The sequence below is a fragment of the Cannabis sativa genome, chromosome 8 (genome assembly GCF_029168945.1).
Source record: "Cannabis sativa cultivar Pink pepper isolate KNU-18-1 chromosome 8, ASM2916894v1, whole genome shotgun sequence".
Lineage (NCBI taxonomy): Eukaryota > Viridiplantae > Streptophyta > Magnoliopsida > Rosales > Cannabaceae > Cannabis > Cannabis sativa.
In genome coordinates this window covers 14262636-14334724 of record NC_083608.1, presented here as the reverse complement: position 1 = coordinate 14334724, position 72089 = coordinate 14262636, and the positions used below count along the sequence as shown (strand labels likewise).

The 72089-nt window shown below is 34.7% G+C and overlaps 7 protein-coding genes and 1 long non-coding RNA gene across 8 annotated transcripts in view; 4 read left to right on the top strand and 4 right to left on the bottom strand.

Moving 5' to 3' along the window:
• The window catches only part of LOC115699132 (probable CoA ligase CCL7), a 3604-nt gene extending 2484 nt beyond the window's left edge, over positions 1-1120 (top strand). The window contains exons 4-6 of the mRNA XM_030626378.2: positions 322-389; positions 483-585; positions 693-1120. Coding sequence (XP_030482238.2) covers positions 322-389; positions 483-585; positions 693-806 — 285 coding nt within the window. The 3' untranslated portion in view covers positions 807-1120. The remainder of the gene's footprint in view (positions 1-321; positions 390-482; positions 586-692) is intronic.
• Positions 1121-2392: 1272 nt separating this feature from the next.
• On the bottom strand, positions 2393-4601 carry LOC115701482 (uncharacterized). The gene is made up of 5 exons (XM_030629294.2): positions 4152-4601; positions 3743-3881; positions 3421-3452; positions 2875-2961; positions 2393-2739 (listed from the first exon to the last, which is right to left on the bottom strand). The coding sequence occupies exons 1-5, from the start codon at positions 4365-4367 to the stop codon at positions 2554-2556; spliced, it is 660 nt and encodes a 219-aa protein (XP_030485154.1). The 5' UTR covers positions 4368-4601; the 3' UTR covers positions 2393-2553.
• A 1568-nt stretch (positions 4602-6169) lies between these two features.
• On the bottom strand, positions 6170-12225 carry LOC115699519 (tricalbin-3). Its single transcript, XM_030626977.2, has 9 exons — positions 11022-12225; positions 10281-10522; positions 9770-9788; positions 9172-9395; positions 8755-8864; positions 8508-8606; positions 7713-8169; positions 7481-7623; positions 6170-6643 (listed from the first exon to the last, which is right to left on the bottom strand). The coding sequence occupies exons 1-8, from the start codon at positions 11840-11842 to the stop codon at positions 7535-7537; spliced, it is 2061 nt and encodes a 686-aa protein (XP_030482837.2). The 5' UTR covers positions 11843-12225; the 3' UTR covers positions 6170-6643; positions 7481-7534.
• A 24872-nt stretch (positions 12226-37097) lies between these two features.
• Positions 37098-37900, top strand: LOC133030414 (uncharacterized). Its single transcript, XM_061103151.1, has 2 exons — positions 37098-37588; positions 37867-37900. The coding sequence occupies exons 1-2, from the start codon at positions 37098-37100 to the stop codon at positions 37898-37900; spliced, it is 525 nt and encodes a 174-aa protein (XP_060959134.1).
• Positions 37901-38210: 310 nt separating this feature from the next.
• LOC133030161 (uncharacterized) lies at positions 38211-39774 on the top strand. The gene is made up of 3 exons (XR_009684009.1): positions 38211-38349; positions 38967-39028; positions 39523-39774. It is a non-coding gene; the product is annotated as an uncharacterized LOC133030161 (long non-coding RNA).
• A 5939-nt stretch (positions 39775-45713) lies between these two features.
• Positions 45714-46067, bottom strand: LOC133030413 (nuclear localization sequence-binding protein-like). Its single transcript, XM_061103150.1, has one exon. It carries the CDS (start codon positions 46065-46067, stop codon positions 45714-45716), a length of 354 nt encoding a protein of 117 aa, XP_060959133.1.
• An 8037-nt stretch (positions 46068-54104) lies between these two features.
• On the top strand, positions 54105-58225 carry LOC115699465 (eukaryotic initiation factor 4A-3). Its single transcript, XM_030626891.2, has 8 exons — positions 54105-54629; positions 55028-55268; positions 55370-55450; positions 55904-56011; positions 56107-56226; positions 56370-56537; positions 57294-57380; positions 57797-58225. The coding sequence occupies exons 1-8, from the start codon at positions 54310-54312 to the stop codon at positions 57908-57910; spliced, it is 1239 nt and encodes a 412-aa protein (XP_030482751.1). The 5' UTR covers positions 54105-54309; the 3' UTR covers positions 57911-58225.
• Positions 58226-58681: 456 nt separating this feature from the next.
• LOC115701038 (staphylococcal-like nuclease CAN1) lies at positions 58682-59651 on the bottom strand. Its single transcript, XM_061102421.1, has 3 exons — positions 59434-59651; positions 59280-59345; positions 58682-59178 (listed from the first exon to the last, which is right to left on the bottom strand). The coding sequence occupies exons 1-3, from the start codon at positions 59581-59583 to the stop codon at positions 59071-59073; spliced, it is 324 nt and encodes a 107-aa protein (XP_060958404.1). The 5' UTR covers positions 59584-59651; the 3' UTR covers positions 58682-59070.
• Positions 59652-72089: the final 12438 nt, after the last annotated feature.

Genomic DNA, 72089 nt, shown 5'->3' with positions numbered 1-72089 from the left:
CCTAACACTATTACGAGATGTAGCACATTGTGAATGGTCATTGATATTTTATAATAATTATTAAATTAAAATATGTAAGATTGGATATCTAATTACACTAATAGAGTTTTCAGAGTTTTAGACCATTTTAGCATTTCTCATTTAGGTACATGTACACAGAGATAAGACAAAGTTATCCTATTCAAATGAGTAGACTTTAACTGTTGATTTATTATTTTAAACCTCTTGACATTTTCAAAATTGCACCTTGACTAAATCTTTTGTGTCATATCATATTATTTAATAAAAAACTTATACATTCACAACTGTAACTTGACTAAGGTTGCTCCTGCTGAGCTTGAAGGATTGCTTGTTTCTCACCCTGAAATACTCGATGCTGTTGTGATCCCGTAAGCCTTGTAAACTCGAAACAGCTCTGTTACCATCTTATCTCGACTTTCTGAATTTATGTCATTCTTAACCGATTTCTCGATTCTAAACAGATTTCCTGACGCTGAAGCGGGTGAAGTCCCAGTTGCTTATGTTGTGCGCTCTCCCAACAGTTCATTAACCGAAAATGATGTGAAGAAATTTATCGCGGGCCAGGTAACAAGAATGAAGTAATTTGTGAAAACTTCAAAGTTCTTGATAGTTTCTTTTCCAGTAGTTTTATGCTCTTACTCAATGCCTTCATTGTTTTGTTTCTGTCATAGGTTGCATCTTTCAAAAGATTGAGAAAAGTAACATTTATAAACAGTGTCCCGAAATCTGCTTCGGGGAAAATCCTCAGAAGAGAACTCATTCAGAAAGTACGCTCCAACATGTGATAGATACTATCATTGATATAAGAAACTATCTCTAAAGAGATCCAACTGTTAAAAAATAAAGTTAGTTTAGAATTTTATGGTATATTTTTCATTACAAAGTATCTCAGAGAGGCATACTAGTTTCCTGCCTATGTAGAAGAAAGTAGCAAACAAAGACATGGTTTTAGAATTTTTTTTTTTAAAAAAAATTTAGTGATTTGATTCCTTACTACAAAAAAATCCCAAATGTTTTAGAAACTATTGTTGATATTGTATTATAAACTATATATGAATGGTTCCTAAATAAAAACTATATGTGAAAAAATCTTGTATTATGAAGTATAATCTTGTATTATATGTGAAATACTTGAAGTTTAATATCCAGTAGCAGAGAATGAAGTTTAATTTTAAATTAGATTATACTAATAATAATTAATAATTATAGTAATGATAATTTACTATTTTAAATATAATTTAATTAGTTCCTTAAACACTATTTTAAAAATTAATGCAATATTTTAAAGCACTTTATGTTTGTACGATGAATTTTCGCAACAAAAAAAATTGTAATATTTAGTATAATTTATATTTATCTTCAGAGATCCAATTTTTTTAAAAAAATGTTCAATGATTAGCCCATTCATATACCGAAACATTAAAATTACGATCAATATAAAAAAGTCATGATGTTTCAAAAGAACACTAGACAATAAAACATTATGATACACAAAATTATCTGACAAAACTAAAATAGAAGACAAAGAAACTTATTATGAGTCCATCTTAATCTTATCAATAATGAAAAGTTCCAATTGGTATAGACAAAAACTCATATAAGATCATCTTCCATCCTAAAGTTTTGTCTCAACAAAGAATGTCCCAACACAAACAAACAGTACTATTTTAATGAAAAAATAAATTACACTTTTTTTTTTGCATACTCTTAAATTATCTCATACTAGTTTTCTATTTACTCAACAAAAAAGAACCTTAGAATTATTATTATTTAGAATAAACTTGGAAATTATTTTTGAAGTCATGGCAAGAGATTTGTTCGATTTGATTTTTACTTAACTAGATTAAAAGATATCTTCTCAAAAAAAAAAATTTTATGTTTGACATTAAAAGACCACTATCATGCTTCGGGGTGGCCAAAGTTGGTAGGAAAGTGTAATCCAAGTTGCAACTCATACGACTTTGATTGGTAAGTACAGTCTCATCTAGGGCGGCAAAATAGATCAGACATAATAACACGACTCGATATTCGCATAAAATAAATAAAAAGGACCGTTTGAGTTTCCCTTAAAGGAATTTGAATCATTTTCAGGCTGACACGACTAACCTTTAGTCATTTGGGGTTGACATGACACGAACATGAACACAACCCATGAGCACGAATTGCCCCCTCATCAAAAATATTTTGGGGATGAACTAGATGTCATCTCCACTTCCAACAAAATTTAGATTCTGGTATTGTAAATAAAAACTTACATTATTACATTAAAAAACATTATAAGAAAAAAAAAGAAGCTCAACTGAGAAGGAAAGAACTTGCAAGGTCTTCAAAAAGAAAGAGGTAGAAAAATAAAATTATGAGGCATATAACATAATATAACTAAGATTGACTAATTTAATATATCATAGCCAACAAAAAACAATTCACAATCACCATTCCAATTTCATGTTCAACATCTTTAGCATATGTACACCTAAAAAGATACAGTACTATAATCTTATTATCTATTCTGTTTTGAGTTTTCATACTATTTCACAAGCTTTCTGACTTATCACCAACCGTATCGCCATTTGTAATAGAGCTTAAGGACGTTTCAGACTCATCACCAACCATATAGCGATTCGTAGTAGAACTTAAGCCTGATAAGTGAAGCTGTTTTCGCCTTTTTACAAGGTTTGATGCGGTACGCATGTCCTCTTGAACCTCCTCGCAATCAGGCTGCAGCATAAGGAACTTTCGAGTTAAAGCTCAGAACCTTTTCAAATTGGAAGATGCATCTCTTGTGATGAACTCTATACATTTAAAAGATATAAAAGTGAACTTTGAGAATGAATGAAATACTAAAAGCAGTACCTTGATTGCTAATGCTTTATCAAAGCTTTGCATAGCCCCATCAGGTTCTCCAAAGTTCAAATGCGCTCTGCCAAGGGTTATCCATGCCTGAAATATCAAATTTCGGATGTAAACAATGAATATCATTGAGATATGTCTATAACAGGAATAGTTCAGCACCTGAACAAGAGAAGGCATCGAAATTGCATATAGTTACAAATATGCAGTCATCTTGGATATCCTATTCGAAAGACTATCTATAATGGATAACAGGCTGAATCATTGACCTCTATTCTCAATAACAAACGAACAATACTAAGGTAAAGCCCTGGCCAATGAAGCTCTCCCAGAGCAATTAACATCGACACATTTGATTTGTTATGCTCTGATAATAAATTTACAGGATGAAATGAAGAGTTTCCCTGAAAAGCTACTCAATCTTACTGACTGAACTATGCTCTAAATGGTTCTTTCGATAGCGTTGCTTAGGCGATAATCCTTATAGATTCAATGAGCACAACTTCACTAGCGAGATAACTAAATTTGTAATTTAAAGGTGTAATGTACCTCAGCCCATGAAGGCTCCAATTCAGTTGCTCCTGCCAATTTGCAACACACGTCTTATTACCATAACTTTACAGTTGAAGCACATAAGAAATATGTAACAGAAAAACTGCTTTTGAAATCGAAACTAAACCTCCACCCCGGAAAAGAAAAAGTAAGCTTGAAAGAATATCAAAAAGATTAACTCAGAAGTATCTGTTCAATGATGCCCAATAGAGAATTATAATGGTACTAAAAAATCATCACATCATTACCAAGCACAACAAATGAAATGTTACTAAAAAAAACACATAAGATATGAAATGAGCTAGGCAATATCACACACGAGAAGCTGCTTTGAGAGCACTCCATGCATCTCCCAATTCAAGTAAAATTTGAGCTTTCTGTTCATGTAAAACTGCATTTTGAGGATTCAACAGAAGAGCTGTCTCCCATTTCCCCAATGCTTCACGGTACTCTCCATCCTTTAAAACCATAATTGCATTGTTATTATTATGCAGAAACAATAAAAAATAAGCACATTTCAACTTCATTTTCATCAAACGATTTTGCTTAGGTTTTCCAGAAAATGTTCTTTTTTTCTTTGAGTTCATAAAAATCCAATCTTTATCTTTCAAAATAATAAAATCAATCAATTTAGGAGCATTTCACAAAAACCCATCACGGAGTTCGCTACATACGATGATTTTTCAACACAAAACTGAATCTTTTCTAAGAAAAAAGAATTGGGTTACCTCGGCAAGCTTGTTTCCCTGAGCCTGAAAGGACTGAGCAAGTTTGTTAACATCAGAAGAGTCCGATGGATTTTCAGAGGAATATTGGTGTGTCGTATTGGGGGGTTGGGAATTGTCGTTTCGGGGTTCGAAAGGGAGGTGTGGATATAGAGAGGTTAAAGGTCTCTTCTTGTGGATGGAGTCTTTATTAGTCTTCTTCTTCCATGTTAATTTCATCTTTCCTAACCCAGAATTGCTTCTGTCAGCTTCACACTTCTTAGCAATACTAAATTTGTGTAAGGAAACTTAGTATTCAAACTAATCTAATGCAAATTTGTGTGTGGTGTTGACGGCGTGTTTGATTGGATTCTTTGGTTTTTTCTTTTTTTGTACTTATTGTCATTGTGTTTGTGTGTGTTATTTTTATTGACTTTGGTCTTGAAATAGTTTCTCTAATTTATGTTGTTCATGTATTAGTATATGCCAGATTAGAGAATTTGTTTAAATAGGTAATAGTAATACCCTCATTTTGATAGGGATGTATATTTTTAGGTTGTATGACATTTTTATTATTTTTAATAAAGCTATTCATTGTCATTAAAAAAAAATAAAAAATGTTAAAAGGCATTCATGATGCTTAGTTGTAATATCGTTATTGGTATAACTCAATATCGAGTCCCGCTTGTTTAACTTTAATAAATATTATTAAAAATCATTATCTAATTATAAAGCAAATGCCTCATAGTAAAAAAATAAAACAATGAGTTGAGAATGATTTATAATATTCTTAAATTAAAAAAAGTGTCATTTAATATCAAATTCTACTTATTCGAATGTCATGCCACCTCATAAGTATACTAGATATCATAGTTCCTTACAATGCCCAAAACAAGAGACAATAAAAAGAAATGCTCAAAACCATAAGAAATGTTGGATATTCACTTTTAGCAATGCTCTAGGATACTACTCTTTGTTTGGAGGAAGACCATGAAATGATACGATCTCCAAGGAATACAAAGTAATCTTTAGTGCTTTGATGATATTTGGATTGGATGCTCATCTGTGAAGGCTATAAAAGGTGAAGAGAGAAGTTGCAGACAGAGTTATACAGTGAGATTTGGTGCCAAAGATAACAAAGTATTCTCTTGATTGCTACTAAGTGAGTAGTGGTTGGAGCATGCATAAATTGACATGCCCTGTTAACAACAAAGGCTATGTTTGAACGAGTCATAAGAACATATTATAAAGAGTATACAAGACTTCTATTCTCTATAAGGTATTCAAGAGGTTCACCATTATGAAAAGATAAACCTATTAGTGTGATGCTTATCACTACCAGTAAGAATGTCATCAACATAAAAGTGTTGTACGTGATGAATGATGTAGAATAAACAAAGAGTTATCAACTTTTGACCACATGAACCCCCAAGCAGGAAGAACAAAGCTCAACTTTGAGAACCAGGTACGAGGAATCTGTTTAAGGCCATAGAGAGTCTTGGTGAGCTTGCAAACATAAGAGGGATAATCCTTATCAATGAAGCTAGGAGATTGGGATATATAAATAGTTTTCGATAAATCCCCATTAAAAAAAAGCATTCGGAACATCAATTTGTCAAATAGGCCATCCTTTTGAGAGAGAGCCAAAGTGAGGGCCACTCTAATAGTTCCCAGCCGGCTTGACAACTTTGTGAGAAGACTCTTAACAAAGAATAATCAGCCAAATATTTTTTTGAGGAAGACTTTTATATCAATCAGTTATTGAGCTAATTAACTATTATTATTATTATTATTAAATTTAGCATTTTTGAGGACATGCATTGAAGATGGTTAAACATGTCATTAAGGTGATTCAATCGCTTGAAAAATAAATAAAGAAGAATGTTTCAAAAAAATCAATTAAAAATTGACTTCTTTTTCTCAAAATTCTGAATCTTTTGATTTGCTACTACTATTCACTAGTCCAACCTCACAATTTATAAATTACATATTGGAAATATCTTAAGAGTTAGCAAAACAAATTGGGTGAGTTTAGGCTAAGATTTAGGAAAAAAGAAGATCAATTAATAACAATAAGACATGTTTCATGATTATAATTGTTGTATAAACTTTCTTCATTACAAATAAACCCTATAGAAGCTCCTTGCGATTTAACAACCTTACATTTACAATTTTTCAAGAATATAAAAACCTATGTTAGAGTTGTTTTGACCCCTCATAAATATTTTGGTAGCAAATCCAAAATAAATTGATTTTGAGGCCAAAAAACACCATATTATATAAGATTAGAGGGATTTTTTCTTTTCTCTTTTATAAATAGAAACTAAAATTGTTGCTTGTGTATAAACTCACAAGGGAGCAAAAAATTTCTGCCGCCAACAAGACATTCCTCAGCTAGAAAACTACAAATTTACAGGTTGGAATGATGCTAGGATTCAATGCAAAACCATTTCCTCTGGGAGGTGCTGACCCTTTCCTGAAATTTTATCTACTATACCGATTGTTGCCGAACGAACCTGCCATGAAAGAAGATGCTTTATTTTTGGGTTCACAACAGTGCTTTTGGCTAACATGCTTTAGTTTGAAAACTCAATGAACACAGAATAAACGATGTCAAAAAAGTTGATTGTTCAAACTATGTTATCATTACTATTTTGAGATATTAACTTGTCCAATTTGAAATTGCACAACATTTCATCAAATCTCATAACTAGCTAACTACTAGTACTACTACTAACTAGCTAACTACTACTGTCTACTACATTTGAAAGAGGTTAATTTGAATTTTTGCCCCTTAAACTTTGACATGTATCAAATCATATCCCTTGAACTTTTCAGGTCGTTAAAAATTTCTCCCAAACTATTAAGATTGTTGGATTTAAGAACTAATGTCCAATTTTACTAAAGAAAGTTTGACGTGGATGAAAATTTAAGAGACACAATTTGGTACATGTTAAAGTTCAAAGGGTATGCTTTAGTAGATATTAAATTTCAAGAGGCATGATTTAGTACATGGACAATTGCCACAATAGTAAAATTGAATGAAATTGGACAAGAGTCCTTAAATCTAACAATTTCAATAGTTTAGGAGGAATTTTTAACGGCTTAAAGAGTTCAAAGAGCATGATTTGGTACATGTCAAAGTTTAGGGAGCAAAAATTCTAATTCATCTTTGAAAGATGGCAAAAAATGCACTTTGACCAAGCATTGCATGACTTAAGACTTATCTTTTCTAGTACTACTACTTCTACTTATTAATATTTACCAGACAATAAAAGAAGAATCAAGTGAAGCAATGAAGAAGTTTATGAAGAAAATAAATAAATGCAGTCAAGAAGGATGAGAATAATTACTTGATTAAAGAAAAGCACTAAAATCAGTACTTCCCCGAGGACTATTGGCAAACATTAAGGATTGAAGAGACTTGAACCACCAATGTTGATAGAGATTAGTATAGATACACTAGTAGCAACTGCGAGCCAGAACAAAGCCAATCCTGCAATCGACAAGTTTTCTTTACTGTGAATCAAGAAGAAACCAATCCAAACATGTCGATGATTACTGTTAGCGGTGAATGGAAATTACCTCGAGAAACTTCTGAACTGTTAGTAGGAATTTGAGAAACTGATTCAGTGTCACGAACGCCTGATCTAGGGGAAGTTGATCCTGTACTTGGCGTGTCATCCAATGTTTTCGTAATTCCAGCTTCAGATGCAACAATTCCTCGAAACTCTTCACTCACAATTAAGGCAGCTAGAACATCCATAAATGACTCTTCAGCTTCTCTAGCATCCTCTATTTGACCTTTTACAAAAGATGCATTCAATTCATCAGACTCAGACAAATCATCATCAGAATCTGAAGCATCTATATCAATTGTTTTTGACTCAGTTCTGTCATCCTCTTCATCCTCAACATATGCTTTATACGTTAATCGAAGTAGGATTTCTCCAGAAGATCCCTTTTTAAACAGTCCCCAACCACCTTGTAATGCCACAATTCTGTCTGTCGGTACAGTATCTTTAAGGGATCCAAGATCAACCTAAAAGTGCAATTTAGTTGTAAACGATTAATATAAATTAATAATTTGTTAAAACAATAATTGCAACTTCCTTTTGACTGCTAATTTTCACTGAAAACATTTATGTTCACACATAAGACCTTAACAAAAAGCTTGAAACATTATTACACCTGATATTAACCATAGTCGTACTAGAGAATGCCATAATCTTAAATGCGATACTGGTCGGAAAGTTTTATCTAAGAAAAAACTATAATTAAGAAAAAATTTACCTACAAAAATGAAAATAATAAAAACAAATATAGCAATAGATAACTTTCATTACCATCAAAGACTGTAAAGGACATATATTACATTACCTCTCCTGTCCCAATTGTCAAATCTGCAAATCCGAGAGAATCCTTTACTTGTATGAATAACTTTTGCTTTCTAGGGTTTGTAACAAGCATATGAAAATCCTGCCCACAACACAAGCACATAATACATATTAGAGGTAGAATTTTGCACCATATAATTATATCACATATAGAAAGCAAAAGATTTCACATGTATTTTTTTTTCCATGTACAACTTAATACATGAAGCAGTCAGGCTAAGAAGCTTCACCTGGTTCCAGATTGGCTCACCAGGTGGGCCGATGACGGTAGTTTGGCTGTTCTTCTTACTACGTATTACTTGATCCCCAAGGCTTAGAGTAACATAAGGGTCTGTTTTACCTGGAGAGCAAATTAAAAAATAAAAAGGGAAAGAAGTGTAAATGATGGCTGATTTGCATTAAGTTGGATTGTTGTTTGTATATAATATATTAATAGATTCAGGAATCAGAATAATATGATGCTAAGAATCTAACCACTAGCAAAGAGTATGTCGAGTACATGAAGTGGTAGAATAATTATGGTAAGATTATCTATAATGAGTACAATTAAACGAGTTTATTACTAGTGTAATTGAGAATTAAAAATTATTAAATTAGTGCTCTTCTCGAGAAATGTAGGTAGATTAGATAAGGGTTTGTGTTCTTACCATAGAGAACGAAAAGCTTCCTGGCATCGACAAGAGTCACTGATAGCTCTCCAACAAAATCCTTGTTTCCTTCTTGCTCTCCTGGTTTTGTTCCTTCTATCTCTCCAGATTTTGAATCATTTGCATCTGGGCCAACTGCTTTACCTTTTTGGAAATCTAAAACAATCTTCTTTGGTCGTACAAATAGTCGTGGCAAATCCTCAGTGAGAAGTTTTTTCAGAAACCTGGAGAAATAAAAAAAAAATTAAGAGATATCTATGTGTCCAAAGGTATAAGCTGTACACAAAGGATGGATAAATATCAATGTAAAAATTTGTAGTTTGTCAAAAACCGAAAATTCTGATTTTATCAATTCACGGCGAGTAGTAAAAAGATTGCATTTTCAATTTAGTAAGTTCTCATTGAGCAGTAAATAGAAACTCCATGAGATATTGGATAGAACCAGGGGGTGAATAGAGAAAAGAGTAACAAAAGAAAGAAGAGGGGGGAAAATCGATATTACATAACAATTCTAGAGGAAAAAACTGATAAGCACATTTATAGGAATTCAATGAGACATATTGTGTTTGTAAAGATGTCAGAGACAAAGTTCACTTACATTGAAAGAACAGGAATGTCTGATGTTCCCCATCGCATTCATAAAAGAAAAAGAAAAGTAAATAAACGTGTCAGTATCCATTTAGGCATTTTGCTAAAACAAACAGCATGATCATCATAAAGAGAAGAAGAATTTATACATAAGTATATAGATATACTGATACATGTTAAACTGTATAAGAGCTTCAGAATCTGTTTTGGCATAATCTAACAAGACTAATTAGATTTGGAATATAATTTTTGCAACATTTGAGTTCTATTGTCACAACAATTATGTTTCCAACAGACCAAATAATCATATGGATATTACTGATATTGAATGACTAATTTAAATTTTAAATGGCAAGCTTTCTTCAGATTTAGGTTCCTACCTACATTAACATATATTCTTGCGCAGCCAATAAAAGAAAGTTGAGTTTGCATCAGCATTCCCCTATCTCTAACAGTCTAATTTATTTAGAGAAGGCAATATTTTTAGGCTCATAAGAGAAGGCCATAAATCTAACACATACCCATTAAATTGAACAAGCGAAATGGTGACAACTCAAATTTGATTTTCGGTAGTTGAACAAAAGCCCATGAAACAGCTCCTACGAATGGCTCAGTTGGTATCAATCGCAATTTGACCCAAAGCTCTCCATCAATGTCAAAGTCTCGAACACCAACCGGTACTTTAATTGGTAAAATCCCAAATTTTAATGAGAGCATCAGCAACATACGTGCACCGCCTGTATAACGGAGGCCTATTTGATACCTGGAGTAAGGAAAATATTAGCAGACAAAGATATCATTCAAAAGTTCAAACTAAGAATCTAGACTGTTTCTTACTTCTAACTGGAATCCCTGCCTAACCGTATAATATTCGGGAGCAATAAAACTATAGCAATTGCTATGTAGGTATGCAAGGACTCAAAAATCAGACATTGTGGGACATGCTTAACCAAGAATCTAAACATAGGTCATACAAAAGATCTCTAATCTTCTCAATAGATTGTAGTAATCCAAAATCAAGTCTAGTAATAGTATGGATACACGAGATTTGATATGCAAAAACAAATTTATCAGTGAGGCTTTTCCTGATCCTCATACCATTCAATCAAAAAAGAAGCAATAAAGTTAAGAACATCACCAAATTAAACAAAACCCACAAAGTTGCCATAGCCACAATTGAAAAACTCCGTATATTGTAATTTAATGGCAATAAAAATTCAATTAATAACAGAAAAAGAATAAAATTCAAACAGCAAACTCACTGTAAATCATTGGCACGGCGAGAGGTCCTTCTCTCCACATTTCTAACAGACAGTGGTTCATCTCCTAAAGAGAATTGCTTAATCTCAACCCTCTCAACATAATCAGGCTTCTTCAAATCATCAATAACAGGCTGCAGCAATCCAATGATCCAATTCTCAATCCCACTTCTGTAAACCTTCCATAACTTTCCAAGAACCATATTCACCCATTCAACTGATTCTTTCCTCTGCAAATCTTTCTCCAAGAACAATGAGAAGCTCGTAGGCACTTGCGGCCAAGCACCTAGCCGACCCTCTTTACCCACCAACTTCTTCTTCCTCCTCGAAGTCCATAGCTTGTCGAAAACAACGCCAACGAAGAAAAAGAAGACGAACAATCCAACGACGTTTCGATTAAAAGGCGGCGCCGGGATTGGGTGTATTACTCCCAGTTGAGTTCTGAGCTTATCAACAATGGGGTCTTCCTGAAAATTAGTGAAATTCGAACCCATTTGAATCGAAGAAGAATCCTCCTCAGACAACTCTTCACCGGCCAATTCATCGGTAAATTGCTTGACCACAAAACTCTTAGCACCCCTTCTGGTCGAATTAACGAGCTCAGAACTCAAATTAGGCTTAGGAGCAGCATCAGTAGAAACAGCAGCACGAGGCTGAAACTGAAACTGAAACCGAAACCCCGATTTTCTCCGCAAACTCCGGTAAGAAAAGCTAGCGATAAGGAGGTGGCGGTTTCGGAGGGTGGTGAAATCGATGGAGGTCGTGGTTCCACATTTGCATGACGGAGAAAAGTCGAAAGTGGAAGAATTTGAATGGAAAATCATTTATCAGTAGCCCGTGTTCCGAAATGGGCAAGAGAAATCGCATTGGATTTGGAAAAAAACATGAATTCTGAATTGGGAAAAGGAAAAGGAAGAAAGAAAAGTATTGGGTTGGAGTTAGAAGAAGAAAAGAGAAGAAGAAGAAGAAAGTTCCATGAAAATGAAAATTTGAGAGAGTGAAAGGAAGAAGAAGAAGAAGTGGTATTTGTGAAATTGTAATCTTAATGCAAGGCTCTGAAAAATTGTGGAAGACGTGGATAATATATATTATATAATTTTAAATTTTTTTTAGGTAATTTGGGGTAGTGGAAAGGTGAATGGTTGGGGACATAATAGACACATGGGTCGGAGGAGAAGGAGAGGAGAGAGTCAAGCCAACGCGCTTCACATGCCAACAAAAAAAAAATAACTAAAATAAATATGTTAATAGACACCGACCTTAATTTATTTGTTTATTTTTAATTTATTCGTCTAACTTTGTTTAGTGATAAATACCAATTAAGGATCCGTTTGGCACAGCTTTTAAAAAATGAATAATTACATAAGACACAATTTTTTATAAAATAATTACATTTTTACGTTCAAAAATTATTTTTTTACATTTTTACGGTTTTTCAAAAAATAACACGAAAACAACATAAAATCAACAAGAAAACTACATAAAAGTAACATGAAAATAACATCAAAATAACAACAAAAAATAATATACAAATAACAAAAAATCAACAACATAAAAAGACTGTATTTTCTGTAAATAAAATCAAAAAAATCGTAAAAATGTTTAAAATTTCGTGAAACTGTATTTTTGTAATTTTTTTTATTGTTTTTATGTTTTTGTGAAATAATCCCTTTAAAAAAGTTAAAAACTGTTTTTAGAAAAAATTGTGATAAAAATGTGTTTGGCAAACAGTCAAAAAACAGTTTTTTAAAGAATTTTTGGAGAAGCTACAGCTAAAAGCTGAAACTGCTCTGCTCCAACTCAACTTTTAGAAAAAATTATTGGGGTAAGTTGAAAAATACGACTTTTATTAATCAATTAATCAAATTTACCTCTAGTTTTATATTTATTTGAAACATACCTCTTTTTATATGTATTGTATCCAAAATACCCTGACATAAGAGAGTCACATGGAGAGTATCTTGAAGTGATAGGAGCAAAATTGGTACAGTTTTTTTTTAAAAAAAAAAAGGTAAAAATGATAGAATTTAAAAAAAATAGGGTAAAAATAAAAGAGGACAGTATAGAAAAGGTATAGAGTGTAATTATTTTGATTAAAAGACTGTAATAATTATTTTTATACTAAAATCATATTTACTTATTTATTACATATTAAAAAAATAAAAAAAAAAGATTAAAATAAACTAATTATAATTGTTGACCAAGGTTTTCGGCAACCAATAAAATAATATTAGATTAGAGAACTGTAAGAAAATTAGAAAAGGATTTTTACGTGGTTGGGGCGTTAATGAGCCTTAGTCCACGAGTCTGTGTATTTATAAGTGTCTTAAATACAGAGAATGTTCTTGGTGAGTATTTACTCTTCTTGCACTTATGCAACCCAAGATTTTCGACCCCATTTAATGAGATTTGAGGGGGTATTTATAGTGTTTTTGGTGGGGTGATCCCCAGGATTATTGTACATGTGTATCTGTAAATATCCATAAAGATGGGTATTCCCAATGAATATACCATGAGTAATGCATGGTCAAATCCCTAGGTGCTGTAGGGCTTTTATGTGGAATGTCCTTATTGTCTTTTGATTGATGTGACTCTTCACAGTGTAGCTGTCAATAGACTTAAATGATCATTACTTCGCAACTGCAAATTGGGGGTCGTGCCGTCAAACTTTATTGCGTGTAGCAGTCCCAACACGTTTCCTCCCATGCGGCATTAAATGCGAAATGACTGCTCAGAGGAAGCCTGACACCTCGCGGAGATGCCTTAATGTTATTAAGGCTTCCGGGAGCATAGGGGGCTCCGTATGCCTTCTCCGGGAGGCACGTCCCGGATGCTGCCTTATCTCATAAAGACTTAGCAAATAATTAAAGTGTCAAGATGTTTTGATTCACGTGTCCCTAGGGGTGGGCATCCGATCCAATCCAACCTTTTTTTTCTCATCCGATCCAATCCAATTAGTAATTGGATTTGAAAAATCATCATCCGATCCAATCCAATTAGACCTCAAAATCTAATCCAATCCAATCCATTTACTAATTGGATCAGATCGGTTTTTTAATTGGATATCCAATTACACACCTAAATTTTAATATTAGCTTAAAAATATAAAGAAAAATACGTAAAAAACTAAGCATCACTTTTTATTTAAGTTTAATACTTCATAAATATACTATTCTTACAAGTGTATTGTAGCTAAAAGTTTTAAATAATTATAACAATAACATTTCTAAGTAATAAAATAGAACAAAACATCATGAAAATAAATACACTAAACAATCAAGTGTTACAAATTCAACATACAAAAAAATCTAATAAAAATATAATAAATATTTATTATATTTTTCAATATTTTTTATTATATAAATAATTTTTTAATACATATAAATGTAATTGGATTGGATCGGTTTTTAATTGGATTTTGAGATTGACATCTAATAACCGATCCAATCCAATTAGAATCCAACTTTTAGCATCCAATCCAATCCAATTGTAATTGGATATCCAACTTTTTATAATTGGATTGGATTGGATCGGTTCGTGTTGCTCCAAAATTCGCCCAAAATACGTGGACCAGTCGAAAGGGGACACGTGGATCAGATAACTTAGAAAGATTTGCTAAGTCTTTTTATGCCACCAGGAAGCGCTATTAGCATGGGTCCCGGAGGAGACACCCGGAGTACAAGGTACTCCAGGAAGCTAGTATAGCATGAGGGCTCTCCGGGATGTGTCAGGTCTCTCCCGAGAAATCAAGTCGCATTTAATGCTGCATGGGAGGAAGCGTGTTGGGACTGTAACACGCAATAAAGTCTGACGGCACAACCCCCAAACAGCAGCGCTACAGTAATGATCATTTAAGTCTAGCGACGGCTACTCTGCGAAGAGTCACGTCAATCATAAGACAAAAAGGACATTCTCCATAAAAACCCTACAGCACCTAGGGATTTGACCATGCATCACCCATGGTATATTCATCGGAAATGCCCAACTTTATGGATACTTACAGACACATGTGTAAGAACAATTCTAGGGATTACCCCACCAAAACACTATAAATACCCCCTCAAAGCTCATTTAATGGGGTCGAGAATCTTGGTTGCAAAAGAGCAAGAAGAGAACAAACTCACCAAGAACATTCTCTGTATTTAAGAGAAAAACATTCTCTCAAGTGTAGAATCTGTATTAAATACATCCATTAATAGCAGTGGCTCGTGGACTAAGGCTCATTAACGCCCCAACCACGTAAAAAGTCTTCATCTCGCTTTCTTACAGCTCCTTATTATAATTATATTTTAATAGTTGCCGAAAACCTCGGTCAACATTTTGGTGCTTTCATTGAGAGCTGAGGAAAGCTGCTTCACAACAAGCATTTAACTTCACGACAATGGTGGAGACAAGAGCTACACGTCATCCTCGCCCTCTAGAAGACGCTCAAGATCCCAATGAGGAAGATGTAGCCTCAAGAGCAGCAGAGGAGTCCGAGGAAGAAGAAGAAGAAATAGTTCCCGATGAAAACTACGAGGAACACCTCGACGAGTATGCCTATGACGGAGGAAGCTACTCGGAGCTGGTGCTCCTTAGACAAAAAGCTATCGATCATGAAGCTGAGATCGAAGCTCAGAAAGCGCAAAATCAAAAAATGCAGGAAGTGATGCTAGCCATGCAGAAAGCCATGGAGGCAGCTGGTATTCACGTGCATCCCAAGGCGATGGCCGCTGGACTCGACGGGGAGCCAGCAACGTCTTCGCCTAATTCCCAAGAAGAAAGGCCTAGGGAACCTAGCCCTATAAGGCATCCTGCTGAGGAAAACCAAACAAAAAACCCTACTTCTGCCCCTGGTCGAAAGAAAAAGGCGCAGGATCCGCGAAAGGTCCGCTCGGATTTCCCTAAAGGGAAAGGTCCGCAGAGGGGCAAGCCCCGAAGAGGGAGTCTTGGCCCTCAGGATCGAGGGGACCGGAAAAGCGTTTCCGTGCACCAGGAACCAGGGGGCAGAGGAAGAGGAGGACAGAGATGTCCACCCATTGATCTGAGAAATCAAATCAATGGGAATCAAGGTGACCTCCGGGATCACCTTGACCAAAAAAGATACAGGCCCGTAGTCTCCTCGGGCATCAGAACGAAGGGATTATGGCAGAACTTGCCATACTTCGAAAAGATATTGCCCGAGTCTCCCGGAGGCAGAAGGGAGATGACTCCGACTCGGACAGTGAGGATCGGGAGCCTTGTGCCAAACATATCCTGGAGGCGGAGCTCCCTAAAAACTTCAAGATGCCCGAAATGGCGGCATATACTGGGAACTCCGACCCCAGTGATCACTTGTCACGATTCAACCGAGTCATGACAGTCATGCGGGTCAGCAATGACGCCAAATGCTTATGCTTCCCCCTCACTCTGAGCGGATCGGCAGAGGAATGGTTCAAGAAATTGGAACCAGAATCGGTGGGTTGTTGGAACAAACTCCAAACCAACTTCCGGAGACAATTTGTCGCTGCCAGGAAGGTCAACTTGGAGGTTAGTGCCTTGACCAACATCAAGCAACTGCCCACCGAGACCTTGAAGAATTACATTAAGAGGTTCCGAGAGGAAGCCTCGAAGACCAAGAAGGTCGACGACGGACAACAGCTTGCACTTCTCCAAGCAGGAATCCGCACTGGGACTCCCTTCTGGAACGAATTACAGCAAGAAGGCGCTGCTAGCCTTCAGGACTTCCAGAAGCGAGTCCAAAAATATATTAACCTCGAAGAAGCCCGCATCGTGGCTTACGGAGGCTATTATCCCACCGGGATAGCAGGATACATGCCAGGAGTATCGCCCCTGCATCGTCCCGACCGCGACCCCTCCGAGAAGTGGCATACAGCTTCTCTGCTACTCCGGATACGCCCCGGCCGTGCTTTGGCCCCGCATCTTCCCATTACGCAACCCGTCCGGGTAAATGGACGGACTCCTTCACAGTCGCCCCGATCGCTAGCTTAACAGGCCCTACCCAGGGGTTCGAGGAGCAAAAGGTCTTCCAAGGGCAGCACCCGAACGGGAGAGAAGCGCCAAAAGAAGGGGTACACACCCCAATACACCCAAGATACGTAGCTCACGGATTCTCAGGAACGTGTATATTTTGCCACAAGGCAGAATACGCACTACCGGAGACCACAGCCATTGTACAAAGACAGCTCCCGGAGAGATCCGAGTAAAAGGTGCGAGTACCACAACGACATTGGTCACAACACCAATGAGTGTAAAAATCTCAAAGACGAGATTGAGAATTTGATCCGTTTGGGCCACCTCTACGAGTGGATCAAAAATAGGTTGCCCCATCTTAATCCGGGGCGAGGTGGCGGGGGTATGCCTCCGGAACACCGGGGGGTACAGCAGAGTATTGCCTCCACCGCTCCCGCAGGTGACACCCAGCATATACCCGGACTAGCGCCCCGGCCTAATGGACGGGTAGCCATGATCTCCGGAGGTCCCCATATCGGAGGAAACACTCGCAAGGAGCGAAAGAGATATGCCGAGGCCGCAAGACACAGTGAGGTGTGGGAGGTCACTCAACTCCCGGCTCAAAGGCCTCGGCTAATGGACCAACCCATAACGTTCACGGAAGAAGACGCCAAGGCGGTGCGTTTTCCTCATCACGACCCGCTGGTCATAGAGACCCCCATCGCAAATAAGGTGGTGGCTAGGGTCCTGATTGACAATGGGAGTTCCGTGAACTTGCTCTTCAAAGAAGCCTTCACTGCGATAGGGTTGACCGACCGGGACCTCTCTCCTAGTGGATCGCAGCTCACAGGGTTTAACGGGACAACGCTAATCCCGATGGGAAAAGTCAGGCTCCCAGTTACCCTGTGCCCGGATACCCCCCAAAGCACATTTAAGTATTGCACCTTCGTGGTGGTAGACTGTCCAACAGCCTACAACGCAATCTTAGGCCGACCGGCCCTCGTCGACTTTGGTGCAATTACTTCAATCCGACACCTATGCCTAAAATTCCCTACCCAGGCAGCCGGAGTTGGAACGGTGAGGGGAAATCAAGGAGAGGCCAGGCAATGTTACAATGTTGCCGCCCACTTGCCAGTACTCATGATCCGGGGGGCCCCTGAAATAGAGAAGGCTGAAGAGGACGAGTTGGATCCTCGCATAGGGTCCGAAAGGGTCGTAGAACCAATGGAGGACGTCGAAGAAATACCAGTGTGCGACGACGACCCCACTAAAGTACTCCGGATAGGGAGGAGCCTGGATCCGGAGGAAAAAGATAAAATAATAAAAACACTGAAGGGCGCCATCGACATTTTCGCATGGCGCCAAGAGGACATGACCGGCATCAGCCCTCATGTCATCACCCATGTACTCAACGTCAACCCGGACATGCCCCCTGTACAGCAAAAGAGACGCCCGCTCGACTCGGTGAAAGCCGAGGCCTTAGAGAAAGAGGTGGATAAACTTTTGTCCAATGGCATGATCCGTGATGTATACTATCCGGAATGGCTGGCCAATCCGGTCCTGGTGCCCAAGCCGAACGGGACTTGGCGGGTTTGTATAGATTTCACAAATCTAAACAAAGCCTGCCCAAAGGACTGCTTTCCGCTGCCCAGGATCGACCAGATGGTGGACGCCACGTCCGGATTTAAGCTGCTGTCTTTCATGGATGCCTATGCTGGGTACAATCAAATAAAAATGCATACGGCAGACCAGGAGTGCACTAGCTTCAGGACCGACAAGGGGGTATACTGTTACCTAGTCATGCCTTTCGGACTGAAAAACGCCGGAGCAACCTATCAAAGAATGGTTAACCGGATGTTTAAAAGCCTCCTGGGATGAAACATGGAAGTATATGTAGACGACATGCTCGTCAAATCCAAAGCATGCAACAGCCATGCAAGCGACTTAGAGGAATGTTTCGAAGTCGTCCGGAGATACGGCATGAAGCTCAATCCGAAAAAATGCACCTTCGGGGTCAAGTCGGGAAAATTCTTGGGCTTCATAGTCAGCCAAAGGGGGATCGAGGCGAACCCAGAGAAAATCCAAGCTCTCCTGGACATGCCATCCCCCAAGAAACATAAGGACGTGCAGAGTTTGACCGGAAAGGTAGCCGCTCTGAGCCGCTTTATCTCACGATCCACGGACAAGTGCATACCCTTCTTCAACATACTAAAGAAATGCCAAAAGTTCGAATGGTCAGATGAATGCGAGGAGGCATTCAAAAGGTTAAAAGACCACATGGCCAAACCTCCTATCCTATCAAAACCCGTCCTTGGAGAAGACTTGTTCCTTTACTTGGCCGTCTCCGAGCATGCGGTCGCGTCGCACCGGTCCGGAGGAAGAAAAAATTCAGCACCCCGTGTACTATGTTAGTAAGCGCATGGTAGGGGCCGAGACAAGGTACCCGGTTATTGAAAAATTAGTATTCTGCCTCCTGATGGCATCAAGGAAGTTGAGACCATACTTCCAAGCCCATCCGATCAGAATCTTGACCAATCATCCACTCCGGCAAGTTCTCCAGAAGCCTGAAGCATCCGGAAGGCTCCTCAAGTGGGCGATGGAGCTGAGCCAGTTCGACTTACATTACGTGCCCCGGATTTCCATAAAAGGCCAAGCCTTGGCGGACTTCATCACCGAATGTAATGAAGCCGAGGCGACAGCCAATACACCGGAGCCACCCATCCCCACTTGGAGAGTATTTGTGGATGGAGCTTCTAATGAGAACGGTTCAGGAGCCGGAGTGGCTATGATATCACCTACTGGATTGCGGCTCCAGGCAGCACTCCGATTCAACTTCACTGCTTCGAATAATGAAGCCGAATATGAGGCCCTGATAGCAGGGCTAAAATTGGCTAAAGCTGTAGGAGCCAAGAGGGTGGAAGTCTACAGCGATTCTCAGCTGGTTGTAAACCAAGTTTCCGGAGAATACCAAACTCGCGGCGAAAGGATGGCCGCATACGTAACAATAGTCCGAGAACTACTCCACGAATTCACGGACTATAAAATAGAAAGAATCCCCCGAGAAAAGAACGCTCACGCGGACTGTCTGGCTAAGTTAGCCTCGGACAGCGAAATCGAAGAGCTGGGGGTAGTACCAGTGGAACGCTTGGCAGAGCCAAGCATCAAAATAAAAGAGACCACACAAACGGTTGGGCAAGAACCCAGCTGGATGGTCCCCATCATAAAATACATAACCACAGGTGAGTTGCCCCAAGAGAGGGCAGTGTCTCGAAAGATTCAGTATCAGGCTCATCGTTATGTAATGATGGATCAAATTCTCTACCGGAGAGGACTCAGCATGCCTTATTTAAGGTGTGTATCGGACCCTGAAGCTAGACAAATCATGCTGGAGGTCCATGAAGGGTTCTGTGGAGATCATACGGGAGGACCCAGCCTCTCAAAGAAAATATTGAGGCAGGGGTACTTCTGGCCAACAATGAAAAAAGATTGTATAGACTATGTCCAAAAGTGTGACTCGTGCCAAAGGTACGCGAACATACCGAGAGCCCCTCCAAATGAGATCACTTTGATGACCAGCCCCTGGCCCTTCGCGGTCTGGGGAATAGATCTCATCGGGTCTCTACCTACGGGAAAAGGAGGGGTAAAGTATGCAATAGTGGCAGTGGACTACTTCACCAAGTGGACAGAGGCTGAGCCTATGAAGACAATAACTGCTAAGAAGGCGTTGGACTTTATTATCAAAAACATAGTGTGTCGATACGGCTTACCTCACAAGATAGTCTCAGACAATGGAAAGCAATTTGATTGCGAGGAATTTACTGACTTTTGCAACCAACACGGAGTGGTAAAAAGCTTCTCCGCGGTAGCCCGGCCTCAAACAAACGGCCAGGCGGAAGCAGTCAATAAAATCCTAAAGGTCACCTTGAAAAAGAAGCCGCCGGCCCGTAAAAATAATCGGCCCGAAGAATTGCCAAGGGTATTGTGGGCCTACCGGACGACCCCGGAACCACAACCGTCACTCGCCGTTCTCAATGGCGTACGGTTGTGAAGCAATGGTCCCGGTGGAAACATTATTCCCATCCCACAGGAGGACGACTTATGATCCGGCCACCAATCAGGCCCTGCTCCAAGAGGCTCTGGATCAAGTCGAAGAACTCCGGGATGAGTCCCAAATACGGATGGCTGCTTATCAAAAGAAGGTGACCAAGTATTTTAACTCCAAGGTTAAAAATAGAAAATTCGCTATTGGGGATATGGTCCTAAGAAGGGTTTTCCCAGCCACCCAAGAACCCGGAGTGGGGGTACTTGGACCAAATTGGGAAGGACCATATGAAATCGAGGACGAAATCGGTTCTGGCACTTACAAACTAAAAAGAATGGACGGAACTATTGTCCCAAGAGCCTGGAACGCCGATCACCTCAGAAAATATTACCAGTAGCGAATTAAACTTAGATTTTGTTCAAAGGGTTTGTACCGTCCAAATGTATGCCTCCTCTATATTAAATAAAACTGAGTGCCTTAAAAACAAAGTTTCTATGCCACTCAGGGGGTACTAGGGTATACCGCACGGACAAACAAAAACAAACTAAGTAAAATATCCTGACCCAAAGGGCAGGTCAATCTAAGTAAAATATCCTGACCCAAAGGGCAGGTCAAAAAATATGCGCAAAAATAAAGAGCGTAAGTATAAAAATCCTGAGCCAAAGGACAGGTTAAAATACCTAAGTGTGACAAATAAAGATCGCATATATATATAAAAAAAAAAAATATATATATCCTAGCCCAAAGGGTAGGTCATACACATGTAAATGGCCCGGGGACAGGCCTTAAGATATAATTGTCTCCCCTTCAAATAAAAGCTGCCGCCTATATGTAAATTGTTCTAAGGCAGCAGCAAATATGTACAAACAAAAAAAAAAGAGTTATAAGAACGGGTAGAATCTGGGTCAATAATACGGCAGCTCAGTCAGCCCGCGGTGGAAGACGAGGCCCAATCCGTGCCTCAAGCTCAGCATCAAGCCTTTTCTTCTTTTCCCGAAATTTGGCAATCATGTCCTCGGGTTTGGAATAAAAAGTAAGCTTGATACTCTGATCATTGGTGGCCCAAGCCATGTAGACACCATCATCAAAGCGCTTCGGGCACCGGGCGTAGGAGATAGGAGAAAGGAGCTCGGCCCTCTTGGCCTTCCTGGTAGACTGATCTTTGTAATCCCTAAGCTCCTTCAACTCCGCAGCTAGAGCGGCCTTGGATTCGATATCCGACTGGTGAGTCTCCTCTAGAGACCTCACCTTGGCGGCCATTTCATCCAAAGCCTCCCTGGCCTCCCGGAGATCTCGCCTGGCCTTCTCGACAGCCTCGGTTTGAGCCCTTAGTTCCTCCTGATGATGGGCCTCCATCCTGTCTCTCCGCTGGGCCTCGGCCTGGATCATGGCCTCCGCCTGAGCCTCCCTCCGGGTGGCCTCCTCTTCCTTGGCCTTGGCCTCCTCTTCCTTGGCCTTGGCCGCTGCCTCCTGGCGCTCGGCAGCCTCCTGGTAGATCTGCCTCTCCGCTGTGAGGTCTTGGAGGACCTTCCTGACATCGTTCATGTCCCCAAAGTCGGACAGAGCGAAGCCATGGTTTATGATGTTCCTGGAGAGGCGACCAGCCTCAGCAGCAAGCTGAACCATAACGAGGTATAAGGAAAAATTTCTCAAAGGAAGAAAACAAAATACAAACAACAAAAAGGAAACGCAAAGAATTGCAAAGTACTTACCACTGTGAGGGAATGGCTGAGGTCCTGGACCTGGAAGATAGAGTTCAGGGAAGCACAAGTGGCAAACCGCTTGGGCGCACAACGTGTAAGCTGAGAGGCGAACTCACCGGTCATCTCCGCGGCAAAGGGAGCCAAAGTGGGCCCTAGGAGGGGACGGAACCAGTCCGTTAAGGGGTCCAGATTGAGGTTCCACGGATCATGATAGTCCGGGTGGTTGATGCTCGCCTCAACCTCAGCTCGCAGAATCCTCCTAAGGGCCTCCACCTCGGCATACCCCCGGGAGTACTCGTCCATAGCATAGTTGTGTTTGGCTATGCGAAGCTCCTGCCTCACCTCATCCCCCGGAATCGGGGTAAGATCAATGTGGGGAGGAGCAGGATTTTCCTCCATCGGGGAAACTCCGCCGTCTAGGCCATGAGCAGGAGTGTCGGCCCTCCGAGGCCTCTTCGGCTCGTCCTGGGCAATCATCTTGCCCTTACGCTTGCGAATCAGAGCCACTTCAGGCTCCTCCTCGTCCTCCTCTGCTACCACTGGAAGGGCTTGAGGCTCTCCGCACCCTCGGCGGCTTCCTCCGAGAAGTCCCACCCTTTCCCTTGGCCTTCTCCCGAAGCACCTCCTCGTCATCCACTAAGTCAATGGTTTCTGGGAGCGCCGGAAGGAACCTTCAAGGAAGGAGCCGGGGGAGAGGGGGTGAAAGCCGGAGGAGCCACGGGAGTATGAACCCCGGCAAGCTGTTCCAGGATGGCATCCATGGAGGTACCTGTTCCAAAAAATAAGCAAGTGTTAGAAGTTCGTGAGGAACCGCTTATAAAAGATGCAGCAAATAAGCTACTCCTACCCGAACTTCCTAATTCGGCCCTAGCAAAGTCCCGAACTTTAATGCTAGCAGCATCATCTCCAAGATAACTGTCCGAGGGCCGAAACCAGCTGGACGCTATGTAAGCCGACGGACCTAAGGGAATAGGTTCCGGAGGGCCGGAGCCCATCCGGGACCGACCTAGGTAATCTCCTAAGTTCGTAAAATAAAATTCCTTCAAATGATCCCCCCACCGGGTCGACGGCATCTTAAACCTACGGAGACGCTCGTCGAACCCTATGGGCCTATGACTGGTATATTCATCAACGGAAGGGACATAGCGAATTATCAAGGGAGACTTACCACCGGCACCGGAAGTGCTAGCACCGGGAGCACCCGAGTTTGGTTCGGGGGCTGAAGGCTGAGGCCGGGAAGTTTGATTCTCAGAAGAACCTTCAAGACGAAGGGGCCTCCCGGCGGAAGGACCCCCAATCTCTTCTTGAAGTATCTTGTCAAAAAATTTAGCCTCGGACTTCCCGCCAATGGCTTGGCTCCTTCGCAGCACCGGACTCCCCACGCGAAGCCCTCTCCCGCAGGCACCGGGCCTTAGAATACGCCTTCTCCCGGGCCTTCCGTAGAGATAATCTTGGTACTTCTTCTCTGCCGTAGCAATGAGCTCATCCCGGAAGGCCTTCTCCGCAACCGGCGCCCTCACATTGGGGCAGATGACCTTTGAGAGGTTGGAGTCATCCACGGATTGATGAGAAAGGATAAGTTTAGCCTTCCTACAATTCTCCGTGGTGACCAGGCCCCCGACATCAAGATCGGCATGGTCGTAGGAGGCGAAGGCTTGGGCCCGTCGAAGGAAAGCCTGAGTGGGGAGCGTCCGCTGGTAAGGTGGGATCCGCACCCACTCCGTGAGAAGCTCCGGGTGGTCCACGGCTCTGAACCCGGACGAGAAGAAAAAGCGGTGGTGGTACTCCTTAACATGAGTCTGCCTATTATATGGAACCATCCCCTCGTTAGCAGGGTGGATCCGGAACCCATAAAAACCATCCTTAAGTTTGTCCCCTTTCTTGGGGACGGATACAAGTTCATAAAAATATAAAATTTCCGCCGGGCTGGGAGACCCCCAGCCACGGGCGGTGTAAAAAATAAATAAGCCCGAGAGCAGCGTAAGCTTGAGGAATAAGTTGGTATGGCGCAAGGCCGACAAATACAAGAAAATTCACAAAGTAATCTTGGAGCGGGAGCATGGCACCGGCCATCAAATGGGTCTGACTCCAAGCCCCGAAGCCGTCATAGTTGTGATTAGGCGTCTCCGAGTCACGAGGAGGCCGGTGGAAGGTCCCTGAGGTAGAGGGTTTGATCCCAGCCACATTAATAATGTTCTCCAGCTGGTGAGGACAAGTCAGGGTCGACCGAAGCTCGGCCGCTTCCCAGCCAGTTGCACGGGACTTGTACCCCTCCTGGGCGACGGGTCCCAAGGAAACCTCCTCCAGCGTGGCCATACTTTTCCCTTTCTTCTTAGAAGATTTTGATCCAGAAGCAGACATTTTGTGTTCTGAGAAAAACAAAAGGGAAAAAGAAAAACCCAGCAGTTAGGTCCCATACCAAACCCTAAATCAAGAAAAAGGGAGTGGGGGTCCCCTAACCGCTGGAAAGAGGCCCCCTCCGGACACGTGTCACCTGGGAAACTCTGGAGAGAATCCCTGAACAAGTGTCGGGTGCAGTGAAATCGCAGAAAGTGGTTTTGCAAAAAGAAAAAGAAAAGAGAAAAGCCTTCCTATGCCCTAAGCAACTGTTTAACGAAGAACACATGGCCTTCTTCAAACAAAGCTATATGCCTACAACAGGGGCATGACAATGGCGATTCTACTACTAACACAGTAAACATAAAGCAGAACTCGAAGAACTTAAACACTCACACACCCAGAAGCCTCTAAGTGCGAACCCAGAAAACGAACGAAGTAAATATAAGCATGTTATTATCTAAGGATGCAAGAAACTTACAGTCGATCGTTGAACTGGAGGTACTGAACGTGGTTGAGTGAGAGTTGGGAAGCACTGGCAAAATCAAACACCGGAAAATTAAATGAAGTGTCTGAGTGTTGAGACAGTTCGTGCTACTTTGAGGAATTTTCTCTCTAGGAAATTCGAGCAGAAATGGCAAAGAATGGAAAGTAACCGAAATGAAGGAAAGGTGGTGGCTTTTATAGGCAAAAGTGCATGAGGAACAGGCGTCATCACCTACCAATCGCACGGTGGGGGAGACGCACGATTCGAATTCCTGAAAATCAACGGATCAGATCAATCTACCATTAAGGCGGTGGAAACGTTTGAGTATCCGTCTGACACCATCAATGCGCCGCATCAATCATGGGGCGTGAAACGAATCGACCTCTGCAAAAGTGAATCGCTGCATTTAATGCCATTATCAGACACACCTCCACGCGCCCCCAAGTCGTATCAGAAGACCGAGGAGGCGGCTGGAAACATTCCTGCAAAAAGCATGTCGCTGCATTAAATGACATCATTTAATTTGCCCCCACGCGCTCGAGGCTCGAGCTAGGGAAACGAGGGGTCAACCGGAGACACTTGAACAAGCCTTGGTTTATTTTTACTAAGTAAACAAGGCTTGGGGGGTAAATGTTGCTCCAAAATTCGCCCAAAATACGTGGACCAGTCGAAAGGGGACACGTGGATCAGATAACTTAGAAAGATTTGCTAAGTCTTTTTATGCCACCAGGAAGCGCTATTAGCATGGGTCCCGGAGGAGACACCCGGAGTACAAGGTACTCCAGGAAGCTAGTATAGCATGAGGGCTCTCCGGGATGTGTCAGGTCTCTCCCGAGAAATCAAGTCGCATTTAATGCTGCATGGGAGGAAGCGTGTTGGGACTGTAACACGCAATAAAGTCTGACGGCACATCCCCCAACCAGAAGCGCTACAGTAATGATCATTTAAGTCTAGCGACGGCTACTCTGCGAAGAGTCACGTCAATCATAAGACAAAAAGGACATTCTCCATAAAAACCCTACAGCACCTAGGGATTTGACCATGCATCACCCATGGTATATTCATCGGAAAGGCCCAACTTTATGGATACTTACAGACACATGTGTAAGAACAATTCTAGGGATTACCCCACCAAAACACTATAAATACCCCCTCAAAGCTCATTTAATGGGGTCGAGAATCTTGGTTGCAAAAGAGCAAGAAGAGAACAAACTCACCAAGAACATTCTCTGTATTTAAGAGAAAAACATTCTCTCAAGTGTAGAATCTGTATTAAATACATCCATTAATAGCAGTGGCTCGTGGACTAAGGCTCATTAACGCCCCAACCACGTAAAAAGTCTTCATCTCGCTTTCTTACAGCTCCTTATTATAATTATATTTTAATAGTTGCCGAAAACCTCGGTCAACAGTTCGGTTCAATTGGATTGGATTGGATGATGCCCACCCCTACGTGTCCCTGTCTAGTTGGTCCACGTATATTGGGCAAAATCAGGGGCAACAATAATAAAATAAATAATTATTAAATCTCTTATTTTTTAAATAATTTATATTTTATTTTAATATTAACAAACAACATCAACCTATAATTTTTCTTATATACTTAGTTTCTAATTTCTTTACATTTGATAAAATATAATAAACAAATACTATAAATTATTTTTATCAAATGCATATAGATTTATATTTAAAAAAAATAAAAAAATATATAGAAAATAAAATATTATATAAAATAATTTTTTACATATTTGTGATTATAATAAACTAGATTATAACATTATCATTGTCATTATAATAGATCTTAACAACTCAAGTACTTCAAAATTTATAATTTACCAAACACTCAGCTCAGCTTTTTTCCACAGTTTTTGCTACAACTGTTTTTTCTCACAGTACAGCTACATTTATTTTTTCCCACAGCACAGCTGTGCCAAACTGGCCCTAAGAGCATTTTCAATAAACAATTAACTAATTAATTAGTATACATTTATACATATATTAGGACTAGGTTTACGTGCAATGCACGTATAATTAGTTTTTTTTAGGCTAATTAGGATCTTTTCCCCTTGAACTTTGACATGTACCAAATCATGCCCCCTGAACTTTTTTTACCGTTAAAAATTCCCCCTGAACTATTGAGATTATTAGATTTAAGGACTTTTGTCTAATTTTAGTAAAAAATCTAACATGGATGAAAGTTCAGGGGGCATGATTTAGTACATATCAAAGTTTGAAGGGCATGATTTCGTAGATATCAAAGTTTGGGGAGCATGGTTTAGTACATAAACAATCACTGAAACAGTAAAATTGAATGAAATTAAACAAAAGTCTTTAAATCTAACAATCTCAATAGTTTAAGGGAGATTTTTAACGGCCAAAAAAATTCAAGAGGCATGATTTGATACATGTCAAAGTTTGGGGGAAAAAAATCCTAATTAGCTTTTTTTTTAATTAGGTTCAATTAGGTGATGTTAAGTGCAATACATGTATGTTTATTTTTTTTTTTAATTAGGTAATTTATATTTTTTTAATATTTAAATAGGGTTTGAGATTTTGATCTTTAAGAAAAAAAAAATATTAGCTATTGCTTCCAAGAATTTTGTTACATAACCACACTTTATAGAAAATAGATATATGAGGTTGTTTTTTTTTTCCTCTAGCTTTTTCCTAGAAAAAAGTGTGGTTTGGTCTGATTGTGTTTCGATATTGCAATTGGCTTTTTCATAATACGTAAGTATACGCAATCGAATCAAATAATATAATAATAAAATATAATATCATTGTTGTAAGAATTGATTATTAATTATATATTAGTTAATTTTTCATTTCTATTCGATTAATAAAAATATTAGAGAAAAATAAATAAAATAAAATAATAATTATAAATCAAAGAAATAAACAATGAGAAAAATAAAAATTATTATGATCCACAACTATCTTTTATTTTACTTCCTAATGCAGTTATCTAAGTTGAATTAAGGGGGCGTTTGGTACGAGAGGTTCAAAATAATTTGATTATAGGGAATATTATGAAGGAGAATATGATTCTAGAGAAATGTGTAAACTGTGTTTGGTTGTGTACGGTAATATGTAATCATATTCCTGTTAATTAAATTAAACTGTTTTGTTGATACAGGAATCTTATATATTATTTTAAAAAATTAAAATAAAAATATTTTATATATATTTATTTAATGTTAATTATATATAAAAATAAAATAATCATTTATTAAAGAAATTTATTTATTAATTAGTAAATATTAAATTGGAAAATTACCCCATATACTGTTTTTTAATTTTTTTTTTCAAATTTACGGTTTGGATTTTTAAAGTAGTTGCAGCGCTAGTTGCAACATGGGTTTTATACAATTTTTTTGTTACAATTTAGGTTGCAGCGTTAGTTGCAATAGAGGTTTCTATGTAGAATTTCGTAAAAATACAAAAAAAAACTAGGACTATTTTGAAGTGTAAAAATGAAAAATCCCATATTAAATTTTATTGTATTTTTTATTAATTAAAATGAATATTTCTATATATTTTATCACTACATTATTTATTTTTGTTTGCTATGTCATTTATGTGTACACCATCTGCATAAAATTTATGTATAATGAATATACATATATTATTGCTAATAATATAAAAATAATTCAGTTAAAAAAAAAAAACGATCTCACAAACTAAATATATACCGTAATATTTTATTTATAATAAATGATAATATTATTGGTATTTAAATTAATTTATTAATTCAAAAATTCTATTAAAATTAATATAATAGAAGGTAATGATTCAATCCTACCATTTTTTAAAGTATCAACATTACCCTCCTCAAGGGTAGTTATAATACTAAGAGAATAACATTACAAGGCTAAAGACTCAAAACAAACAAGGTAATGTTTCACATTACCATTGTCTTGTTAGCATTAACTCATTCCAAACACCCCCTAAGTAGTTTATAATCATTAATACTTACAAACTCAAAGTCTGAAAACCTCCCTATATACATATATGATAAATTTTAATCACAAATAAAACACTAAGCAAAACAACTCATAAAATCATATAAATAATTTTCATACTTTTGTCCTAAGTCAATTTGCATACATAACAATCAAAGTATATTTAAATCTCACTTTTTAAAAATTTGTTTCGAATTCATAAATAACAATGTAACGCCCGTACTTTTATAAAAATATTAATTTTATTTACAAGCGTTAAACGCGGAAAAATATAATGTCGCACTTTTATTTAATACTTGAAAATGTTCACAACTGGCCAGTTTTCGTACAAAAGACATAATAAATAATAACTAAAATTATTGCGACATAAACTTAATAGCGTAAATAAATAAATAGAGCGCCCTAGACCGCCCTCAGTTATACGGTCCTCAGCGAGTTCACACACAAGCGTCCAAAGTTCCACTCGCCACCGGCATTCTAGACTTTCAGTTACTTTGGTCTGCACATGGTAATTTAATAAGGGTGAGCTACTAAACTCAGTAAGGAAATGTGTGTCAGGTAGTCACATAAATAAAAACAAAACTTAATTAAAATGCACATGCAAATATTTAGACAGATAGCAAAACATAAACTTAATCATATCACTAGTCACTAATAATTAGGTTCTAAGCTAGACCACATAATAATGATTACGCCCGAGTCCAATTTTGGCAAATAAACTCGAGCTATTGGACTAAATGGCGGAGGGCTGGATTCAGTAAAATCGTACCCACTACTAAATGGCCCCCTATCTACCATATAGACCCAACAGTCAAGTATTTAACCATTATCTTCTCGGTCAAATCATGTCACATAAATTATAATCTGCCTAATTTAAATAATGTCAAACTACTATACATTATTTAAATAACATAACAATCATAATTAAATAATGTGAATCTTATAAACACACTATTTACATACATACTTAAATAACATGAATCTTATAAACACATTATTTAAATATATACCTTTAGCAATGGCCATGCTCTAATACTGTAAACATACATAAATAACATGAATCTTATAAACATATTATTTAAATATATATTATACAGTACATTAAATAACAGACAATAAAGAGTTAGGCAGAAGACCTTATGTAATATCCCAATAAGCTTAATAATTAATAATTAGGGTTTATATTTATATTATGAATTAACCAGGTAATGAGTGGGATGATAATCCAACTAATTTAGTTCAACATAAAATTTTAAATTTGCTATAAGTGGATAAATAAACGTGATTTTTAAATTACGGAGATTTATATAGTATGTGTGAATGTAATATGAACTATATGTGGAATAAAAATATTTTCAGGTTTGACAACCTTGGAGACTCGATCGGGGGCTAGAAATGTCATAACAGGCTTAATTGATAGAATTAATGAGAATATTTTGATAAGTTGATAATATAGGTATTGGGATAATTAGGAGTATGTAGAATTTAATGTAGCGCTCTAGAAGTAAAAGTTTCTTAGTAACTAAGAAATAATAAAATAATTATTAATAATAAAATTTTTATTAATATTATATTATTATATATTATTATTATTATTATTATTATTATTATTATTATTATTAACGTTAAAAGAAAATTTGAATACGTATATATATATATATTATTAAGTTATATATATAACTTATCAGAGAACAGAGAGACGAACCCTCGTTTCTCCCCTTCAACTAAATTTTCTCCTTTTATATCCATTTTCTTTGATTTTCAATCCAAAACTTAGCAATCTAAGCTCCGGTAGTAGCAGGATAGTGAATTCTCAGAGCGGAGAAGCTTAAGGTAAGGTTTAATTTCGTTTTAAGTTTAATAACAATTGGTTTCGTATAGGGGTTTTGTGAATTAGAATAGTTATGAAGGTTCTGACCTTATAGGATTGTTCTCGGGTAGTCATGGGACTAGTTCCGATGTTTTCTTGTTGAAATTGAAGTAGTTTTGGGTTAGAAATCGAGTTTGGAACTTTTTAAAGCTTAGTCCGAGCGTTAATGGCGTTTTCCATTTAAGGGCTCGATTTTAACTTCTGTTACATAAGAATGATAGTATTCATGGTATATATGTGCCCTGTGAAGTTTGGAGTGATTTGGATAAGTTTTGGTAGTGTTTCGGTGAGTGCGAAAATTGAGATTTTCGTGTTTCATAGTTTTTAGAAATTCATAAGAGATCAGAAATCGTATTTTTATCATAACTTTTCACTCGGGTGTCTATTTTGGACGTTCTATATACCGTTTCGAAGCTTGCGACGAGCTCTACAATATGGTGTATATTTTAGAGCCAAAATATAAGTTTTATTTTAGTGTATTATACCACAGAGTTTGGTAGAAAATCCTAGATTGTCTTACGCGAGTGTTAAGTGGTGTTTTGGGATAAACACTTATTGATTTACTATTGTTATGACATAGGGCCCGAGATTATCGATCGTTCTCCAAGCAGGTCGGCCAACATACCTGATCCGAAACTTGAGGTAAGAAAAGTATAATGTACCACATGGCATGACATGTTCTGAAATTACCGATTGTCTGATTAGGCAATGATAATGTAATGATACTATGGACACGATATATGGGCTCACCTGATTAGGTGATGCAATACATTTGGCGACGTACCAGGAAAAGGTACGGACGTCAGTGGCATATGATGAGTACCGAGCGTAGGTACGAGATCGTCTGATTAGGCGATGCGATATATTAGCGTTAAGTTGTGGCACGGGCTCACCTGATTAGGTGATGCAATGATATTATATATGATATTGCATTATGACACGGGCTTGCTTGATTAGGCAATACAAATATATGAGCATATCTGTTTCTATGCATGTGATTGATTATATTACCTACTGTTGAATGTTATAGTTTAATCATTTTGTGATAATGAAATGTATAATTAGCTATTTAATGTATCCTTCTTTATTACTTTTCTTGCTGAGTCTATGTGACTCACGGGTGCTTTGTGGTGCAGGTAAGGGCAAGGCAAAGTTAGAACAACCATGAGATGGCGATCTTCTCCAGCAATGTACATATTGACCCCACCAGCTTGCGTGTTGAGTTGACAGGAGTTGTTTTAGACTGGCTGTGTCTTGTGTCTGCTGTATTTTGAATTGTATTTTGAACTGTTGTGTTGTTGTATATCATCTTTTGGATAAATCTTTTATAACAGGGATTTCCGGAACTCCTTTTTACTGCCGTTATAATGTCCGTTTTTAGTATTTTATTTTAGTCAAGTTTTTATTATCCTCACAGTTTTTAATAATTAATTACTATATTAGTATTAAACTAGTTTTATAAATTCACACACGTGGCGTTCCTATAGATTAGGGCGTTACAACTTGGTATCAGAGCAGCCATGGTTTTAAAGGTCCTGAAGACTGGTCGAATATGTACATTTGCTGCGAGGACAGGTCGACTCATGGTATAGTAAGTGTTTATGTTATTTGCTATTGCCTTACCGGTTTAGACAATTATAGTGTATGATGAGAAGAAGTAGTGTGTGAATAGCATATGCATATTGATGTTGATATTGTTTGAATTCTAAATCGTTGAAGGTTTTGGGTTGCAGGATATTGGATCATGCAACGGCGATCTGGCCGTTTAAACCGCGAGCTGGAGCTCGGGTTAGGTGGTGGGGAAGAGCATCCTCCACCCCCTCAAAACTGGGAACAACTATTTGCTGCCATGCAAGAGACGATTAGGCAGCAAGGGGAGCAGATTCGAGACCTGAGAGAGCAACAGGCTCGTCCTGCACCTATACTGGCACCTCAGGTAGTGCCACCGAATGTGGGGGATCGTATGGAACCAATTTATGAGCGGTTCAGGAAACAAAACCCACCTGTGTTTGAGGGTGGCCCAGACCCACTGAAAGCAGAACAGTGGATGACTATGATTGCTTCTATCTTTGATTTCATGCGGGTAGAAAATAATGATCGGGTACGATGTGCTATTTATATGTTACGAGATGATGCCCGGATATGGTGGGAGATTGTTTCCCAAGGTCATAATCTGAATACTATGACTTGGGATGCATTCAGGGCACTGTTTTATGAGAAATATTATAATGAATCCATTCGTGCCGCTCAAGCTGAAGAGTTCGCACGATTAGTTCAAGGTAGCATGACTGTGACTGAATATGCTACCAAGTTTGACAGGCTAGCCAAGTTTGCTTCTGATGAAGTGGCCAGTGATGCTGCAAGAAAAGCTAAGTTTATCAGAGGTCTTGAAGAGTATATTGCTAGAGATGTGATTATGGCAGCCAAACAATCAGGGATCGTGAAGACTTATCCTCAGATTGTGGACTTAGCTCTCACTGCTGAGGGGCTGAAAGCATGATTCGTAAAAAGAGTACTCAGAGGAGGGACGTGTGGAAAACCTCATCTAGTACTGGAGTGAGTAAAAGCTTTAGCCCCAATGACCGAAAAAGGAAACCAGATGGATCACTGGTTGTTGGTCCAAACAGAAAGTTTCAAGGTAACCAGGGCTTTCGTCGAGGCAGAAATGAGGTTTGGCAGCCTTACCCTGAATGCCCAAAATGCAAGAGACATCACTTGGGTGAATGTCGGTCTAGAGTTTGCTACCAATGTGGAGTAGCAGGTCATTTCAAGAACAACTGTCCACAGCTACAAAAGCCCGAGGCTAAGAAAGAAAGTCCTGTGGTTCCTGCTAGGGTGTTTGCTTTGACCCAAGCAGATGCTGAAGCTGGCCCTTCGACTGTTACAGGTGAGATATCTATTGGTGGTATTATGTTTACTATTTTGATTGATTCTGGTGCCACACATTCATATATTTCTAGTAGAATCATTGAGAAATTGAGTAGGCCATGTGATATCATGTCTAGTGGATTTGGTACCTTGTTACCTACTGGAGAAGTGGTAATCTCCAGGAGGTGGGTAAGGTCTCTCCCAGTGTTAGTAGAAGGGAGAGAATTGTCAGTGGATCTGATTAAATTAGACTTAGAAGATTTTGATGCAATCCTGGGAATGGATTGGTTGACTAAGTACAATGCTACTATAGATTGTAAGAGAAAAATGGTGACTTTTGAACCAGAGGGTGAGATTCCATTTGTTTTTATGGGAAAGGTGCAGGGATCTCGGATTCCTTTGATATCGGCACTTAGGACCAAGGAATTATTACGAGAAGGATGTATGGGATACCTGGCTAGTGTGTTGGATACCACAAAAGATACACCTGAGGGGTCGGAAAAGGTTCGAGTAGTATGTGAATTTCCAGATGTATTCCCGGAAGAGTTACCGGGATTACCACCAAAAAGAGAGATTGACTTCGAAATTGAATTAGTACCTGGGGCTGAGCCAGTTTCTAAGGCTCCATATAGAATGGCACCGGTAGAATTGAAAGAATTGAAAGTCCAATTACAGAACCTACTTGATCTACGATTCACGAGGCCGAGTACCTCTCCTTGGGGTGCACCAGTTTTGTTTGTCAAGAAGAAGGATGGGTCGTTACGTATGTGCATTGATTATCGTGAATTGAACAAGTTGACAATAAAGAACAAATATCCTTTGCCAAGGATAGATGATTTGTTTGATCAGTTACAGGGAAAGACCATCTTCTCCAAAATTGACCTTCGATCTGGTTATCACCAGTTGAGGATTCGGGAAGAGGATATTCCCAAAACTGCTTTTCGTACTCGATATGGGCACTATGAGTTTTTAGTGATGTCCTTCGGCTTGACTAATGCACCAGCAGCATTTATGGACTTAATGAATCAGGTATTTGAGGACTTTCTAGATAACTTTGTGATTGTGTTTATTGATGACATTCTAGTCTATTCTGAATCGTAAGAACCTCATGAACAACACCTCCGTATGGTATTGCAAAATGGCCTTCGAGAACACAAGCTTTATGCAAAGTTCAAGAAGTGTGAATTCTGGTTGTCCCAAGTGAGTTTCTTAGGACACGTGGTAAGTAAGGATGGGATTCTGGTAGATCCAGTGAAGATTGAAGCTGTTCGAGATTGGCCACGACCTAAGACAGCAACTGAAGTTAGAAGTTTCTTAGGATTGGCAGGGTACTATAGAAGATTTGTAGAAGGTTTTGCCAAAATTGCTACTCCTTTGACCGAGCTGACCCGAAAGAGTTATAAGTTTATGTGGACTGATAAATGCGAGAATAGCTTTCAAGAATTAAAGAAGAGATTGATTACCGCACCGGCCGAAGCCTGCTACGTTGACGAAAAGTTTGTGATATACTGTGATGCCTCAAGACAAGGTTTGGGTTGTGTGTTAATGCAATCAGGGAAGGTTATTGCTTATGCCTCTAGGCAATTGAAGGATTTTGAACAGCGTTACCCCACTCATGATCTAGAACTGGCAGCCGTGGTTTTTGCCCTGAAGGTTTGGCGTCACTATTTATATGGTGAGAAGTGTGAGATTTACACCGACCACAAAAGTTTGAAATACTTTTTCACTCAAAAAGATTTGAATATGAGACAACGACGATGGCTAGAGTTAGTCAAGGATTATGACTGTGAAATCCTCTACCATCCCGGCAAAGCAAACGTAGTGGCAGATGCACTTAGCCGGAAAGGCCCAGGGCAGGTTTATGAGTTGAAGGAAATCTCTCCAAGATTGGCTGAGGATATGGCCAAGGCTGAGATTGAGTTTGTAGTCGGGAAGTTGGCAAATATTACATTGCAGTCTGATTTACTGGAAAGAATAAAGATTGGCCAACAAAATGATCCTGAATTTATTGAACTCAGAAAAAAAGTTGAGATTGGTGCTACAAAAGATTTCATTGTGACTCCAAGTGGACTACTAAGATATAAGGGTAGAATTTGTGTTCCGACGGCATGATCGATCGAAGAGAAATTCTTGATGAGTTCCATACTACTCCGTATTCCCTACACCCGGGGACAACAAAGATGGATCATGACACCAAGGCAATATATTGGTGGCCGGAATGAAGAGTGATATTGTTGAATACGTTTCAAAGTGTTTAACTCCGTCACAGTGTTAAGGCCGAACATCAAAGGCCAAAGCAGGTTTACTTCAGCCCTTGAGAATACCTGAATGGAAATGGGAAGATATCACTATGGACTTCGTAGTGGGGTTGCCTAGGACTACTGGGTTATATGATTCCATATGGGTGATAATGGATAGATTCACCAAGTCAGCGCACTTTTTACGTGCGAGTGACTTATACCGTGGAGCAAAAGATGCCGAATTGTACATTAAGGAAATAGTGAGACTCCATGGAACCCCAAAGTCAATTGTTTCGTATCGTGATCCCAAATTTACTTCCAAGTTCGGGAGAGTTTACAGGTAAAGCTATGGGCACCAAGTTGAGATTCAAGATACCTTTTCACCCTCAAACGGATGGTCGGGCCCGAGAGAACCATTCGTATATTGGAAGACATGTTGCGAGCATGTGTAATAGATTTTGAAGGATCTTGGAGCAAGTTCCTACCCTTGATTGAGTTTTCATATAATAATAGTTATCAGAGTACCATTGGTATGGCACCTTACGAGATGTTGTATGGTAGGAAATGTCGATCGCCTATCCACTGTGATGAGGCTGGAGAGAGACGTTATCTTGGACTCCGAATTGGTCCAAAGGACCAATGAAGCCATTGAAAAGATTCGATCTCGTATGCTTGCTTCGCAAAGTAGACAAAAGCTACGCCGATCCAAAGCGTAGTGGATATCGAATTTCAAGTGGGAGACTCGTATTTCTTCGAATATCACCTATAAAAGGGGTGCGTAGATTTGGAAAGAAAGGAAAGTTGAGCCCTAGATACATTGGTCCTTTTGAGATACTGGAGCGGATAGGACAGGTGGCCTATCGATTAGCTTTACCACCCGCGTTATCCGGGGTGCATAATGTCTTCCATATCTCTATGTTGAGAAAGTACGTGTCAGATCCGACACATGTTTTGAGTTACGATGATATTGAGCTCCAGACAGACTTATCTTATAATGAACAACCTATCCAGATTTTAGACAGAAAGGAGAAAGTACTTCGAAATAAAACGATCCCTCTGGTTAAAGTCCTATGGAGGAATAGTAAAGTTGAGGAAGCGACTTGGGAATTAGAGTCACAGATAAGGGAGTTGTATCCCGAGTTATTCAGGTAAATTTCGAGGACGAAATTCTTATAAGGAGGGGATGGTTGTAATATCCCAATAAGCTTAATAATTAATAATTAGGGTTTATATTTATATTATGAATTAACCAGGTAATGAGTGGGATGATAATCCAACTAATTTAGTTCAACATAAAATTTTAAATTTGCTATAAGTGGATAAATAAACGTGATTTTTAAATTACTTTAGATTTATATAGTATGTGTGAATGTAATATGAACTATATGTGGAATAAAAATATTTTCAGGTTTGACAACCTTGGAGACTCGATCGGGGGCTAGAAATGTCATAACAGGCTTAATTGATAGAATTAATGAGAATATTTTGATAAGTTGATAATATAGGTATTGGGATAATTAGGAGTATGTAGAATTTAATGTAGCGCTCTAGAAGTAAAAGTTTCTTAGTAACTAAGAAATAATAAAATAATTATTAATAATAAAATTTTTATTAATATTATATTATTATATATTATTATTATTATATATTATTATTATTATTATTATTATTATTATTATTATTAACGTTAAAAGAAAATTTGAATACGTATATATATATTATTAAGTTATATATATAACTTATCAGAGAACAGAGAGACGAACCCTCGTTTCTCCCCTTCAACTAAATTTTCTCCTTTTATATCCATTTTCTTTGATTTTCAATCCAAAACTTAGCGATCTAAGCTCCGGTAGTAGCAGGATAGCGAATTCTCAGAGCGGAGAAGCTTAAGGTAAGGTTTAATTTCGTTTTAAGTTTAATAACAATTGGTTTCGTATAGGGGTTTTGTGAATTAGAATAGTTATGAAGGTTCTGACCTTATAGGATTGTTCTCGGGTAGTCATGGGACTAGTTCCGATGTTTTCTTGTTGAAATTGAAGTAGTTTTGGGTTAGAAATCGAGTTTGGAACTTTTTAAAGCTTAGTCCGAGCGTTAATGGCGTTTTCCATTTAAGGGCTCGATTTTAACTTCTGTTACATAAGAATGATAGTATTCATGGTATATATGTGCCCTGTGAAGTTTGGAGTGATTTGGATAAGTTTTGGTAGTGTTTCGGTGAGTGCGAAAATTGAGATTTTCGTGTTTCATAGTTTTTAGAAATTCATAAGAGATCAGAAATCGTATTTTTATCATAACTTTTCACTCGGGTGTCTATTTTGGACGTTCTATATACCGTTTCGAAGCTTGCGACGAGCTCTACAATATGGTGTATATTTTAGAGCCAAAATATAAGTTTTATTTTAGTGTATTATACCACAGAGTTTGGTAGAAAATCCTAGATTGTCTTACGCGAGTGTTAAGTGGTGTTTTGGGATAAACACTTATTGATTTACTATTGTTATGACATAGGGCCCGAGATTATCGATCGTTCTCCAAGCAGGTCGGCCAACATACCTGATCCGAAACTTGAGGTAAGAAAAGTATAATGTACCACATGGCATGACATGTTCTGAAATTACCGATTGTCTGATTAGGCAATGATAATGTAATGATACTATGGACACGATATATGGGCTCACCTGATTAGGTGATGCAATACATTTGGCGACGTACCAGGAAAAGGTACGGACGTCAGTGGCATATGATGAGTACCGAGCGTAGGTACGAGATCGTCTGATTAGGCGATGCGATATATTAGCGTTAAGTTGTGGCACGGGCTCACCTGATTAGGTGATGCAATGATATTATATATGATATTGCATTATGACACGGGCTTGCTTGATTAGGCAATACAAATATATGAGCATATCTGTTTCTATGCATGTGATTGATTATATTACCTACTGTTGAATGTTATAGTTTAATCATTTTGTGATAATGAAATGTATAATTAGCTATTTAATGTATCCTTCTTTATTACTTTTCTTGCTGAGTCTATGTGACTCACGGGTGCTTTGTGGCGCAGGTAAGGGCAAGGCAAAGTTAGAACAACCATGAGATGGCGATCTTCTCCAGCAATGTACATATTGACCCCACCAGCTTGCGTGTTGAGTTGACAGGAGTTGTTTTAGACTGGCTGTGTCTTGTGTCTGCTGTATTTTGAATTGTATTTTGAACTGTTGTTGTATATCATCTTTTGGATAAATCTTTTATAACAGGGATTTCCGGAACTCCTTTTTACTGCCGTTATAATGTCCGTTTTTAGTATTTTATTTTAGTCAAGTTTTTATTATCCTCACAGTTTTTAATAATTAATTACTATATTAGTATTAAACTAGTTTTATAAATTCACACACGTGGCGTTCCTATAGATTAGGGCGTTACACCTTAGTTAACTCCTCTTTTACTATTCCCACTCTTTCTATGAATGTTATTACATACAGAAAACTTATATTTTTCTACTTAATTTCCTTACCTCGAATGTGGAGAAACCTTTGATTGCACTTAAAATTTTTAGAGGAAAACCAACTCGAACAATACCTTAATCATAAATACATGAACATTTGACTCAGGCATCATGACATCAAATCAAATTCTAAACCAATATTCTTAATAAAAATACATACCTTATACCTTTTATTTAATGTTCTAGCAGAAACTCTTGAATAATAATACCCTTGAACCTTAGCATATGAACTGTAGTACTTTATATGATTTTGGTAAATGAAGAATGGACAAACGAGAGAGAGAGAGAAAAAGAAATATGGTGTGAGGTTGCTTGATTTTTATGGTATCAGAAACCAAAAAAAATGAAAGCACTTTTAAAACGTTGGTCTAGAAGAATCTGGGGGAGCGTTGAGAAGTTTTATAGAATTTGAAAGGAAATGAAAGCTAAAGATCTTATTTATATAACACTGAGTACAAACTACACTGTGGTTCACTTAATTAACTAGAGTTAAACAATTAAAATGAATTAATAATCCACAAAATGACACATGGCATCCTAAAGTTTCCTTGTTGCTATTTCGGTTGAAGAATGATTCAAAGGTGGAGGATTTATCTCAAATAGTTGAGAAAGATGTGTGCATGTATGTACACGATTATAGACTTGACCCTCAAACTATTAACCACTTTCCTTGTTTTATTCTTTAATTGAATGCGTACAAAACTACTTCCTAATATTAAGAAATAACTCTTGAAGGATTTTGCCACCTAATCTAATAATTCCCTTTAGGTTCTTAGAGCTATACGTCCAAGCATAATAAAAATTACTACCTTGATTTACCTTGATTTTCTCTCTTCATGACACATAACCATTTTAACTTTAAAGTACTTAGTTATATACAACTACATTCTCTACTCTTATAATTGACTTAATCTCACTTATCACAACATACATTCATGTGTATATAGCTAACTAAATATCTACCATCATAATTCAAATTTCAATATCTTAAATTATAACCCACAAGCCACACGTCCAAGAAAGAGTGAAACTCTCTCTCTCTTGAAGTCACATATATTAATTTAAAGTACTATTTACATAGAAAATTTGTCATCACTTCATTAATTAAATATGATAACTAAAAATTACTCATAATTTTCTAAGTCTAATCCATAAAGAACCTAATTCAAAACCCATAATAATTAATGAAAGTCCAATAATATTTCCATTCTACTAATACTCATATTCTTGTTATTTTCTAGACTAACACAAATCTTATTTAATTCAAAAAAAAAAAAATACTACTATGCTCTAAAAGCTAACTTATTCCATGCAATCACTATTTCCACATCAAGATTTATAGACTAGCATAATAGGAAAATAATAACTGAATATTTTGGTTATTACAATCTACCATCCTTAAAAGAATTTCGTCCTCGAAATTTACTTACTTGAGAATAATTTGGGGTACTCATTCTGCATGTCCTTCTCCAACTCCCATGTCGCTTCTCTATCAGAACTATCACTCCACAGGATTTTGACTAAGGGTATAGTCTTATTTCGTAAGACCTTTGTTCCCTTTTCTATCACGGGCACAGGGCATGCCATATAACTCATGTCCTGCTGCAAGTTCAAGTTCTCGTACTTAAGCACATGTGTCGGATCGGGTACATACTTTCGTAACATAGAAATGTGGAAAACATTATGCGTTTCTGCTAATGTTGGCGGTAGGGCCAAACGGTAAGCTACCTGACCAACTTTGTCTAGTATCTCAAAAGGACCTATAAATCTTGGGCTTAACTTTCCCCTTTTTCCGAAACGCATAATCCCCTTCATAGGTGATACCTTTAAGAACACTAAGTCCCCTACAGAAAACTCAACCTCCCGTCTTTTCAAATCTGCATAACTTTTCTGTCTACTTTGGGCGGTGAGCATCCTTTGTCGTATCTTTTCAACTGCTTCTGAAGCTTCTCTAACTGCTTCTGGACCTAAGTAGTGTCTTTCTCCAACTTCATCCCAATGAAGCGGTGATCTACATTTTCGTCCATACAGCATCTCATATGGTGCCATTTTGATTGTGGCTTGATAGCTATTATTGTAGGAGAACTCCATTAGAGGTAAATACTTACTCCACGAGCCAGTGAAGTCCAGTGCACACGCTCGAAGCATATCCTCGAGTATTTGGATGGTGCGTTCAGATTGTCCATCTGTTTGGGGATGAAATGCTGTACTTAATTTCAATCGCGTCCCCATTGCCTTATGTAGACTTTCCCAGAACTTAGAGGTGAATATTGAACCTCTATTAGAGACTATCGTCTTTGGAACTCCATGCAGCCTCAATATCTCTTGGACGTACAGGTCAGCATACTACTCTGCATTGTAAGTAGACTTTACTGGAACAAAGTGTGCTGACTTTGTGAGTTTATCTATAATTACCCAAATTGAGTCGTGTTGCTTGGTTGTTCGAGGTAGTCCTGTCACAAAATCCATGGCTATATCTTCCCACTTCCATTCAGGGATTTCTAGGGGTTGCAACATCCCTGCGGTCTCCTCGATGTTCACTTTAACTTGTTGACATGTGAGGCATCTAGCTACAAATTCAGCTACATCCTTCTTCATCCCCGGCCACCAATACAAGGTTTTTAAGTCATTGTACATTTTGGTGGACCCTGGATGCATTGAGTAGGGTGTAGTGTGCGCTTCCATCATGATCTTTCTTCTAAGCTCTATGTCGTTGGCTACACACACTCTTCCATTATACCTCAACATGCTGTCTGTACCTTCAGAGAAATCTTCTGCCTCCTTCTCTGGCAAGCCTGCTCTTTTCTTCTGTAAAAACTCATCAACAATCTGTGCATCTTTAAGTTCTTGTAGCAGCGTTGAGACAATGGTTAGGTTGGCTAGTTTTTGTGTAATGATCTCTATACCACTTCTTTGGAGTTCCTGTTGTAGGGGCTTCTCCATTTGTGCCAGTATTGCCAAGCTAGCATAACTGCGTCTACTTAGCGCGTCTGCTACTACGTTGGCCTTTCCCGGATGGTAGTGGATTTCACAATCATAGTCCTTAACAAGCTCTAGCCATCGCCTCTGCCTCATGTTGAGTTCCTTCTGCGTAAAGAAGTACTTCAGGCTCTTGTGGTCGGTATAAATTTCACATTTCTCCCCGTAGAGATAGTGCCTCCATATTTTTAGCGCAAAAACTACTGCTGCCAACTCTAGATCGTGTGTTGGGTACCTTTGCTCATACTCCTTAAGTTGTCTTGAGGCATACGCTACTACTTTGTCATTTTGCATCAACACGCATCCCAGCCCTTGTTTCGATGCATCGCAGTACACCACAAACTTATCCTTGTTATTGGGAACACATAATACAGGGGCTGTTATTAGTTTGTCCTTAAGTGTTTGGAAGCTACCCTCACACTTTTCTGACCAGACAAACTTCTGCGTCTTTCGAGTCAAGTTGGTTAGAGGAGTTGCGATCTTGGAAAATCCTTCAACAAAGCGTCTATAGTAACCAGCTAGACCCAAGAAGCTTCTTACTTCACTTGCAGTCTTAGGTGTTGGCCAGCTCTTGACCGCTTCGATCTTTGTAGGATCCACCTCGACTCCATCTTTGGAAACTATATGGCCTAGGAATGCCACCTTCTCTAACCAGAATTCACATTTCTTGAATTTGGCATATAGTTGGTTCTCCTTAAGTCGGTTTAGAGTCATCCTCAGGTGTTCCTCATGTTCCTCCATAGTTTTGGAGTAGATAAGAATGTCATCAATGAATACAACAACAAACTTATCTAGGTACTCCTTGAACACCCTATTCATCATATCCATGAAGGCTGCTGGGGCGTTAGTTAGTCCGAAAGACATTACCAAAAACTCATAGTGTCCATACCGTGTTCTGAATGCTGTCTTGGGTATGTCTTCCTTCCGGACCTTCAGCTGGTGATACCCAGATCTTAGATCTATCTTTGAGAACACAGCCGAGCCTTGCAATTGATCAAAGAGATCGTCAATCCTTGGCAAAGGATACTTATTCTTGATGGTCACCTTGTTGAGCTCACGGTAGTCTACGCACATCCTCATACTTCCATCTTTCTTCTTGACAAAGAGTACCGGCGCACCCCAAGGTGAGTAACTCGGTCTAATGAACCCTTTGTCTAAGAGCTCCTGTAGTTGTATTTTAAGCTCTTTTAACTCATTAGGTGCCATTCTGTATGGAGCCTTTGAAATTGGATTAGTCCCTGGGGCTAATTCGATGATGAACTCCACCTCTCTGTCTGGAGGTAGTCCCGGTAAATCTTCTGGAAAGACCTTTGGAAATTCACAGACTATGTGCACATTCTCCACATTTAGTTGCGTCTCTATTGCTTGATCCACTACGCTGACCAAGAATGCCAGACACCCCGCCTTCATTAGCTGACTAGCTTTTAGGGAAGAGATTAATGGAGTCCTCAAGGCCAGCTTGTCGCCCTTGAAAGTAAACCGATCCCCAGCCTTTGTTTCAAAAATTACCAGTTTCTTTCGGCAATTGATTGTCGCACCGTGACTAGATAGCCAATCCATCCCAAGTATAACATCATATTCCTTCATTTCCAGCTCTATTAGGTCGCCCATAAGTTCTTTGCTTTTGATTATGATAGGTACATCTCGCATTCTTCTTGTTGATAACATAGTTTCTCCCAAGGGTAATTCCGTCACAATACCACATCTAAGTAGGTCACATGGCTTATCTATACTATCAATTACCCTAGTAGCTATATAAGAATGAGTAGCTCCAGAATCAAAGAGAACATTATAAGGCAACCCGTAAATAGAAACCTGACCTGAGACAACAGTGTTGCTTGTGGCCGCTTCTCCTCTGGTGAGAGCAAACACTCGAGCAGGAGCGACTTGGTTCTCCTTCTTTTGTCCCTTTGGGCAATTTTTCTTCAGATGGCCTGGCTGCCCGCAATTGTAGCACACCCCTGACTTCATCTTACACTCCCCAAGATGTTTCCTATTGCATGTGGGGCAAATTGGGAATTCTACATAGGACCTTTTCACCCCATTGTTGTTATTTTGGACCACTGCTTTTCCCTTTTTATCACGATCATTACTGTGATTTCCCTCGTGTTTTCTCTTATTCTCTTGATTTCCTCCATTGTTTCTTCGGGCTTCCCACTTAGCAGCATTCTCCTTCTTTATATCATTTTCGAGCAACTCAGCTTCAAGAGCTTTTTCTAACACCTCAGCATAAACTGTGTTGGTCCCCACCATAATTTTCACATCTTTTTTAATCATGGGGTTCATCCCCTTCAAGAACCTTTTGACCCGAAGGGCCTCGGTTGGTACGATCTCTTGTGCAAACTTTGCCAGACGGTCAAATTGCCTAGCATACTCCGTGACAGTGAGATTGTTCTGCCTCAGATTCATAAACTCATCTTCTTTTGCGACGGTATGGCGGCACTGTAGTATTTCCTGTTGAACACATCAACAAAGTCCAACCAGGTCATAGTTGTTATGTTGCGACTTTGTCTTACTACTTCCCACCAGATCCGTGCATCCTTTTTAAGTAGGCTGGCAGCACAGGATACTCTTTCCCTATCACTGAGGTCCATATATTCTAATATGGACTCCACTGAGCGCAACCATTCCTCAGCTTCAAGTGAGTCCGAGCTTCCATTGAATATTGGTGGTTGTTGTTTCCTGAATCGCTCGTACACAGGTTCAAAATGTTGCATTGGTTCTGGATTCAATGCAGCTGGTTGAAGAGCTAGGTTTTTAACGGGTGGATTTTAATTCCGGCGTAACTCCTCATTCTGAGCTCGTAGCCTTGCAATTTCTTGAGTTAGCTCCTCACGTATACGAGCGTTTTCTCGGAGTATCTCAGCTTGAGCATTGGGAGGTGCTTGTTGTTGTTCGAGTGCTACTTCATCTACCGGTGCTACCGATGCTCCTTGTCTACCTCCCCTACCGCTTTGGCCTCCACGTCGGCCTCCGCGTCGACCATCACCTCGGCCTCCGCGTCGACCATCACCTCGGCCTCCGCGTCGACCATCACCTCGGCCTCCGCCCCTTGCGGGTGCTGGAGCTGCATCCACGTGGATGTTTCTATTGCCGTTGATTCGAATTGATCTTCTTGGAGACATTATTTCCTAATGTTCCTTGTTTGTTTCTAAGAATTTCTAAAAGAAGATAAACTTAAATAAGATATCACTATTTTCAAAAAAAATGCCCATACTTACATAACTAGTTCACAAATAATTTCTATTTATTCAAAGATAAAATAAATAATCACATAAAATAATAAGACACACATTTTTTTTTTCAAGAGTCATATGGTGCTATCTAACATCAAGTTCTAAAATTTTACCCAAAAATTTTATTTTAAACTAACTTGAAATATATTTATATGTAAAAAAAAAAATATTTCATATGGGTAGTACCTAAACTTGGATATTGGTACTAAGGTTTTTTTTTTTTTTTTTTTTTTTTTTTAAAAGTAAAATGCCAATTTAGAAATTACAAAAAAAAAAAAAAATACACATAAAATGCAAGTATATATAATGGACTTACTTGGTGGCAAGTAGAAACTTTTTGGCTGATGTGTGTAACTCGTGAGAACGTTCGGGACCGATATAACTGTGGCTCTGATACCAAACTGTAACGCCCGTACTTTTATAAAAATATTAATTTTATTTACAAGCGTTAAACGCGGAAAAATATAATGTCGCATTTTTATTTAATACTTGAAAATGTTCACAACTTGCCAGTTTTCGTACAAAAGACATAATAAATAATAACTAAAATTATTGCGACATAAACTTAATAGCGTAAATAAATAAATAGAGCGCCCTAGACCGCCCTCAGTTATACGGTCCTCAGCGAGTTCACACACAAGCGTCCAAAGTTCCACTCGCCACCGACATTCTAGACTTTCAGTTACTTTGGTCTGCACATGGTAATTTAATAAGGGTGAGCTACTAAACTCAGTAAGGAAATGTGTGTCAGGTAGTCACATAAATAAAAACAAAACTTAATTAAAATGCACATGCAAATATTTAGACAGATAGAAAAACATAAACTTAATCATATCACTAGTCACTAATAATTAGGTTCTAAGCTAGACCACATAATAATGATTACGCCCGAGTCCAATTTTGGCAAATAAACTCGAGCTATTGGACTAAATGGCGGAGGGCTGGATTCAGTAAAATCGTACCCACTACTAAATGGCCCCCTATCTACCATATAGACCCAACAGTCAAGTATTTAACCATTATCTTCTCGGTCAAATCATGTCACATAAATTATAATCTGCCTAATTTAAATAATGTCAAACTACTATACATTATTTAAATAACATAACAATCATAATTAAATAATGTGAATCTTATAAACACACTATTTACATACATACTTAAATAACATGAATCTTATAAACACATTATTTAAATATATACCTTTAGCAATGGCCATGCTCTAATACTGTAAACATACATAAATAACATGAATCTTATAAACATATTATTTAAATATATATTATACAGTACATTAAATAACAGACAATAAAAAGTTAGGCAGAAGACCTTAGTTAACTCCTCTTTTACTATTCCCACTCTTTCTATGAATGTTATTACATACAGAAAACTTATATTTTTCTACTTAATTTCCTTACCTCGAATGTGGAGAAACCTTTGATTGCACTTAAAATTTTTAGAGGAAAACCAACTCGAACAATACCTTAATCATAAATACATGAACATTTGACTCAGGCATCATGACATCAAATCAAATTCTAAACCAATATTCTTAATAAAAATACATACCTTATACCTTTTATTTAATGTTCTAGCAGAAACTCTTGAATAATAATACCCTTGAACCTTAGCATATGAACTGTAGTACTTTATATGATTTTGGTAAATGAAGAATGGACAAACGAGAGAGAGAGAGAAAAAGAAATATGGTGTGAGGTTGCTTGATTTTTATGGTATCAGAAACCAAAAAAAATGAAAGCACTTTTAAAACGTTGGTCTAGAAGAATCTGGGGGAGCGTTGAGAAGCTTTATAGAATTTGAAAGGAAATGAAAGCTAAAGATCTTATTTATATAACACTGAGTACAAACTACACCGTGGTTCACTTAATTAACTAGAGTTAAACAATGAAAATGAATTAATAATCCACAAAATGACACATGACATCCTAAAGTTTCCTTGTTGCTATTTCGGTTGAAGAATGATTCAAAGGTGGAGGATTTATCTCAAATAGTTGAGAAAGATGTGTGCATGTATGTACACGATTATAGACTTGACCCTCAAACTATTAACCACTTTCCTTGTTTTATTCTTTAATTGAATGCGTACAAAACTACTTCCTAATATTAAGAAATAACTCTTGAAGGATTTTGCCACCTAATCTAATAATTCCCTTTAGGTTCTTAGAGCTATACGTCCAAGCATAATAAAAATTACTACCTTGATTTACCTTGATTTTCTCTCTTCATGACACATAACCATTCTAACTTTAAAGTACTTAGTTATATACAACTACATTCTCTACTCTTATAATTGACTTAATCTCACTTATCACAACATACATTCATGTTTATATAGCTAACTAAATATCTACCATCATAATTCAAATTTCAATATCTTAAATTATAACCCACAAGCCACACGTCCAAGAAAGAGTGAAACTCTCTCTCTCTTGAAGTCACATATATTAATTTAAAGTATTATTTACATAGAAAATTTGTCATCACTTCATTAATTAAATATGATAACTAAAATTACTCATAATTTTCTAAGTCTAATCCATAAAGAACCTAATTCAAAACCCATAATAATTAATGAAAGTCCAATAATATTTCCATTCTACTAATACTCATATTCTTGTTATTTTCTAGACTAACACAAATCTTATTTAATTCAAAAAAAAAAAAAAATACTACTATGCTCTAAAAGCTAACTTATTCCATGCAATCACTATTTCCACATCAAGATCTATAGACTAGCATAATAGGAAAATAATAACTGAATATTTTGGTTATTACATATAGATGATCAATCAATAATTACAATATTAAATAAGTTTGCATAGAATTAAAGTAAGAGAAGAAAATGAAATTGAATAACTATTTCAATCCATAAAATAAATTCAAGTGGTTCACATGATAATCCTTAAAAAAAAAAAACTAGTTCGTACAAGTCATTCTAAACACAACAAAGATTCAATTAAAAACATAAAAGATAAAAATAAATGAGAAAGAATATTATTTGGAATCTTCTAATGGTGTATTCTACTCTTAGCCTTCCTCCTATGCTCAAAATTGGTCTCTAAGTTCAAATGACAAAAGAAACTTAGCTCCAACTCATTTAATAGACAAAATTTAGGAAGTTTTCCATTTTTTTCGAAAGACTCGTGGCATTGGATAGAGAGTCGTGATTCTCATTTTTTTTTTCTGCTGCAACAACCGATAGTTTTTTGCCATAACTGTATTGATATAACTCGGAATTAGACGATTCAAGATGTTTAAGAAAGCTTAAAGATAGATCTAGAAATTTTATTTAGAAAGTTTTTCCTAGAAATGAATGCATCATTTTTACGCTTTAAATTTTTTTATTTACAAAGGTGGTACTTGGTAATATTTTTTTAATCAGTTTTCTATTTTTAAAATTAAAAAAGTAAAAATATTTTTCAAAAACATTTCTATAAATTTTTTTTCACTTTTTAATTTTTTAATGGAGAATCAATTTTTTTTTTTTTTTTTTTTTTTTTTAAAAAAAAAAAAAGTCACTTTCAATATTTTTTTAAACAATTTTTTTTTCTTAATCAATATTTTGGACTCCGACTAGACTCGGACCCAAATCCTCCCCCAAGGCCCTAGCCCTGAACCTGAACCTGAATCCGACCCCGGACGTAGACCAGACTTAAATAAAATTAAAAAATGAACTTTATAGAATAAACTTCTGTTTTTTGTTTTTAAAATTGAAAAACAAAAGTGATTATAGAACATATTATTACTTTTCAAAAACAAAAATTTTACTTTTATTTTGTGATTAAAAAATTAAAAAATAAAAGTGTTGGAAATTTTTTACCAGGATCTAGATTTACTAACGAGTATGTTTCATTAACATCCTAATATGAATTCTAAAACAATGAAATAAACACATATAAAGTTTAGGAAACCTTACATTGGGTGCAGCGGAATATAATGACTCCTTCCGTTCAGATATCTAGCCCTTGATTCCTTTCTGTAGCAGAGCATTATCAATATCTGAACATGGATCTCTTTCTCTCCTTCCTTTGATGTTGAATCTCCTTCTTGTTGGATGGTTTTCCACAGTCTTACACACTATGATTGAGATACCACTTGATGTGTGTGGGCACTCACTCATTCACTCAAGGATTTCGAAAATTTAGAGAAGAAAAGAGAAGGGAAGAGGTTCGGCCTACAGAGAAAAGATAGAGGCTCAATTTTCATCTGACAGAAGTTCAAGTGTGAATGAGAGCCATCACTATCTATTTATAGGTAACCACCTAGGTTTAGGTTAGAATTATTTGCATTAAAATAATGAAAAAATAAATGATAAAACCCTATAAGTGTGGCCGGCCATGGGCCTTGGATAATGGGCCTCACTTATGCAATTTTGCTGTTTTATCATTTCTGCATCTCATTTTCTCAAAAACGCCAATTTTCGAATTCAACCATTTAAATGTCAATTCTAATTATTTAATAACTAAAAATTAATTATTAAATAATATTGTCATTTGATATATTTATTAATTAGACATATAAAGTCTCTTAATTAATAAATAAACATAGAATCTCTTTTCTTTACAATTTCGCCCTTGCTTAGTGAAAATTCATAAACTAGACATAGTCTAACTTTAGGATTATAATTGATTAATCAAAATCAATTAACTGAGTCTAAAAAGCAGTATGGTCTCAACTAGTATGGGGACCATGGGTCTATACATCCGAGCTTCCAATAAGTAGATCAAGAATTTATATCTTAAATTCACTGACTTATTAATTCTTCGTTGAGTCCACGCATGGAACTTAGAATTGCACTCTCAGTATATAGAACGCTCTATATGTTCCACGATATAGACACGTCATTAGTTATCCATTGTTATAACCCTAATGTGATCAATGATCCTCTATATAGATGATTTACACTGTAAATGTATTAAATTACCGTAACACCCTACAATGTATTTTATCCTTAAAACGCTTAACCCTGTATAAATGATATTTCAGCTAAGTGAAATGAGATCTCCACCATTTATTTTCGTTTGGTTAAGCTCGAAGGAAATCATCCTTTACTTTCTATTCGCCAGATAGAAGCTATAGATTCCATATTTATGTTAGCGCTCCCACTCAATTGCACTACCGTGCTCCCAAAATGTACGTATCACCCTGACCCAAAAGTAGGCTTAACTAACAAATCAAAGAACACGAATAACACTCTTGAGATTGAACCAAATCATATCAGGATTAAGATCATTTGATCTAGGATCAACAGGTGATATTGAATTGAATAGATATTACGGTAGATTCTAATATATCTAATCAAAGTTCAATATCGGTCCCTTCCGATGTATACTCCATACATCCGATGCTGGTAAACTTTGCCAATGTCCTGGAAAGGACATAACACTTATCCAAGGTGTAAGAATACCTATCGCTGATTATACCATGTCAGTCTAAATCCAGTGTTCTGACAAATCAGGGAATAAACTTTCGAACATATAATTAAGATTATATTCCACTGTGTTTACAACACTATAATCATTAACAAATTGATATGTTCTGGACTTAAATAGAATTCATACATTATGTACATATAATCATGAAATAAATCATGTGAACCATGCAACATTAAATGTTATTTCTGATCTGTATTAATAAGTAAATCTGATTATATTGAAATGAGTTTTATTTATGACATAAAACCCAACAAAAAGTATTACCAAACGGCACCAAAAATACCTTTTTAGTAAAAATAATAAACCATTTTGTTGGTTGTTTTATAGTTTATTTATAGTTATCACGATAATACTTTTCTGGTTATTTTTGGTTGTTTTATTGATTTCTCTTTGTTTTTTTAATTATTTTCTTACTTTTCTTTTTTTTATATATATATATTTGTAATTTGTCAGATCTCTTTTACTATTTATACAAAATCCTTTATTACTTTGAAAAGTTTTCAATTTAGACCTACTCTAATACTAATACCAATTACCAAGATATTTGGTACTTTACTTTTAATCAAGTGTTACAAATATTAAACTTACTTTTACTTAAGTGTTCTAAAAACTTCTTTTGCTTAATTAAAATGTGACAATTAATTAATAAAATAAATATATTTTTAAAACTCTCATTCTTATTTTTTCTAAAAAAAAAAACTAAGTATAAAATGATACCACATAGTGTATGAACAAATTTTATGTATTTCTCAAGGACTATTTAAGTATATATATTTAAAACAAAAAAAAGTGAAAATTAGAGCTAAATAAGAAATCAATAAATAAAATAAAATAAACTTTCACAAATCAACTAAACAAACAGAAGAAGAACTAGATATTAATTCTCCTCTACAATACTCAATCGATGTTGTACTCTCTGTTTTTCGAGTATCTCCACTTATAAAAATACCCATCGACCAAAATATGGTGGCTAAAAATAAAATACAAGTTAAAAGGACACAAGTAGTTTTCTAATTATGTGTCCAATCCTGAATATCACCAACAAGTGGAAAAGATATAACATCTCTCAATGTATGTATAACTAATTGAGAGATTTTATTGTGGTGGCAAACAATGAAGATTATTATAATATGTGACACCCTGAACAACAAAGAGAGAAATTTCTCCTATACCAAATAATCCTACAAATAGGATTGTTTTATTTGTGAAAAAAGCACCCAAACATAAAAATGCCCTATGTATGTGGTAAAAGATTGAATCCTAAAAGCATTTTTAATTGAATCATCCAAATGATGCAAAAGAAAACCTCCCAATATAGTACCCAATACTCATATATTAAAGTCATTATGCCGAAAATATTATCACCATTATTCATGTGGTAGAGTATATATCCTGCCTTGGAGTCCAAAAGGAATAAGCACCAAATACAAATGTGTATATTACAAGGCCGAGATTATTAAGTATGAAATTCTTATTACAGATTAATTTCATATCTTGAGAAATTTTAACAAGATTCAACTTAATTTGGGACTTGAAGTTTTTATGTTCTTGATCACATGTGCCCTCCTCATTACAAATTTCCACATTTCTTGGACCTTCAATAAATAAACTTAGAAAGAATAGTGGAGACATGAGAAGTGATAATATTCGAAATGCTTATCCCCACTTTATATGCTTTCCAGCAAATTCTCCATAAATATAACCAGCTGCAAAGCCCAGTGATGTAAAACAATAAAATATTGAGATCCATAAAGCTTTCTGCAAATTTGGTGCAATATCATTAATGATGGGTGCTCCAAGAATTATAAGCGGCCCTTGCCCAAAACCAGCCAATATTCAAGAAATTGTAAGAATTTGAAAGTGGTTTGAGAATTTGCACAAAGCAACACCGGTCATCCAATATACTAACCCAATTTGAATAAGATTGAGTCAATTTCCACTTGTTTTGCATATTGCAACTATAAGAACTGAAATCTCAACTCCTATGAGGTAGCTAGAAGGTAAGAATCCATCTTGAGAATTATTTAAATTAAAATCACCCTAGATTCCTCTCCCATGAACAGTACCATTGCTAGCCACACCATTAATTCTGTTGCTCGCACTGGTTCCTTGATCCATATATATTAAAAAAATAATAATACATAAGAAAATGAGTAAGCTTATTGATTTAAAAGGTGTTAGCGATGTAGCCATAGTAAAAGATAGTGAAGAAGATGAACTGGTGGACATGATTGAAGCTTATGAGAACTAAGTTAGACGATAAGTATATATATATAGACGATGAAAATAATTGTTTTCTTATTTTTTACTGGACAAAATATATTTTTGTAATTTTAAAATTTTCCAAAAATATTTTTATAAATAAAAACTTTAAGCCTTAAAATTGTAAATAAAAGGTAAAAAAAAAAGGATATTTTTGAAAATTTTCCTAAATTAAATAGGTTAGATTATAATTTCAGAAAATTGAGTACACGGTAACCGGTCCCGCTATGTAGTATATTGTACCACCTTTGGAAAAATAAATAAATATAAAATGACCTAATTTCACATATTTTCCCTCTTCGACTTCGATTACCAACAAATCCTCAATTGCCCCCATTCTGCGTAAACCCTAGAACCGCCATTGTCGATTCTATTTCATTCTCTAAGGCAAAGCTTGGTATTATCAATCAACCATGGCAGCCCCCGCCACAACCAGTGTGGTTCCGGCAAACCGTACCGCCAGAAGAGGTGGCATGCCGATGGAGGATAAGCTCGAATTCGTCACTACGGAAGGAGTTGAGCCCATTCTCAGTTTCGATCAAATGGGTATTAAGGACGATTTGCTTAGAGGAATCTACGGTTATGGATTTGAAAAGCCTTCGGCTATCCAGCAACGTGCTGTTAGACCCATTATTGAAGGCCGCGACGTCATTGCTCAGGCTCAATCTGGTACCGGTAAAACCTCCATGATTGCTCTAACTGTCTGCCAGCTCGTTGATACTTCTACACGGGAGTAAGTCTTACCTTTTTTTTTTTTCTTGTCAATTTCGTTTACTGCTTTTTGTACTTTTAAACCCTAGTTTCTCTTTCGCTTGAGCAGAAATTTGAGAAGTTTTCTGAAGTATATGAATTTTTTTAGGGTTTGTGATAGTTTTCCAGGATTTTGTTTCTAATTGTATAACGTTTTGAATCGCATTGATTTTGAGATTATGTGATACATTGTTTTGTCAATTGGGAGAATTTGGGGGATATATCGTGTGGTAGGGAAAGGGTCTTGAAGCTGAAGGAAATCGCGAGTACAAACAGGATGTGTGGACTCGAGTGTGTTAGAGCTTCAGGATGCTCTTTTAGATAGTCTCTGTTTTCCAGTTTTCTATCTTATTTTTAGATTTGGTTTACTTTTCCTTTTAGGGTTCAGGCGTTGATTTTGTCACCGACAAGGGAATTGGCATCTCAAACTGAGAAAGTAATACTGGCAATTGGTAGTTTCATTAATATCCAAGCCCATTCGTGCATTGGTGGAAAAAGTGTTGGTGAGGATATTAGGCAACTAGAATACGGAGTTCATGTAGTGTCTGGAACTCCTGGAAGAGTATGTGACATGATAAAGAGGAGGACACTGCGCACCAGAGCCATTAAATTATTAATTCTTGTGAGTTTTGTCATGACTAGTGCCTTTAGTTTCCGAGTTTATAGTGTTAATTTCCTGCTTTGTTATTGACAAACAAGAATATTTTGGTTACTTGTCACCAGGATGAATCTGATGAAATGTTGAGCAGAGGGTTCAAGGATCAGATTTATGATGTGTACCGTTATCTTCCTCCAGAACTTCAGGTATACAGAGGCATATACTATTTACAATTTACATTCATGCTGGCCTGTGTACGTCTAGTTGTGATAGTGTTAATGTGTGCATATGGTTCTATATATTTATTACACTTGGCTACTTTATAGTTCGATTATGGGGACTCTCTTTATCTCCTGGGGGGGATAATGGCAAAGAGAGTAGGATTAATCTTCATTGGTTTATTCTATTCCAATATACCTAGGAATTGTCGGATTCATATAAATTATTAGTACAGATGTCCTTTTCTTTGAGTATCCTGTGCTGATGCATCTCTTAGCAATCAATTGAAGTTGGCATTATTGGGTTTGCTTTTCATTTTTGAAACCCAAAATGTTTATTGCCTTGCTTTTATCCTTTGCATATGATGATGTTTGCAATATCTCTGAAACTAGCTTTTTGGTTCTAAAGATGTGCGGCTAACTTCTTAATTATTGATGTAGGTCTGCTTGATTTCTGCTACCCTCCCACATGAAATCCTTGAGATGACAAGCAAGTTTATGACTGACCCTGTGAGGATTCTTGTTAAACGTGATGAATTGACATTGGAGGTAAGTTCCTATATTTCATATGATGTTCAGTTAGTTCGAGTCAATGCCTATATTGTTAAGTGTAATTTGTTATAACTGTTCTTTTTTTACGATAGGGTATCAAACAATTTTTTGTAGCTGTTGAGAGGGAAGAGTGGAAGTTCGATACTCTATGTGATCTTTATGACACCCTTACAATTACCCAAGCCGTTATCTTCTGCAACACAAAAAGAAAGGTGCATTCTTTGTTGCTTATTATTTAAAAAATGTGAAACTATCATTGTATTCATAATTCTTGATTCTGGATTATTACTGCTCGGTACGTGTACCCATTTTTAGCTGATTGATGAATATTAGTATTTGTTTTTCAATTTGATAGGTGGATTGGCTCACTGAAAAGATGCGTAGCAATAACTTTACTGTCTCAGCGATGCATGGAGACATGCCTCAAAAGGAAAGAGATGCAATTATGGGAGAGTTCCGTGATGGTACAACCCGTGTCTTGATTACAACAGATGTTTGGGCTCGTGGCCTTGATGTTCAACAGGTATTTGTTTTTCTATTCTGTTGAGAAATGTTCTGCTATTACTGTGAAAGCCTATCTAATTGTCAAGCAACTAACCTTTTACTGCCTCGCTCTCTTAAAGATGTTATTGATTGAAATTGGTTGGAGATTTGATGTATTATATAATGGGTTTTAAGAACAATTCTAGCTTTCTCTTTTATTTTGTTGCTCACTTTGGAATATGTCATGAGAAATGCTTGTTTCCTTTAGTGTAAAAGGATATTTCAGGACTAGGATTGTTTTTACTTAGATGATGATGCGTGTTTGTGACTTGTGAGGGTTGAACAAATATATTGCCAGCAGCGAAATACTGTATTTATACACAAGAGTCTGAACAGAGATTTGAATAGCGTAAAATAGAAGTAAATGAAATGAAAAAACGAATCATATTTGGCACTTGACGAGTGCTCTGCAAAGTTTTTTGGCTCTCATGAGCTTCCCTCTATTAGATTGTGCCTGCAGGAAAATTAGGTTTCCATGCAATTTTGTAGCTTTTATTTTTCCTCCATAGAAAGTTGAAATAACACTCTTGATAGAAATTTTAATTGGGTATGATATGAATATTCGTTTTAGCTTGTGCTTAGTACTGTCAATTTTATTTGGTTGGCAGTTCAGCCGTCTTTTATAATTGCCTCAGCTGATAATTTTCATTTGTCTTTTAAATCTTCTAAAATTGTTGCTAAAATATTTCTCTTGAAACTAAGGTTTTCCTAATCATGTTATTTATTTTTCTTTCAGGTTTCCTTGGTGATCAATTATGACCTTCCCAACAATCGAGAGCTCTACATTCATCGCATTGGTCGTTCTGGTCGGTTTGGACGCAAGGTATTTATCTAGTTCCTTAATATTGTCTTTTGATGTTGGATTTCTTAGTGTGGATTTTTGCCAAATTCTAGGCAGAAGACACATCTTTAAGTTTCTAGCTTGCATCTATGATCAGAATAAAACACCGTTGAACTTCAAATTAGGATTTGTAATTGGAACTGATGATATCTTGATAAGGGCACAACTTGTTCTTGGCAATGAAACGATGATGTTTGCCAACAAAAACTATTAAATAAAACGATTTTGATGAACATTTAATTTTAAGAAATGGGGGTTACGAGCTACTGGGCGTGATTAAAGTTGTGACAAGTCAAGAATACCAAATATGTTTCTATTTTAGTGTTTGGATTGGTTGTGTTTTGAAGTACTTGTTTGTTTATTTTTCTAGTTATAATTATGGTTTTATTTTCATGCAGGGTGTTGCAATCAACTTCGTTAAAAGCGATGATATTAAGATTTTGAGAGACATTGAACAGTACTATAGTACTCAGATTGACGAAATGCCGATGAATGTTGCTGATCTAATATGAGACATGATTGGCAATATTGTGTGCGTGTGCGAGTGAATTGGTTTCTTGTGATTTGGATGAGGGATCTTGTGTGCAGTACTTGCAACTGTTTATTTTTTCGATATTATGAGATGACATCATCCACTGTAGGAGTTAAACTGAGAAAAAGAAGAAAACAAAACTCTATTAATTTTTTTGTTCTTGTTTTTGCCTTTTAATGCTGACCGAAAAATTAGAATAGATTATCTTTGTTGATAAGATTTTGTGTTCCATCCATGGCTGTATTTAATTCTGACTTTTTTTTCTTAAAAAAAAAAAAAAAACCTTGCATTATGACCAGTCTGGACTGTACTATTAACGTTTTGAAATGTTTTTGTGATTGAGGAATTTTTCATAATGTCCTCTATTAGTGTGGATGGTGTGTTAATTTAAAGTTAATACAAATTCTTAATTTTGTGTTGGTCATTTTCTATTACCATTATAAATGGAAACGAATATCTTATTTAACATAATATAAATCAATTAGCTGATTTGGGTGTCATTTATTCTTGCCAAACAATATAAGACCATCTTGATAGTGTATATTTTGGGTTCAATTTAGTTAAAAATATACCATAAACTTATATTTAGCCTAGCCTAATTTTGAGTTTGTACTCCAAGGTAGAAAGTGTAAATTAGTTATAAAAATTAATATTACCATTAATACTCATTGAAAATATACACAAAATATTGTTTATTTATATTCTTTTAATATTTTATAAATATAATTTTTTTTTTATTAATGAATATTATTAATGAGTGACAAAGGGATAATTAAAAAAGTAATATTTATTGTGGGTTAAAATTTGACTTATACTTCTTTTGTGCTAAATTTAACATTTTACATCATTAAAGTTAAAAGCTCTTAAGGAGATACTTTAACTTATTTTCAAAAAAAAAGTCCAAAGTCAATTTAACTCCATAAATGTTTGTATACATAATAGGCACGTTAAGTAATAGAATCATTGAGACTTAGAAAGATCCAAGCTAGGTTGGCATCCAACTAAGTACTCACTATCATGTGCTAAACCCACCTTAATTTCGTCCATTACAACAACAACATTAAAGACAAGTGTGCCTCGTTAAAACCCTCTAACATTATATATAGTTAGAGGGAAAGAGTACACACTATTAAGTATTAACTAAGTATATGAAGGAATTCTTTTTTGTTTACTTTTCCACTCCCATGGTTTCTCAGCATAGGGTAATGACCATATCCCCAATCCACCTCTCCTAGCCTTTAATTGCCACTAATATATAAAATTATACAAAAAATTATTAGTTATTATTCTTTAGTTTATAAATAAATTAATTAAACTTTAAGAAATATTTTATAAACTAAAGTATATACCGTATCAAATTTCTTCCTATCTTCAAGTGGGTGGTGCCATACGTATCCTTCTTTCAGTAATATTTCCTACACATAATAATAATTATTAAATGTGTAGAAATAGATTATCAAATATGATTTATCAAAGATGTATGTATAAGGATATTGTTTCTACCTGTACAAAAATACCATTGCAGTATATATCTCCAACGATACGGTTTTGACCGGATTTAATAAAATTGTCAATTCCATATGTTATAATCTTCAAGCATTTTCCTATTACCAATTTTTTTAGTTTATTTTTGGGCTCCTCTGAAAATGGCATGCCGTGTTCAGGTGCATCTATCCCTCTAAAAAAAATAATAATTTTATAATTAAGATTAATGTTCTAGAAATAATGACATAGAATAAAGATAGAACTATAATAAAATTATTACTTTAAACGAAATTTAAGACTTTGAGCTCTGATAGTGATATTAAGTTTGTGAGAAATATAAGTTCTATACTTGGTTTTGTTGTAATAGTTTGGTATGTTAATTGATTTTTTCGAATCGATGTATATCAACAGCGTATCACCATCCAAAATGTCTTCTTCTTTCACAGGAAGTGAATTTATAATAAAATTTTCATTTTGCTTTGTCATGATGAAGATAATCAAATAATTGAAGAGTTATCTAATGTTAAATTAATAAAAAAAAAAAGTTATTCTAAGAATATTTACCATATAAAAATAAATATATATTGTATATTTCATATTTATTTATGTAAAAAAATAGTGCAAAGTTAGAATTGGATACAAATTTACAATATTCCAAAATAAATATAGAACCACAATTCACTTGCAAATCTAATATGAAAAAAGTCATAATAAGGTTTTTTGATAATGAAATAAATATTATATTTGGTGTGATTTTATAAAAAAAATATAAAAGAAGTTTTAAAGAAAAAAAAAAGAATAATTAATATAAACATTCATCATCAAATCACAAAAATAAATGGAGTGAATAACAACATTATTTTGTTTTTTTTTTCTAAAAAAAAAAGTGGTATTCATAGTATCTTCATGATCTAATTTTTTTATTGATTTATTTATGTGCTTTTCTGTATCATAATTCAATGAAATAAAACTTGAAAAAATTAACCTAACGTAGCAGTTAAGTCATAAACAAAAATAGTTATACTTACAATATTCAATTTACACATTCAATTAATGTAGAAGCAAATGAAATTTTACAATTTTATATTTTTTATTATTTGTGAAAATTAATGATGGAGCTCATCGTCTTAATCTTCCTCCTATTTTTTTTTTTATTATTTTTTTTTTATGTGTTAAACATGTGTGTTATGAGAGATTAATATGTATATAATATTAATAGTGGTTAAACTTTAATATAATTGATATGAAAATATATTAGTGGCCCCAAAAGAATTACCTTGCTATCTCTATAGGTTTGTCCAGTCTAGTTAGGTGTTTGAAAAGATAGGAGATTTTGTGAATAATTTGCAAGCATTAGTTTTAGGGTAAAACATATATCATTATCGGGTATTTATATAGTAATTAATGTCTTTTAACGGTATTGAATTGATTTTTTATAAATAACATAAAACTTTATATCACTATTTTTTTTTGGAACATATCTCCACCAAAAAACTCTTTTTTTGCACGGAAAGTGAATTTATAATGAATTTTACTGTTTGTTTTGTTTTCGATTTTGATATAATGTTTGAAAGTAAATCAAATGATATAAGAGAAAATTAACGTTAAAATTAATGTTTGAAGTGTATAGTTAATTAAGGTTCGGTATTTCTGGTAGTTTTAAGGGGTTATATATGAATTATTATGGCTTCTTAATTCTAGTCTCTTTTAATATTGTTATTTAGGATACACCAATTTTCTCCCTATCAATATGGGACAAGGTTTTCTTGAGTGAACAATAACATCAAATAGTCGAAAATCTAATAATTTAACGTTGTTTTGTCCTATATATCCTTTATTTATTTCCAAAATGTATTTTTGGTTGTTAAATTGGTTTTTTTTTTTCTGGAAGAATAAAACTTTCATTAAATTTAGAATTTTTCATAATATATTTTTTTTTTGAAAGAACAACAAATTCATTAAACTTATAAGAATGATGAATGGAACCCCCCTTGACACAAACCAGATACTACCATAATTTTCAAACACTTTCTTATTACTAATTTATTTAGATTGTCAGTTTTGTATACCATAAAATAATATAAAAATATTAATATAAAATTAATTGCTGAAAATTTTATATTTAATCTATAATATATAGTTATTTGAAGCTAATGTGTGAATAAAAAATTGATGCCTTAAATATGATTTATTAATAACTCTTAATAAACACCGATTTAGTCAAGGATGTAATCACCAAATATTCTTATTGATATCAGAAACTATGGTGAAGATTGTGATTGATCATTGATCATATCTCCTCAGCAGAAGATGTTTTTGACTTCCAAACCAGTTCATTCCTTTGCTGCCAGATGGCCTAACAAACCATAGCTCTAATCAAATGGAGAGCACATTGGACAACTCTAATCAATTGGCACATGTTTAATTTTCAAAAACTCTTCACATAAATTTTTTAACTTTTGGAGGAATTTTCAACTACCATATCTTCCTCCAAAAATCAGAATTGTTATCAGGCTGCCATCTTTTTTTCTCATGCTCAAGAAACTGATATGCACTTTTAACAGAAAATGAACTAGAGCTAGTCCACGCTATTATAGCGCAAAGGGATATTAAGTATCTGAGCTTTGTCTCTGTCATTAAACATGTCTGAAATAATCTCAGTATCCCATTCTCTTTTTCCTACCAACATGAGAGAAGAAACATGTTTACCAACTAAGCCAGTTGGTTTCATCATGTAACTAATGTTCTCTTAAAATATTAATGTACTTTTCTGACCCCACAACTCTTGTTGCACCTGCTTTAACCAGATCTTGCTCTTCATGAACACTTCGTCAAATGAAACTTGGATTATTTCTAATAAAGATAAGTTTGTCTAGGATAATATCTTCTGGCCTTAAAGACCTTACTAACTAACAAGGTTGTCATCTTTTGTTAATATAGCTGCCAGCCTTGCTTTTCAAAGAGCGCCAAGTTATAATCTCTAAGATCCCGAAAACCCATACCTCCACTCTGTTTATGCTTCCACAATCTTTTCCAACTCATCCAATAATTTGGTTTCTTATAAACAGAGAATTGCCACCAAAATGTACTCATGAAAATTAATTTTAAATATTATTAATTAGTTATAAGTAACAAAACTCAAAATTTTTTTACTTATTCAGCTTATGACTATTTATAATTTTCAATTAATTACTTTTTTAATTTTAAATTTATATATTTATTTTTAATTAATTTTTTATTTTCTACTTAACATAATAATTGTAGTTAGAAAATTAAGTACAAAATATTCAAGTTATTTAATTTTACAATAATCAATACAACCAATAATATAATCATGGTGTAAGTGGTAAAATTATTTTATGTCCAGTCCAATGACATGAGCTCAATCCTTTAAGAAAAACATGGTTTTTTTTTTTTTTTTTTTTTTTTTTTTTTTTAAATTTAAGCTTTTAAATTAATTTAATAATTTCAAATTTTTTTTATTTTTTCTAAATAATAATTTAAATTTCTTTAATATTTACTAATATAGAACAATTCGTAAACTGTAAAAATTATAAAGTTTGTAATTATTGTGGTTGACGGTTGTATTACATAAATTATAATAGTGAACAATAAAATATGAAAAATAAAATTAATTAATATAATATGATAGAATTTTGACATTATTAAATTAATTGAAATCTTAAATTAAATATAAGTAAAGAAAAGAAAAGAAAATATTACTTCTAAAGGATTGAACTCGTGACATCTTAATTATTTTAGAAGTGATTATTATAAAATTATTATAAGTTGAATATGTTATAATTTTTTATAAGTACAATTATTGCTTTAAAATAAATTTAATTAAAATATTTTTCTATATAAATTCGAAATTAAATATATATATATAAATAGAACTAAATTTAGAATAGACATTAAAAAAATAGGTTTAAAATTAGATTTGGAGTTTGTTAATTGAACCTATAATTAATAAGTTGGCTCAGGCAAGAGACTCTTGTTTCTCTACAGGTCGTATGGGACTGTTCCTCTTAAGTGAGTTCTATTGTTTTGAACGAATTTATTAATTAATAGATCTTATGATTTCTATTCAAAAAAAATAACATTCATATTAATTATAAATAAAAAAATATGTATTAATTATGGTATAATTTTCAAGGTTAATTTGAGTCATTAGGGCATCTCTAATGGAGAAACTCAAATTTGGTGTTAAATCAACACCAAAAAACTACTATTTCAACACTAATTTTTTTTTTTCAATTCCAACCACAACACTAAAAATTACACCAATGATTATATTCTTTATTATTCTATTATTTTATTAATAGAATAAGAATATTTTAATACTAAATATTTGTTTAATCCAGTAAATTATATTAGTTAATATTATTTTATTTTGCGGCACGGTTCCTGCGATTTTTTAGTTTCGCGGTGCGAGTGCGGTTTGGAAAATTGGAAAAACTGCATGTGTCGATTGGTTTAAAAAAAAAAATAGTAAAAAACCGCACTACCCGCACCACGAACACTCCTAATATTTTTTTAGCACACTTAAAAATATAAAAATACAAACAAATACATTTATAAAAGTTTTGATTAATATTTATTATAATTATTTAGTTTTTTTTTTAAGTATTATTTAATTATTAAAAAGTAAAATAAAAAAATTAGTGTTGTCTACGGTGCCCACCTAAATATGGTGGGACACTGTAGACAAACCCAAAATTGAGGTTACATATACCGTGCGGTTGGACTTGTTTTTTTGTGTAATATAACACTATTATTAGGTTTTTGCATGTCCACTAGAGTTGGCCTTAGATTAAATAAAGACTATAAATTGCTATAAATTGCTAGCCCTATAAATAAAAATACATATACAAATAAAAACATACTAACTAATATATATAATATATAAAAATAAAGTATATAGACAACTAATAATATATATGATGTAAATTAAGTGCTTAATTTATTAAAAATAAAATAGAAATTAAATTGAATTTTTTAAAAAAGTAAATTAACATAAAATTAAATTTATGAGTAAAAGGTAAATAAAATAAGACAATTGCTTGTTAATTATTATTTTTTTCTAGTAGAAGTTGAGATTTATGATCTCCTCTAGTTAAATTTTATTAAATATAAAAATTATTTTAATTATATATATACTAGTAAACATCCCGCGCTTCGCGTGCGGTTATATTTTGTTTATTGATAATTAAGTTATAAAAATATATTAATAAAGTTGATATTTTTTTTTAATAGTATGAATAATTATTCTACTAAAAATTTTAATATTTTTTATACAGAAAAATAAATTAATATGGTAAAAAAATTTATCATACAATTTCTTATCTAAAAAAGAAAGCAACAAAAAAATATTTTCAAACGTTATAGTAAAATAAAAAAAATAGAGGTTAGAAAATCCTCACATAAAATAGAGATTTACAAAAATTAATTGATAAATATATAGAAAACTCATCATATGATTTTTAAACTGTTGTCATTCAAAGTCGATGTCATCACCGTATCTCATTTCACTACAAAAAATCTTACTTTTAGTCACAATGAAACTTATGACTAAAAGTAAAAAAATTGTGACTAATTATAAATTATTATTCTTATGTTGTGACTAAAAGGTTCGCGGCTAAAAGTATTAGTCACAAAAATTACAATTTGTCTAAATGTATTTTTAGTCGCAATACTTGTTGTGACTAAAACTAAATTAGTGACAAACTTGAGAGAAAAAAAAAATACTAATAAACTAAACAAATATTTTAGATAGATATCTATTCTATATAAAGTGTGCCTATATAACTGAATTCTTGGTTTATGAGAAATTCATGGGTGACTTTTTATTTTTATTTAATAAAATAATAACATATTATTTATATATATTAAATAATAATAAAACAAATCTCATTAATATTTGAATTGATATTTGAACTGATATTAAATATTTGAGAATCACAACCCATTTAAAAAGAAAACAACAGGAGATTTGATACGGAGAGGAGATTTATCAATTCGTTCCTGTCTTCTATGTTTGGTTCCCAATAAAAATTCAAATGCAAAAATTAATTTAGTTATATGTTACTTTACTGAAGTAATTGCATCATGATATGTTCTTTTTATTATGTAATCGCATCATTATTGGCCATTCAAAATAATTATTTTGCATAAGGTGGAGGCTAGAACACATCTACTTTAGAATTTAAGCAGTAATCCAGGCATTTAAGCAAGTATTTATGATTGTAAATTTATTTCATAGGCTACATCAGATGATTTTTGAGGTCCCTCATGTACTTTATCAGAGGTCCTTAATTTCAAATTCATTCTGCAATCCTTCAATACAAACAATCAGATTTCAACCGTAAGTATTTCGGCATTTGAATGAAATGAGGAGCTTCTTCTATTTAACATATATGTAAGTATACAACAATTCTTTTTTATTATTATTATATTTTAGAAACTGAATTTGATTTAAATTTGGCTTCTACTGCTGCTTCGGTCTATTGTCCCACAGATTACAAGGTTTAGACCTTATTTTTTTTCATAAATATCTCGTGGAAAAGAAGAAATGGATGATCCTCAACACACCTGACCTAGATCAATTGAATGAGTTATTTGATGTTCATAGTTTTCTTTTCAAGAATGCTAATTGATAGTTTTATTTTCAACACACGAGGATCAATTAATAGTTTTCTTTTCAGGTTTAAATGTTTCCTAACAGTAGTTTAATCATAATTTTTCATCTATGTATTTACATGCCTTCATGCCTTGCATCATTATTTTTCTTTTTGTTATTAGTTGCCATTTAATTTGTCTTTTTTCTTTCTCTTTTTGGATTTTTTGGGTATTATATTAGTGATTATTGATTTAACTTTGCATGATTTGTATGCATGTGTAATTTACTTATCTCCTATTTTACTTTTTTCTTCAAAATAAATGCAATCCAGTTATGACAATATACAAGTTGGTCATGGTAGATGTCCCATATTGGGGTTTCAGCTATTGACTTGAGTAAACTCTGGAATAATTTATTTCTTATATTTTAGCATTATGCACTTAGTATTTTCATAGAGATGTTTGAAATAGATTTTTGTGTTCTATTATGCTACAATTAATTATTAAACTACTACGACTTTGTTTCTTTGTTCTTTAGATGTACTAAGAATGCAAATTTTAACTATGTCTTTATCTTTTCTAAAGCAAGCATAAATTTATAATGATTTTTTTTTTGTTCATGGATACTATTTTCAGGGTGAAAGAGCATAAATAAAAGTATTTGCATATATTTTTTTTTCACTCCGTTTTGAAGTTGCATCAGAAAGAGTATTTGCATAAGTTTTGTAAAATTAATTTTGGCCTTTTTGTTTAAAATACTATAAGGAAATTTGTTGAAAATAGTACTATTAAAAGCTAATTGTAATTGATAAATACTTTAAATAAAACAAATAATTTAATTAAATTAATATATAATGTAGACAATGTAAGACTTTAATAAAATATCATTAACTAAATAGAATTAATATACATATATATATATATATTTGTCCTATGTATCTTTCTTACTTGTGTAGTTCATAATTTGGAAAAATATGACCTTTCGGTTTAAAAATGAGCTTTGATAGCTAATGTAAGCTTCATAGATTTCTGTAGTGATTTTAATCAAATGTCAAAAAAAAAAAAAAAAATTCCAAAGTTCATAAATGTGGTTCTTATCTCATACTTGCTAAGGACATATTGAGATAATGACTTTAAGGAGTGCACAATTAAATGAAGTTACAGAGTATGTAAATGTGTTTTACAAGATCTTATATTAAATTATTATAATATTTTCCATTATCCAAATTAACTTAATGTTAAAATTGCATATTTTAAACATATGACTAAGCATAAGCATACGTACATCGCATTGTAGAGAAGAAGATGTTTCTAGCTATTTCAGGTTTTTTCTTTGTTTATTAATAAAAAAAAAAATGCTTTTGGAAAAAGAAAGTTATTCTTTTTCTAACTAAATTTTTGTTATTTTTTCTTCATAGTAAGTTCAAGATGATAGAATACCAACAGAAGAGAATGTTTGACTTTGTGACCTAACATGAATGGTTTTGAATTGACTTAATTAGTTAAAACAATAATTTGATTTTTGTTAAGTTGGTATTAGACAAGTAAATTAATAAAGTACATACGTGCCTCGCACGTAACATTAAACAGGGAAGATTACTATAATATTTACTATATAAAACTTTCGTTTCAATATCTTATTATTATTAACACCATTTGATTTGGATGTAGAAAAAATATTTTTGGATTGAGGCGGCAATAAAGTTAACCGATACTCTCCAGAATTTTTATTACATGTCATGTGATGCATGTTATAAAAAAATAGATTTATACAATCGCGATGAAAAAATCATACGTGACAAGCCAACATGCGGCCAAGAAGGATTTCCTACACCACGGTATATTACAAAAACCATATGATGTTATTGAAATTAAGTTAAAATAAAATATACTAACAATCTTATTATGCATTTTACAGTGCTATAGCATATGTTGAACTTGATGACAATATAAAGAGCCTATCTGCTGTCATGTTCGCAGATATTGTGGAAAAAATATTTTCGTGTAATGCTGCCCAACTAATGAAATATACTGCAGAGGTGTAGTTTTTAAAAAATTAAATAGTTTTACATGCATTTCATAAGTTGATTTTTTAATTAAATAAATTATGCACACCATGTCTAATCATCTTAGATGAAAATACATCACTGTTTGCAGGAACGCCGCCGTTTTGTCGACACTACCATATTCAATTTATCAAAAAAAAAAAAAGGATAATCCAGATATATGCGGACCCGGCTAAAATGAAAAGTGCAAAATACAAAAATTACACTATTGTCTCTATCAAAGAAAATGAAGATTGAAATCCACCAATGACTATCATTAGTTTTCTTATCTACAATTTTTAGACTAATGCTATCTTCAATTATCAACAATTTAGAGATTGATTTTTAATTTTCTTTTTATCTTACCTCTATTTAAGTAATGTTTCTTTAAGTATTGGAACATTAATTTTTAGTTTATTTTTGGATTAACTTAACAACATATTTAAATTATTAAGCTTTCTTAAACACTAATATATTGCATTCAATATTCAATAATAATCTCACTTTCAAATAATATAGAAAAAACTTAACATAAAATTTAGTATACGTGCCTCGCACGTAGTTTTTTGCTAGTATAGATATAGATATATAAATAGATACTTATTTTTGTCTCTCTCAGCTTTTATTCGTTTTTATAATAACAATTTAAAACTAAGAATAAACTTAATTAATACTAATAAATTAAAAAAAAATATCAATAAAAACTTAGAAAATATCTAGCGGGCATTGAAATTTAAAACTAAAAAAAAAGTTACAAAAGAAATATTAAGGTTAATAATTAATAATAATAATAATAATAATGAAGAAAAATAGAATACAAATAAGAAAATATCTAACGAAATTAAAATTCAAATATGAACGTGAAAAATAATATAGTGAAAGATTTAAACTTAATTAACTAATAAGTATAAATTATTAAAATATAATAAAAATTAAGAAAATTAAATAAATAGAATAATAATTTATAGAGGTTTTCAATAATTTTTAAATAATAATTGGGCATTATGAATTTAATATTAAAATAAATTAAGAATGAAATCCTAATTATAAAAATTAATCACATAAAAAGTATTATCTTTTTTTTGAAAGAACCTTAATTAAAAGGGTCTTATAATATGATGTATATATGTATTATATAGATGAAGAGGAAGTTTTAAGATGGTAATTCGATAATAATTAACAATCTTAATAGATATAAAAAAAAACAACAAAAAAAAGATGAGACTTTCGTAAATATATGAGATTATTTTAAGATTATTTTAAGAATATTTCATGCTACTTACAAACTTGTCGACCCCGGCCAAATTGTCTTCATATACATGTTTAAAGAAAAAAAATTGTCTTCATATACACACAATTAAGAAAGAAAGAAAAAAAATTATTTACAGTAAATGTATAAATATATCAATGTACAAAATATTTAACATACCTTAAACATGATCAAAAGTACTCAAATACAACAATACAAAATAAATATCATATACAAAAATCTGTGTGCGAGCCACCAAAATTAATAAAGAGTATGTTGATCACAAAATATTTAAAGTAATTTTAGATTGTAATGTTATTACGGCCATATATAAGCAATAAAAAATAAATCATACCTTATCATATGATAGATGATTATTAACTCCACCAATTAGCTATAAAACCTCTTTGTGTTGAACTACTATTATTTATTAATTATTCTGCATTGAAAGAGGAAGGAAATATATATTATTTAACATACATAGACATATACATATTTGTACGTATAAAATTGGTGTGTAAACTATGCATAGCTTAATTAAATTGTATATAGATGTAAATGTTGACAAAAGGAAGAGAGATAGATATGGAGTGAAGAGAGCGGCTTGAGAAAATTATTAGGAGGAGGTGGTAGTGCTTAGATTTAGGGTTATGGTTAGTTACGAATTATTAGTTTATTAATAAATTAAATTCTTTTTGACAGATATGACTAGGGGTGGACATCATCCAATCCAATCCAATTGAACCGAACCAATCCAATTCAATTCAATTACAAAAAGTTGGATATCCAATTACAATTGGATTGGATGTTAAAAGTTGAATTCTAATTGGATTGGATCGGTTATTGGATGTCAATCTCAAAATCCAATTAAAAACCGATCCAATCCAATTACAATTATATATATTAAAAAATTATTTATATAATAAAAAATATTAAAAAATATAATATATATTTATTATATTTTATTAGATTTTTTTTTTATATTAAATTTGTAACACTTGATTGTTTTGTATATTTATTTTTATGATGTTTTGATCTATTTTATTGCTTAAAAATATTGTTGTTTTAATTATTTAAAACTTTTAGCTACATTACACTTGCAAAAATAGTATATTTATGAAATATTAAACTTAAATAAAAGGTAATACTTAGTTTTTATGTATTTTTCTTCATATTTTTAAGTTAATATTGAACTTTAGCTGTGTAATTGGATATCCAATTAAAAAACCGATCCAATCCAATTAGTAATTGGATTGGATTGGATTGGATTTTGAGGTCTAATTGGATTGGATCGGATGATGATATTCCAAATCCAATTACTAATTGGATTGGATCGGATGAGGAAAAAAAGGTTGGATTGGATCGGATGCCCACCCCTAGATATGACTATTGATTGATTTTTATAATTTTTAATATATGTTAATTATAAAAAAAAAATGAAAGAATCAAAAAGAGAATTTAAAGTTGATTAAATAAATTAGAAAAATGAGAATTAAGGAGATAATAGAATTAAGTCTTCAAAGCAATTTTAGACTGCCATGTCATCACTTTATTCTTCATACTAGGAAACAAACCGCGCTTCGCGTGCGGTTATATATTTTTTTTTTAATATTAAGTTATAAAAATATATTAAATTTGATATTTTTTAATAGCATGAGTAACTATTCTACTAAATTTTTTCATAATTTTATACAAAAAAATAAATAAATATTGTAGAAAGTAAGAGATATTTTCAAACGTTATAGTAAAATAAAAATAAATAGAGGTTGGAAAATCCTCACACAAAATAAAGATCTAAAAAAATGATAAACTTATTAAAAATTCATTATACAATTTCAAAACTGTTTCAAAAGCCGATATCATCATCGTATCTCACTTGTAGTCGTCATTACATTCAAAGTCGCTGTCATCATCATATCTTATTTTAAGTTGTCACTATTGATCAAAATAACTTTGCTCTGTACATAAAACAAATCGTATACTTGAGTTAATTAACTAATAATAACTTTTTATACATAAGTGAATGATTTTATTATAAAATTCCTTACTTGCATATTTCTAAGTATTTTGGCATGATGATGAATTACTAAACATATTTCGATTCTCAAAGTAATTTTCGAGTATAACTATATACAATTAAAATAAATAAACAAACATTAAAAAGAAAAATAAATAAATTATATATATTTTTTAATTTAATTATTGATATATTTATTTAAATAGATAAATATTTTTAAATTTATTAAAAAATAAAAAAAAATAAGATAATTAAAGAGAGAATAAATATGGCTATTAGGAATGATTATAGAGTGGCAAAAAAAAATAAGTTAGTTTGATTTTTCCAAGAAAAAGATTGACTTAACATCACTATTTTTTTTTTTTATTAATACATAAATTTATATTTGATCAAAAAAATATATATAAATTTATATATATAACATATTTTTATATATAAAAATATAAAACTAAGTTGATAATTTAAAACCGTTATCATCATTGTATCTCCTTTGTAGTGATTACTTATATTCAGGGACGGACCCATTACAATAATGTGGGGGCTATAGCCCCCACTAACAAAAATATTAAAATTAAATGTAAATTTTTCAATTTAATAATTATAAACCAAAATAGTAGAATAGTTCCCATAAAATTAGATAAATTTAATAAGAGTGATTATAATGTAATTATAAATATTTTTTTATGATAAATAAGCCCCCACAAAGTAAAAATTCTGGGTCCGTCAATGCTTATATTTAAAGTTA

Bases quoted from the DNA above. Each gene is read 5' to 3' on its own strand.
- LOC115701482 (XM_030629294.2), bottom strand. From the start codon at position 4,367: ATGAAATTAACATGGAAGAAGAAGACTAATAAAGACTCCATCCACAAG. The intron at 3,882-4,151 runs GTAACCCAATTC...ATGGTTTTAAAG, and splicing joins AGGGAAACAAGCTTGCCGAG to GATGGAGAGTACCGTGAAGC. The intron at 2,740-2,874 runs GTACTGCTTTTA...CTTATGCTGCAG, and splicing joins ATAAAGCATTAGCAATCAAG to CCTGATTGCGAGGAGGTTCA.
- LOC115699519 (XM_030626977.2), bottom strand. From the start codon at position 11,842: ATGATTTTCCATTCAAATTCTTCCACTTTCGACTTTTCTCCGTCATGC. The intron at 8,170-8,507 runs GTAATGTAATAT...TTGCACTTTTAG, and splicing joins TGACAATTGGGACAGGAGAG to GTTGATCTTGGATCCCTTAA. The intron at 7,624-7,712 runs GTAATTTCCATT...TGTCGATTGCAG, and splicing joins CAGTTCAGAAGTTTCTCGAG to GATTGGCTTTGTTCTGGCTC.
- LOC133030414 (XM_061103151.1), top strand. From the start codon at position 37,098: ATGAAGCCATTGAAAAGATTCGATCTCGTATGCTTGCTTCGCAAAGTA. The intron at 37,589-37,866 runs GTATCCCGAGTT...AAATATTTTCAG, and splicing joins GAGTCACAGATAAGGGAGTT to GTTTGACAACCTTGGAGACT.
- LOC133030413 (XM_061103150.1), bottom strand. From the start codon at position 46,067: ATGTCTCCAAGAAGATCAATTCGAATCAACGGCAATAGAAACATCCAC.
- LOC115699465 (XM_030626891.2), top strand. From the start codon at position 54,310: ATGGCAGCCCCCGCCACAACCAGTGTGGTTCCGGCAAACCGTACCGCC. The intron at 54,630-55,027 runs GTAAGTCTTACC...TTTTCCTTTTAG, and splicing joins GTTGATACTTCTACACGGGA to GGTTCAGGCGTTGATTTTGT. The intron at 55,269-55,369 runs GTGAGTTTTGTC...ACTTGTCACCAG, and splicing joins CCATTAAATTATTAATTCTT to GATGAATCTGATGAAATGTT.
- LOC115701038 (XM_061102421.1), bottom strand. From the start codon at position 59,583: ATGCCATTTTCAGAGGAGCCCAAAAATAAACTAAAAAAATTGGTAATA. The intron at 59,346-59,433 runs GTAGAAACAATA...TATTATGTGTAG, and splicing joins GCAATGGTATTTTTGTACAG to GAAATATTACTGAAAGAAGG. The intron at 59,179-59,279 runs GTATATACTTTA...TTTATATATTAG, and splicing joins ATAGGAAGAAATTTGATACG to TGGCAATTAAAGGCTAGGAG.